A 72089-nucleotide genomic window follows, 5' to 3' on the forward strand; every position below is an offset into this window, starting at 1 on the left:
TCCATCAACAGATGAAAAGAAAAACAAATTTTCAAATATCTACGCAGCTAACTGATATTTAAAATAAAGTTGCATCAACTGGTGACACATACAAGAAAACATAGATGAATGTCAAAATCATTCTGCTAATCTAAAGAACGATTCTAGTTACAGAAGAGTATATGCTGTATACTTTTGTAGAAAGTTCAATAAATCTATGTTGAAAAAGTATCAAATCAGTGGTTGCCTTGGGGTATATTGGGAGAAAGGATTGACTGGAAGGAACAAAAAAGGATTTCTTGTAGTGATAGAAAAATTCTACAACTTGATAGGTGTGTAGGTTATTTAGATTATCCATTTATTTAAAATTTACAATTAAGATATGTGTACTTATTTGGATGTAAATTTTATTAAGAAATAAAATCAGAGCCTGGAGAAAATGGTAGAATATTTATAATAGTAGGAATTGAGTGGTGGGTGCATATGTGTAAATGTGTGTGTAGGTTTGATATCCTCCATTACAAAAGGGTATAAAAGCCAAAACTAGTCAAACTAAATTTCATATCTAATATATTTTAATCAAACATTTTAATTCTATTTAAAAAAAAATCCATTTGGGGGCTTATGGAAGACACAGAATATTTAATTTGAACTCAGTGCTAATTTATTTCACTCACTTATTACAAAAAGCCAAATTATAAAATCATACTACAGTATTTCAAAATCACATTGAAAGAACACAAGATAAATTAAACAGCCCTTATAAAGGTAAAAATACTGCAGTGACTTCTGTTTTAAATGAGATTTAGATTTTGTTCTGAATATTTTCCTTGTTATTGATATTCATTCAGTGAAATGATAACTTTGGTATATTAATTATAATCATTTGCAATAAGTGGATAACCAACATTCGCTAAACAATGCTGAATTGGATGGTAGTATACAGAAAGAATTCCAAGGTATTATCCTAAAATATGTCTTAACTTTTCTTGAAGTTTTCTTTATAGCTTATCATTTATTTTACAAGTATTAGCATTTTATTAGATCCCACTAAAGATTTTCAAATATGTTATTCAATATATCCAACCAAATTCCTTATTACTGTAATATTAGAATCCAAATCTAATCCAAAGATCTAATCAACTGGAGAACCCCAATTGGAATGGACTGCAGGGTCCATTTTTCTCTATACTTGAGATCTGAAGACTTTTGGTTTCCTGCTTGTTTGACTTTTATTTATCCAAGAGAGAGTCTATGGAAGAAAATAATTGTTGTCAAGGATATGAAAAAATGTCTCATATAAGTATTCTCATTCAAATATCATAACAACCTTATCATATGGATGCTATTATTAGAACATTTTTATAGGCAAGAAAGCCAAAGTTTAGTGAACTTGTCTAAAATATCTCTTCAATTTAGGATATAAGGCTGGAATTAGAACACGGGTTTGTCTAACTCCAAATCTCTTAATCTTTGGCAATAGTGCTTTTTGATAGGTGTATATCAAAACAGGTAGTAATTCTAAGGTTAAGAAAGAGTGTATATAATCATCATTGCATAGTTTTTTAAAGCATATAGACCCAAGAGAATTTTGGAAATAATTTTTTATAAGTTTAATGTGTTTTGTTTTCTTTCTACCTGTCCAACTTCTTGCAGTGCTCAGCAATCAGTATCTTAAAATGAAAAAGATTGATGGCTAACACTCCAAGTATAGGAAGAAAGAGGGTTGGCAGTGAGATCATACATGGCATGAGGATGAATTCATGGGGTTTAGAGTGATGAGGGCAAGAAGGGGGTGATCTGAAAAAGGGACTTGAGCAAGACTTGGCAACAAGAGAACGAAAAGTGGGGTAACTTTTGGGGAACACATCAAAGAAAGTGCAGTGGAATATTAGGAAGCTGTTTTGGATAAAAAATACTTTCTGGAGTTAAAATGTGGAAAATACATACTGATATCCTCCATATCAACTCCCATTCCCTATTGTGCTGATGTTACAACTAAGTGATCCCACTTAGAAATTCACAGACATCACATGCATGCAAGAGAGAACTCTCAGTGCTTGTAAACTTAAACTAAAAACATGCCAGAAATATGGGAACATTAAACTTTTGAGGCCCCCTGGTCAAACCTTGAACAAGTGACAAAGCTCTCTTCAACATCACCAGGGGATTCAGTCTCCTTATATGTTTCTGTGACTCCACCAACTAGGAGACTCTTACCCATTCTAATATTTCCAGGATTGTATCTCTAATTCAAGGTTTAAATCCCTTTGGAATTCCTGGGAATTAAACTTCCAGCATCTAGTATTTAAATAAACTTTCAACATCTAGTATTTAAAACAGATGCCAATAATATATTATTATACTAGTTTTATGAAGATCCTTGCCAGAATCAGGTTCAGAACATTCTCAAAACAGTACTCAAGACAAACACAATCCACTGATAGCTTAGCCTTTGTGATGAACCAGCCTTTTTTTGCCCTTTCTCATAAGTTGTAAGGCTTTGGATTTAATTGAAGGACCCATGATTTGTATAGTTTCAGAATATGATTAGAAGTTAGATTCCCTAATAGAGATTGGCCTTACCAACTGATGTCTATCCAGTGTCATAATCAGCCATGGAATCTTGTCTTTCCATATCATAACCCATCAGTCTACATGTGACTGATTATGAATCAGTTAGTGTGATGTTCAGGACCATCACTTTGGACTCAATAACCATGGGTTTATGTCCCACCTCTCTCACTTACTGATGACCTTAGAAAATTCATACCCTATGAATTATTTTGCTAATACTTAAATTTTTAGATAAGTGTATTTTGAAACTCATGTGGCTATTTCAGTAATTAAATAAGGTATTCCCTATGATGTGCCTAAAAATGTCTTGATTATCATTGGTTTGTAAATATTAGCTGAAATAATTTGTCATTCTTATGATCCATGGATGTGACTCTTGGTTCTCTAAATTAAACATACAACCTTATGAATAATGTATGCATGAAATTATTTTCCAAGTAGGTACAAAGGGAACTAAGTCACCAATATTCAGTTCTAACATGAATATGGATGTTCATGTTTGTATCAGAATAGTTGCCTTTGTTTTAATGCACCTTCACAGTATTCCAAGCATACATTGAACATATAGTTAAAAAAAAGTGGCAAAGTTTTCAGGAGCTCAGAGAATTCATAAATCCTTGGAGATATCACTATATTAAAAGCATTAAGCTTGGAATAAATATACAAATATACAAAATTATAAAAATATACAAATCTAAAATTAGTGAAACTTCAACATATTCCGATGGTATATGTTGGTTAGAATTAACTGAGAACAAAGTGGGGCTAGTAATACCATGTAATTTACATGTATCTTTCATTCTATCTGTGAAAAAGATGATCACATTTACTGAATCTGAGCCTCAAATGCACCTTTTGACACAGGTGGAACAGGTGCTGCCATTGTGGTTTGCTGCTCACAGTGTGATGGACAACCCCAATGCTTTACAGTTAATAAAATGTAGAAACTATCTTCCCATAGAGGTCACTCTACTGGCCAACCACATTGCTTTCAATGACACATTTGATGATTCTGGATTTGGGAACTGCTCCGGGCTCTAATCTGCACAGAAGGTGCACACATAGACTGTGTGGGGCTCCCAGTATGTGGTGGTAGCTGCAGTAAAGAGCACTTGGCACTTTCTTCCAAGAGATATCTCTAAGTGATACTACCTGATGTTCCTTCCAGAAACTGTCCTCTGTCCACTGTGCTGGGCTGCCCCAACTCCCTGAGCCTTCCTGTGTGGGACATCCATCCACAGGAAGCATAAATTATGACCTGGGTTCCCTTCTCAGGTAGAACATTCTGCCTGCTTGGTTGAGTCAGGCTGGCTTCTTGCCCAGACCCTCTAGAGGAACACTTTATGCAGAGGTAGCTCCCCTGGGAAGGACATGCTGGGGCATTAGCTCTAGCAACAGGGAATGAATGACTTGAGTTAAATGTTCTGAGGCCTCTCAGGTTAAACCTGCATTTGGAGACAGGAATCCTTTATGGCCCCCACATGTTGACTCCTTCCTCAGGGTGAATGGAAGTCAAATCTCTCCCCACCCTCTGATCACTTCCATCTCCCACACTGGTCAGAGTAACAGCATCACCTCAGCTGTGTGAGGAGGAGTAAGAAAAGGAATCAACCTCAGGATAAATTATTAAATGATACTGCTTTTTTTTGTAATTCAGCAACTCTGCTAAAATATGTATGAAAAAAATTTCCTGAGAGGAAGTATTAAAACCTGTCCTTTCATTTGTTGATTCTTGTCATCCTCTCAGGAAATTTTTTCATGATTTATCTTTACATGTATTATCTGCCCACCCCTATATATTTTCCTTTAGACACACTGGTTTCTTATATGGCATATCTCAATTTTCCCTCTTTTGTATCTATTATTTTTCTCTATTTGTTTTAATCATGATCTCTGACTTATTAGGGAAAATTTTCTCAAATATGTCATCTTCCACTGATGTTACTGTATTAACAGCCATGCATTTTGCTTTATAGAATTCCAGTTTAAATCCTATACTAATATGTTAGCAATTAAATGTTTTCTTCACCTTCAGCTGTATATTTTATAGTCTGTTCCTGTATTAACTCATAGCAGAGTGGGTCTGGATATTGCCCTTGGAGTGAAACATCCCATTTCACATTTTAATTTTCTCAGTTAATAAGTATTTAACTATTTATGAGTTACTTAATTTCTGAAGTTCAACTTAGTACCAAAACGTGTTATTACCTAAAGATCCAGGTTTGTGCCTAATATATTATAACTGAAAGAAATGATAGTTGATATTATTTGTAGTGATATTACCTCATCTAATAATGTTTATATGTTACTTAAATTTTATGAAGGTGTTAAATGCCTCTTCTCATCCTTACCCTGTTTAGTCAGTAAATTTTCTTAGTAGTAGTGTTTTGTACCTATTGTTTATACATGTTTATACATGTTTATAAATGTAAGTATTCATTTTGTTTCAGAGTTTTTAAATTAAATTAATGTTGTATATTTTCTTTTATTTGGTTGACCTAGAAGGCAATTTATACTCTTAGTTTAAATATGCTAAATGACTCCATATAATACACATGGTTATTTTTATCTCTTTACCTTTCTTGTTGTGCCTATTTGTTGAAGTACTTGTATGGAGGCAAATTCCACCAAGATAGCAACATATCATATTAGATGTTTGTTTTCTCATTTATGAGTCAGTTGGATACTCATGAACAGATTGGTAAAGAAAAAAATCTGAGTTTGTATAGATTTTGTTTGTTTGCTTTACGAGTCTGCACATATTTTACTGAACACAGTAAATTTTTGTTTTCTGCTCTTGGTCATCAGCTGTGACAATAAGTTATTTGAGATTGTTCTTCTCTGTCACAATTCTTTCTCACTTACAGACTTTGTTGCTCCACTGCCAGTGTCAGAAATAAAAGACAGCACATGCCTTTACATTTTTCCCTCAAATTCTACCATTGTTGCCTGGGACAAATATCGTTGTCTGGTGAAAAAATCGAGTTTCTGTCTTGTTCCCACAGTCACCTCTCCATACTTTCATATTCTGTTTTTACAGATTGAAGGATTTGTGCATCTATTTCCCTCCTCATTGCCCTCTAGTGTCTCCACTGTATACACTCTATTCCCTGCATACCACTGCTTCAGTTTTCTTGGCTATACAGAGGATTAATAAATAGTAACTGCTTCTTAGGATATTACAATGATTCAGAGAGTTAATACTACAAAATATTGAAAGTTATGTCTGGCTCATACTGCCTTCAGTTCTTTCAAGTACATACCCAGTGTCAGGATTATGGAATCCTGTGACAACCCTGTACTTAGCTTCTGAGGTACTGCCACACTGCCCTCCAGAGGGGCTGCAAAATAGTACCTCCTTACCAACAGTGAATAGGTATACCTCTTTCTCCACATATCCTCCAACACTTGTAGTTTTCTGTGTATTTTTTAACAGATGTGTTCACACATCATACCATCCATCCCTAGTTTACAAGCAGTGGCTCCTGGTATAATCACTTACATTTTTGTGGTAGCCTCACACAGTATTGTGCTATCCATTTCTGAACCATACAATTATCTAATTGAATATTTTCTACCCCATAAGCATTGCTTGTGCTCTCTAGCTCTTAGAGTTTGTTCATTATATTTAGTTCATATGAGTGAGACCATACAGTATTTGTGCTTTTGTTTCTTCTGGCTTACTTCACTCAACATAATGTCCCAAGTTTCATCCATGTTGTTGCATGCATCATGACTTTATTTTTTCTTACAGCTGCCTAATATTCCACCATATTTATATACCACTATTTGCTTAACCATTCATCAATTGATGGATATTTTCACTGTTTCCATCTATTGGCAACCGCAAATAATGCTGCTTTAAACATCGACGTACAAATGTCTGTTTGTGTCCCTGCTTTCGGGTCTAGGAACCCACCTCCTATCACAAGCTTTTTAAGATACTCCCCTACATTTTCTTTGAAGACTTTTCTGGTCTAACTCTGATGTTTTGGTATTATATCCATTCTGAGTCTATTTTTGTATAAGGTGTGAGATGGGATCCTCTTTCATTCTTTTGGATATAGATATCCAGTTCTTCAAGCACCATTTGTTGAAGAGGCTGTTATGTGCCACGTGGATTTGGCTGCCATGTCCAAAATCAATTGTCCATAATTGAAAGGGTCTATGTCTGAACTCTCAATTCAATTCCTTTGGTTGGTGTATTTATCTTTATACAACTGCCATAGAGTTTTGAACACCATAGCTTTGTAGTATGCTTTAAAGTCAGGTACTGTGAGACCTCCCATTTCATTTTTCCTTCTCAAGATGTTTTTAGCTATTTGGGGCACCCAGCCTTCCCCCAAAATTTGATTATTGGCTTTTCTATGTCTGCAAATAAATTGTTGGAGTTTTGTTTGCTATTTCATTGAATCTGTAAGAAATTTTGGGTAGAACTGACATCTTCACTATATTTAGTCTTCCAAATACATGAACATGGTATGTCCTATTTATTTAGATCTATCTTCCTTGATTTCTTTTAGCAATATTCTGTAGTTTTCATTGTGGGTCCTTTATGTCCTTGGTTAAATTTCTTCCTAGATATTTGATTCTTTTGATTGCTACTATAAATGGAATTTTTCCTTGATTCCTCCTCAGATTGCTGTTTACTAGTGTATAGAAATACTATCAATTTTTGCATGTTTATTTTGTATCCTACCACTTTGCTGAACTTGTATATTAACTCTCATAGCTTTGTTGTATATTTTTGGGAACTTTCTGAATATAGGATCATATCATCTGCAAACAATGAAAGTTTTCATTACTATAAACATCATTATAAACTATTTTTCCATAAGGTTTGGGAACTAGAACAGAATCTGATACTTCCATTATTACCAAAAATAAGCAGTAACTGTTGCCTTTCTGCTGATAGCAATGCCATATTTTGTTTGGTTGTTTACCTTGACTGTTTAGTGAAAGATAATTAATCCTTGAATTCTTGATTAAGGATTAACAATAACTTTCTGCATAATGTCCTTCCATTGATAATATTGCTGCTTTGCTTCCTCACTCCGACTTCATGGTAACCCATGTAAGCACATATTATTTTGACATACACTGTCATACACTGAATGAATGAAAACCATAACCTAATGCAGGAAAACTCTATCTTTAAATTAAATAAAATCCATACAAAATCTACCCTATAAGAATCTTGAAAGCTATGAACTCATAAATAACTTTTTTGTCAGAATCATAAGGTGTCTTACATTTTTATCAAAAGAGGAAAAATGTAAAGCAAAGATTTATAACATAGCAGTAGCATGCTAAGTTAGGACAGATTACACAGACAAAAACTTCTGGTGGTTGAAGTTGTTTTCTCAACAGTGCCCACTGGTAGGTCAGTGGTTGGCATATCAGCACCCAAAGCCAATTTAAACTATCAAGTATGGCAAAAGTTCTACCACTTGTCAAACCATGTCACCCTAGATCTAGGTCAAAGATTTTGGCTTTGGTCTTCATTAGGTGCTTGGCCTGTGATTGTGGGCTTGAATCTGGTTGATCTCCATGGGTTGCCACCCCTGCATTCACAGGCAATATTGAGTTCTCAGATGATGGGACTACTGACATCCATCAGAATTGCTAAGTGATCTCTGTGGAACAAAAGTAGGTGAATGCTTGCTTGAAAGGATAGAAAGGCAAGTGGAAAGTGAGAACATCAGGAAACTTACCAGTTTAAGTTGGAAGGTTGTTAGACCCATATGTCAGAGTAAAGAATGAATGGAGGTGACATATATTCTCTAGAGCATCCCTGAAGTGTTAGCCAATTTATTCTCACCCACAGAGTCTCATCTTGCCTCCTTAGTGCTTTCCCAATGGCCCAGGAACCTCTGGGGATTCCAGCTAAAGTGCTGTACCCAGAGGAACAGGAAAGCCCTGCAGGTGACCCTGCAAAGGGGCCTGGAACAAAGGGGTGTCATCCAGCCTCCTGTGCATGTTAAGAATTAACCATTTGTGGCAAAATCCCTTGAGCCTCCTCTCTTCCTCTGGCAGAATTACAGGTTTCTCCTCCATGGTCCCAGAAGACCCTGTGAAAAATCATAAAGCAATTGCACAGTGTGTTATAACTATGCCTTCGTGTGTCTGCTTCCTCCACTAGATATAACTTCCTTAAACTTACAGTTTCCCTTATACAAAGAAATTTTTGAAAATTTAATGTATACCCTCTGCCTTCTAGGACAGTGATACTCAACTAGGTATGCATATCAGACATCAACTAAGAGTCTTATGAAAATTGAGATGTCCAGCTTCTACCTCTGACTCATGGAAATACTTTATTCGATATTCTTGTTATATTGTTGATATGGTGTACATATATACATCTGTGTATATATATTTACCATACATGGAAATTTTATATACATATATTTCCTCATGATTATTATGTGGTATAAAGATTTTTTACTCTGTGATTTTTTAATCCATTTCTGTTTTTCAGATGTCACATTCACTGTTGTTGAAAATAGGGTTTACTGTTATCCTTAGAGATACATTTCTGAAGCTTTTATTTTTAGAGAAATCATGGTTAACAGAACTTTCCTGCATAAAATTAAGGATTCTCATATACCACCCTCTATTAACTGTTTGCTTTGTTGTGGTACATTTGTTAAAAATAATGAAATCATATTTTTATAATTTTATTGCCAATGTAGTCCATGGTTTTAACCTAGGATTTGCCATTTTTATAGGGTAAGTGCCATGGATTTTTTTTAATTTTTATTATCTTATCATATATAAACACAAACTTTCCCTTTTTATACCATGCTCAGAAATGTATTTCAAGGCTATTAATTACGATCATAATGATGCACTATCAGCATCACCATACATTATCAAAACATTTCCATTGTTCCAAATAATAATTCTGTACATTTTAAGCCTTAACACTTTTTCCCTGTCCCCTCCCCATCCTCTTGTAAACTACATTTTAGATTCTGACTCTCTGAGTTTGCTTATTCTAATTTTTCATATCAGAGAGATAATACAATATTTATCCTTTTGTGTCTGGCTTAATTCATTCAACATGAAGTCTTCAAAGTTCTTCCATGTTGTCTCATGTATCAGAAATTCATTTCTTTAAATAGCTAAATAATATTCCATTGTTTGTATATACAACATTTTAGATATGATGAGAAAATCACCTTGAAGCAAGGAATTTGTAGGTTAGTGTTGACAAAGCAGAACAAAACAGGACTCCGAAACTCAAGGTTATTTTCATTTTCATTTCACTCTGTGTAAAACACTGTCACATTACTGAATATGAGCCTGAAATGTAGACTTGAGCACAGATGGGGCAGGCACAGCCATCAGTGTTTGCAGCTCACAGTGTGATGGACAACACTAATGCCTTACTCTGAAAAAAATAGAAAAGTTATTTCCCCTGGAAATGACATGCTTGGTCATTTTCTGTAGCAACTGTGATTATCTAAATGCTTGACTCAAGTGTTCTGAAACCCCTTTTTATAAACCTGTACCTTTGAGCCAGGAATCCTTTCTAACCATACTATTTTTTGGCTGCTTCTTCGGCATGAGTGGAAGTCAGATTCCACCCTGCCCCACTCACCATCACACCCTCTTACCCATAGGTCAAAGTAACAGCATTCACTCAGCAGTATGGGGACAACTCACATGAAGAATGGACCTCAGAGTAATTGATATGCCCCATCCTTGTATTTTGATAACCTTAATAAAATATATATGGGGGCTGTTCATATATATATGCATATGTATATATATATATATATATATATATATATATATATATACACACACACACACACACACACACAGATATATATGTTATTTTAATAGTCCATTGTATTATACACCACAATTTTTTTATGCATCCATCAGTTTATGGATGCTTGGGTTGCATACATATTTTGGCAATCATGAACAATGCTGCAATGAAAATCATTGTGCAAATATCTGTTTGAGGCTTTGCTTTCAATTATTTTTGCTACATTCCTAGTAAATGGATTGACAGGTCATATCATAACTCTATACATAGTTTTCTGAGGAATTGCTGAAATGTTTTCCATAGCAGTTGCAACATTTTACATTCACAGCAGCAATGAATGAGTGTTCCTATTTCTTCACATCATCTCCAACATTTTTTACTTTGTTTTTTCAATAGTAAGGCTAAGAATTTTGGTTACTAATTAACATGGAAAATGTGTTATGTTACGGTTGTGATCTTGGCAGTGTAACATGTATCTCCAAATTTACGGATGCACAACCCCATGATTTGATGTCATGAGAAAGTCAAGATTATTCTATTTCACCCTCTTCCTTCTCATGAAAAAAGAAATCAACTAGTGTAGCTAGACTAGCATAGAGTAGATGCCAAAAGAAAATAAGGGTACCAAAGATAGTTTGGCAAAAATTATTGTGGAAGACTATTGTAGGAGAATCCAGTTTCTCTACCAATGGCCACAATCATGTCAATTAAGGGAAACAATTTAGGAAAAGTTTTAATTATTCTTCATCATAGATTAGTATCTCTTTCATTGTGGGTAGAGTGTACATCTCTAAAATATTGTTTTTATGCTTGAGTATATGATTTTCTTTCATCAATGCACTATCATTTAGAAAGGTGTCAGAGAGATTAGAAAATCTGTAAGATTAAAAAGATATCTTACAACAGTGTAATTGCAATGCTTGGCTTTGCTTAAACCTTCCTGAAATTTGCCAAGTGATGAGTTTGCCCCAGGTATCTACTACTGCTTCAGGCAGAGCCCTGGAATGAGACATATGGAGATTTGAAACTGATGTAAACTCTACCTAACCCATTGATTGACGGGAAATTTCCCCCAGCAATTCATTGAGCAAAAAAAGTAATTATCTTTTGTTCTAAGCATGTTGTATGGTGCTTACTTAAGAAACATTTCTTTATAAAATCCTGGTGAGTACCTCATTTTAGTACTCAGCCTGTCATAGAGAGTGAAAGATTAATGAGATGAGTGCAAATAAAGTGCTAAGATAATGCAAGCAATTGAGAAGGTGTTTCTAAGTAGCAATTTATCAAAAAATCATTCTTATCAGAAATTACAAACCCCTATTCTATTTCATTTTAATTATTAATTTAATCTGGTTTATTGATAGCCTTGATTGATTATTGTGGAACTGTTGGACAAAGAAAGATGAGAAAATATATCTGTCTGGTGAGATGATGGGTCCTGAACACGGGTTATATAAGGGTCACAATTGAACAAACAGAGTTTTAGGTAAGAGTTGGCAGTGTGGAAGTAGTAAGACTGGCACAACTCAGCAGGTAACGCAGCATGGTTGGAATGGAACAAAGTATAAATTCCAGATGTCTGCAAGAACTGAGTATACTTCATCTGGCTAAGTGCACAGTTTACAGCTTCTGAAGTGAGTCCACTAAAGTGCCTCCCAATATATCATGCTTTTTTCATTTACCTAGTGCACTAACACAGACTGTGCCTACTGAAATTCTATCTTTCTGCACAGCTGAACTACCATATCCTCCCAAATATCTTCCCCTGTCAACCTAATACAAATTTCTCTCACTTCTGTGAAACCATAATACTGTTTGTGACTTCCATTGATTTCTCTTGGATTACTTTTAAAAGCTTTATGAGAGTTTCAAAATTTTACAATTATGTAATCTCATAATGACCATATTCATGGAAACAAAATATTATTTTTTGATTCTAGATAATCTGTTGGAGTCAGTTAACTTGGAAAATTTGATGAATATTCATTTCCTCTTCTTTCATATATCTCTACATTCTGCATAGGTAAATGCAGAGATTGCAGCCTCCACAGAAATCCATCACCAAATATAAAATATCATCTGCATGCTGCATGTTGGCAACTGGTATATGTGTGCAGATTGTTAGGACATGATGATAATTATTTCATCATCATACTAAAATGGTACTATAAATGTATACTCAGAAACCGAAAAATGCAAAATTAACTCCTGAAAACCTGAGACTGTAAATATAACCATTTATATTTCCTAACATTTGGGATGAATTTATAGAAACAAAAGAAAAATTATATGGCATATACATTTAACAACTACACATCAACAGCAACAATAATATGTTAGATGAGCTCTGCTATCTTTATCAACATACTGTCTCATTTAATATTCGCTGTAATATGTAAGTAAGGAATAGTATTTAGGAAATCTTGTCTAACTGGTGCATCTCTGGAACTGGTGTTCTGGGTCACTTTCTGTCTTTCATCTAGTATTTTTCACAGAGATTTTTTTGCCCTGTCTCTCCTAACCGCCATTTTCTCAAGAGCCTCTCATTATATTTTATTCATATCTTTAAGACTGGCTAAGATCAATATGTTTTTAACAAACACAATAGTTATTATGTTCCAGGTGTTTTGATGGGCATTGAAAAAGGTAAAGGTGAAGACCCGCTTCTTAAATTAGTTACAAATTGGTTAAGGTGATAGACTATAAAGAAGTGGCAAATATAAGGTGTAATACAGACTTGCATGAGGAACAATTAAGTAATTATGTACACCATAGGAAGGGATTTCTGAATGTTTTGCAAACAATTGAAAATAAAATTAACAAACATTTGCTTGTCCATGTTTTTGGCATTTAATTGTTTTAAGACTGAGAGTGTCATATCTCCAAAAATGTTTCCGATGACATGAGGACAGAGGCATTTTTAATTATTTATTTGAATGGCTGATCACACACAGATATACACATGCACATACACACACTATTGGTGGTTAGGAGATGCTGACCTTGTGTTTGTGTTTGCATGAGTGTTTATTCTTTCAGTACACTTCAGTCACTGCTGAGCATGCCAAAGTAAATAGCACCTTTGATTGCTTTTTCCTAACTGGACATCTTTATCTTTTAGAGTAATATATTAAAGATTTCAGTACTCATAATTTGCATAGTGTTGCTGTGGTTGGTGTTGATAAAGTTACATAGTTGGTTGTGAAGACATGTCAAAATGGGAAAAGAGGTGGCCAAATTACTTATAAGCATATTGTGATCCAATACCTAATTCTCAAGATATCTAATCTGGAATGATATGTCAATATCTTGAAATTGTATTGGCCTACTGGAAATAATCAAATTATGTTGTGTTCAATTTCTATTCTTCCATTCTCATTTATGGGACCCTATATTTGTGCAGAAATTACCAACTGAGCTGGTTTTTCTTTGCAGCTGAAATTGCCCATCAACCTTGTTTCTCACATAACGTCCCCCGGATCAGACTTCTAATCTGCTGATTCTTCACAGAGTACACAATGGGATTCATTAGAGGAGGAACCAAAAGGAAGATATCAGCAATAATGATTCTAATAACAGGAGAAGCATTTTTGGCAAAGCGATGCAGGGTAGCCAAGGTGAAAATAGGTATATAAAAAATGAGTACAGCACAGAAGTGGGAGGTGCAAGTGTTGAGGACCTTGAGGCGGCCCTCGTGTGAGGCAATGCCCAGAACAATTTTCAGTATCAGCATGTAAGACACGGAAATGCATACCAAATTTAGCATAGCTATAAAAACCACAAAAAATCCATAGATAATATTGACTCTGTTGTCAGAACAGGCCAGCTTCATGACATCCTGGTGGAGGCAGTAGGAGTGGGATAAAAGGCTTTTCTTACAAAATTTCAGCCTCTGTAGAATAAAGGGGAAAGGAAGGACAAATAAAATAATTAATCCAGGAAGTACAAGGCCAATTTTAATGACTCTGGCACTGGTAAGAATTGAGGTGTATCTCAAAGGATTATAGATGGGTATAAAGCGATCAATGGACATAATGAGAAGTACTAATGATTCCATAGCTGAGAATCCATGAATGAAAAATGTTTGAGCAAAGCAGGCATTAGGGGAAATTCCTGTGGCATTGAATAAGAAGATTCTTCCCATGGTTGGAAGGGAAGAGATGGACAATCCCAGGTCAGGAACTGCCAGCATGGAGAGGAAATAATGCATAGGCTCATGCAGAGAGCTCTCTGTCTTTATGAAAAACAGGATGGTGCAGTTCCCCAGGATGGCAAGGAGGTACATGAGGCAAATGGGGAGAGACAACCAACTGTGAGCTGTCTCCATCCCTGGAATCCCAATCAGGAAGAAGGTAGAGATTTCCACTTCTGAGGTGTTGAAGGCTGACATTGCAAGCATGTGAGGGAATCAGGATGTGGGAGTCAGCAGATCGTTCCTGCAGTGGCATAAACAAATTGGTTCAAATGAGTGTGCTTTTCTCATTTGGTAGTTGGAAAGCTGGAGATTCCAGCTATTCTTCTATAATAATGGTTAGGACTGAAATGAAATATCCAGAAGTAATCTCATGTTGTATATTAATCAGGTAAAAAGTAAATATGGAATATTTTACTCTCCATATGGAATTACCAGCTGCCAAATTCAAACATTCCAAATGTTTTCCTTGGCCTCAGCATATAGAAAGGAAGCAGCAAATTTCCCAGCTTCTATTTTGTATAGGATATTTTGTTAGGTTAGTGATGTTCTATAAGTATGCAAATTATATGGATTGATAAGTATAGGATCAAATTAGGTTCATTTCTAAATACATTAAAATTGCAATTGAAGAAATTTAGTCTTTAAGAAAATGCATCCTTTGAAGAAATAGTTCCAGGACATATGGATATCCATATACAGAAGAATAAACTTATAGCCATATCTCACATCAAAAATAAACTTCATGTGAAAATTTATCAGACACCTAAATGTAAGAGTTAAAACAATAAAACACTTAAAACAGGTTTAAATCTTTGGGATTTAGGATTACAGAATGGATTGTTAGATATAATCCCAAACATTAAGCAGCAAAAGGATCAAAAATAGAAAAGGACTTTGTCAAAAATTAAAAATAAAAATAAATTAAAAATTAAAAAGAAAAGTTTTGTACTACAAATGATGCCATCAGGAAAGAGTGAAAACTGAAGCAACAAAATGAGAGAAAATATTTGCAAATTATATATATAGACATATCTAGAAAATTTAAAAATCACTTACAACTTCAAAATAAATATGAAAAATATCCTCCAGTCATTATTAAGGAAAATGTAAGTCAAACCACAGAGCAGTACAGCCATATAATTGCAGCAGTTAAAACAGTAAACAGAAAATCACAAATATTAGCAAGGTAGTGATTAAATTTGAATCTGCATTGCTGATGCATTTGTATAATGGTGCAGCCAGTTTGGAAAACAGTTTAGTAGTTGGTCAAAATGTTAAACGTAGAGTTACCATATGACCAAGAGATACAAACACATTTGTTCACAAACAACTCATACCCAATTGTACTTATAAACATTGTTCACAATGGTTAAAAATAGAAACTGCACAAATGCCTATCAACTGATGAATTGATGAGCAAAATCTGATATACTTCTAAAATGAAATATGTTTGGCAATTAAAACAAATGATATGTGGGCACATTCTACAACATGGATGAAACTTGATAGCATTCTGCTAGTAAAAGAAGCCTCTTACAAAAGACCATGTATTGAATTATTCTACTACAGATGGATATTTCATTCTGTCAGAGTTTCCTTATACCAGAACCTAGGTTTCTGTTAAATCTGTGTTTGTGAGGGAATCATGAATCCCAGAGAGTCAGTGACAGTTTATAAGTGAAATAAACATAAGTAGAAAAAGGGATAGATGGAACATTTAAATTAAGATAGCTATATTTTACATAACCTTGGACTGGCTGGTGTTTAGTGCTGGCATAAAAGCAATTTTATTGAAGATAGCTTGTTCACTTTATTTTAAAACCATTAATATTCCTAAGCATTGAATGCAACATTACAAATAAATATATATTTTGTGTTCACATTTTGCTCTCTTATCAATCCCTGATTACAAGAAAACTATCATTCTTGCATAAGGTCGCAACCAGGTCACTTTTCACTATGCTTCCTTGTTTTTGTCTCTTGGCCTCTCTTGTTCTAGCATATCTTGCAAGAGTCTAATAGATTCCTTTTGGATATAATCAGTGCACAGCTTTTCTATCCTTGACTCTCTTTTCTAAACATTCTTATTCTCTCCTAATACCTTTCTACTTTCCTCTCTTTTTCCTGCACATTTATTTTGGTCTGCATCTTTCTCTCCCCTATAACTTTTCTCTCATCTATTGACTCACATTTAATAACTGCATTATGTGAACAAGGTGTTTCTGAACTGCTACTTCCTGAGGTTCCTTTCCTTGAGATTTTGCATTGCTATTTCTGGATTGAACAGTTGAACTCCATCTCCCTAGACTGAATTCTCTGTTTCACTAGGTTTCCCTTTCTAGGCTGCCTACAGTATGCAGTTTAGTGATCAACGTATCTACAGTAGAATGAAGTTCTGAACTAGGTGGACAGGAAATAATAGAAAAATTCTCAGATGCAAACTAGATTACAAACTAGATGCAATGTAAATAAAGAACAAAAGAAAACAGAAACTTCACAATTGAATGAATGGCTATTACATTAAAGTTTAGAAGGCACTCACCACTAATATCTAAGGAAGGCATATATATACAGGGTTGTCACAAAATGCCTCCATATGAGTTGCCACGTTGCATTCTTATCATGCTAGTTTGATCATTCCGTCTTTTTTCAGTAAAGATTAGAAGAGGACACCTCTATCAAACAATGTGATGAACAAAGCTCTCTCCTCTCCCTTGTCAGGCCGTACACAATTGCAAGCTCTCAAAAATGCTTACTCTCTCATTTATTCCTCCATTTCCCCCAGGCAGGTCTGTTAGATCTAAACACACTCCATGAGCTGCTGGCTTCCATGCCATAGCTTCAGAAGATGATCAGAAATGAAGGGTGTGGTACTTCACAGGAAGAAGTGTTTTTGGTGCTGCTGTTTGTTTCTCTGTTTTCAAGGATACATCACTATAAATACCATTAAAAACTATTTTCCTTTAAGATTTGAGAACATAGGACAGAATTTGACACTTCAAATATTACCAAACTTGAGCAACAACTGTTGTTTTCTTGCTGATTGGAATGGCATATTTTGTTTATTTATTTTTTCACCCTGACCAGTTGGCGAAAACAAATTAATCCTCAAAGTCTTGGTCAAGGTCTAACAGTAACTCAGTGCATATTGTCCTCCCATTGAGAATATCATTGGTTTGCTTCCTCACTCCAACTTCATAGTAATAAGTATGCACATATTATTTTGGAATACACTGTCATACACTTAAGGAATGAAAAGTCAAAACCTAATTCAGGAGACTTCTATCATTCTATTAAATAAAATTCATACAAAATTCACCCTATAAGATATCTTAAAAAGTTTAAATTCATAAATAACTTTTTGTTAGAATCATAAGATTACTTTCTTTTTTTAATCAAACTAGAGATAGTCTAAGCAAAGATTTAAACCTAAAATTTAAACCTAAGCAGTTGCATGCTGAATTTGACAGATTATACAAACAAAAACTCCCCAGTGCTTGCCATTATTTTCTCTACTATGTCCACAGTGGGCTTGCATATCAGCACTGAGAAACAATTTAAGCTATCATATATGGAAAAAATTCTACCACTTGGCAATCCATGTCACCCAAGATCCAAGTACAGGTTTCTGGTTTTGGATTTCATTTGGTGCTTGGCCTATGATTGTGGGGTTGCATCTGCTTGACTTCCATGGTTGGCACCCCTGCATCTACAGGCTGTATTGAGCTTTTTTGGAGGGTGAGGCCATTAACATCCATCCAAAGTGCTAGACTTTCACAGTCAAACAAAATTATGTGAATGCTTTCTTGAGAGGATAGAAAGGGAAGTGGAAACTGAGAACATCATGAAAATTACCAGCCAGTGGGTAGGATCTTAGATCCATATATCAAAGTAAAGAGGAAATTGAGGTCACATGCACTAAGCAAAGCTTCACTGATGTGTGAGCCCACCAATTTATCCTGAAACACAGAGTCAATCTTGCCTTCTCAATGCTTTCCCAATGGCCCAGGAACTTCTGGGGATTCCAGTTCAGCAGAGTATACTCAGAGGAAAAAGTAAAGCCCAGCAGATGAAACTGTAAAGGGGACTGGAGCCACAGGGAGTCCTCCAGCCTCTGTGAATGTTAAGAATTATCCATTTGTGGGAACTGCACTTAAGCTTCCTCTCCTGCCTCTGGCAGAGTTATGATTGTTTCCTGCATGATCCCAGACTACCCTTTGTACAATCTTAGAGCAAGTTTATTATAACTTTGCCTTCTTTTTTTCAGCCTCCACTAGATATAATTTCCTTAAAATTATGGGTTTTCCTTATTCAAGGAAATTTTTGAAAATTTAATGTCAATACATCATCTTCTAGAACACTGATTTTCAACTGGGGATGCATATTAGATATCAACAAGTAGTATTATAAAAATTCAGATGCCAGGCTCTACTGCTGCCTCATGGAAATTTTTTACTTGATATAGTCTTGGTATTTTCTTTGTCTACTGTATGTATCTTCTGTAATTAATACATTACATATCAAGATTTTTTACTTGATTATTGATTTTATCCATTTCTATGCATCTGATGTAACATTCTCTGTTGTTGAAAATAGGGTTTATCTTCATCTTTAGAGATATTTTTTCTAAAACATTTTTTTAGAGATGTTCTGGGTTTATAGAACAATCATTCTATTGTCTTAAAACTTATTACAGAGTTACCATCACCATCCACTACCAAAACTTTTCAATCATCCCAAATAGAAACTGTTCAATTTCAGCAACTCCCTAATCCCTATTCATGCCATGTCCAATAGGAACCTATATTCTAGATTCTGACTCAATGAGTTTGCTTATTCTAATTAGTTCGTATCAGTGAAATCATACAATATTTGTTTTGTTTCTGGCCTATTCCACTCAATATGATGTCTTCAAGGTTCTTACATGTTGTCGCATGTATCAGAACATCATTCCTTTTTATGGTTGAATAACATTCCATTTGATGTGTATACTACACTTTATCTATTTGTCAGTTTATGGACACTTGGATTGCTTCCATCTTTTGGCAATTGTGAATAATGCTGCTGTGAACCTTGGTGTGCAAATATCTGTTCAAATCCCGACTTTCAATTATTTTGTGTACATAACTAAAAATTGGGTTTACGACACTGTATGGTAATTGTATACCTAATTTTCTGATTAACAACAAAATTCTCTTTCACAGTGGTACATCATTTTTCATTCCTGCCAACAATAAATGAGTGTTGCTATCTTCTCCACATCCTCTCCAACACTTATAATTTTCTGTTTTTTTTTTTTTTTTTTTTTAATAGTAGGTATCTCAGTGTGTGTGAACTGATATCTCTATGTGGTTTTGATTTGCATTTTCATAATAGCTAATGATATTAGAAATCTTTTCATGTCCTTATTGGCCTTTTGAATATCCTCTTTGGAAAATGACTATTAAAGTCTATTGCCCATTTTTAAAATTGGTTGTTTGTCTTTTAATTATTGAGTTGTATATTCTGGATAAGAAATTCTTATAGAATATGTGTTTTCCAAATATTTTCTCCCATTGTGTTGTTTGTCTTTTCACTTTTATAGTAAAATCTTTTAACATACAAGCAAAAGATTTCAATTTTAATGAGGTCCCATTTTTCTACTTTTTTTTTTTTTTTTTTTTTTGTATTATGCTTTGGGTTTAAAGTCTGACAAACAATTGCCTAACAAAAGATCTTCCAGAAGCTTCCCTACATTTTCTTCTAAGAGCTTTATAGTCTTGGTCCTTTTATTTAGGTATTTGATTCATTTTGTGTTAATTTTGTATATGGTGTGAGATAGGGTCCCCCCTTCATTCTTTTGCATATGACTATCCAGTTCTCCTAGCACCATTTATTGAAGAGACTATTCTTTCCAAATTGAGTGGTCTTGGCAACCTTGAAAATTATCAGTTGTCCACAGATGTGAGGGTTTATTTCTGAACTCTCAGTTCGATTCCATATCTGTCCGTTTGCCAGTACCATGCTGTTTTGACCACCGCAACTTTGTAATAAGTTTTAACACAGTAATGTGATGTGAGTACTACAACTTTGTTCTTTGTTTTTGAAGATGGCTTTGGCTATTTGGAGCCCATTAACACTTCAAAAAAATGCTAGGATTGACTTTTTCATTTCTGCAAAGAAGGCTATTGGAATTTTGATTGGGATTGCCTTGAATTTGTACATCACTTTGGGTAGCATTGACATCTAAGCAATATTTAGTCTCTCAGTCCATAAGCATAGAATTATCTTTCCATTTATTTAGGTTTCCTTTGATTTACCAAAAATTTGTAATTTACTGTGTACCAGCTGTTTACCTCCTTGGTTTTAATTATTCCTAGGTGTTTCATTCTGTTAGTTGCTATTTTAAATGGAATTTTTTCTTGTTTTCCACCTCAGATTGCTCATTACTATTATGAAGAATCAGTACTGTTTTTTGCACATTTATCTCTACCCTGCCATTTGGCTGAACTTATTCTTTAGCTCTAGTAGCTTTGTTGTGTATTTTTTCAGGACTTTCTAGTTATAGGATAATATCATGTGCAAATAGTGAAAGTTTTACTTCTTCCCTTCTGATATGGATGCTTTTTCATTTCTTTTTCTTTCCTAATTGCTCTATCTAGAAATCCAGTACAATGTTGAATAACAGTAGTGAGGGAATTCTTGTCTTCTTCATCTTAGACATTAAATGGAGTTTCTCCATTTCGTATGATGATAGCAGTGGGTATTTCATAGCTACCCTTTTTAATATTGTTGAAATTTCATTCTATTTCTGTTTTTCTAAGTGTTTTTATTAAGAAAGGATGCTAGATTTTGTCAAATGTCTTTTCTCTAGCAGTAAAGATAATCATGTGTATATGCTTTTTCCCTTTTGTTTTAATGTGGTGTATTACATTAAATGATCTTCTATGTTGATCCAAACTTGCTTACCTGGGGTAAATTCCACTTGATCAAGGTGTGCATGTTGGTTTTGCTAGCATTTTGTTGAGGAGAATTGCATCTATATTCATTAGATAAATTGGGCTGTAATTTATTTCCTGGCAGTACTTTATCTAACTTTGCTTTTAGGGTGATGTTAGCTTCCTAGAATGAGTTAGGTAGTGTTCCCTCCTGTTCAGTTTTTTTTGTTTGTTTGTTTGTTTTGTTTTGTTTTAAGAGTTTGGTCAAGGTTAGTATTACTGTTTCTTGGAATGATAGGTAGCATTTGCCTGTGAGGCCATCTGGTTCTGGGTTTTCTTTTGTTGGGAGGGTTTTGTTAACTGAGTCAATCTCTTTACTTGTAATTAGTCTGTTGAGATCTTCTGTTTTTTCTAGAGTCATTGTAGTTTGTATATGTGTTTAGGAATCTGTCCATTTCATAAATATTGTCTAATTTGTTTGCATAGAGTTTTTCACAGTATCCTCTTAAGTTCTTCTTGGCATCATTTTCATTTCTGTGGGGTAAGTAGTAACACCCTTTCTCCCATTTTTTATCTTATTTATTTGTATTCTCTCTTTTTTTTAATTATCAGTCTGGTTAACGTTTGCTAGTTTTATTGATCTTCTCAAATAACCAATTTTATATTTTAATGCCCTTTATTGAGTTTTTTAAAAGCAATTTTATTGAGATAAATTCATATAACATACAATCCATTGAATGTGTACAATTAATGTCTTGTATATACACGGAATTGTGCATTCACCGACACAATCAGTTCTAGAATATTTTCACCTTCAAAAAAATTCATTGTTATGCAGTCCTATGTTTCATCCTCTGGCTTTCCTTCTAGTGGCATACATAGCCCTAAACTTTTCCTTTCTGCTATAAACACACCCACATGTCATTGCTGTTAATTACACTCACTATCATGTACTTCTATCACCTCTATATATTTTGAAACATTTACAGTCAACCTTATTATATATTCTACATAAATTAAGCATCATTTCCTTATTCTCTGCTCTCATTCTATTTTCTGGTGACATATTTTCTAGATGTTTGCTAGTTATATTTAATTCATATTAGTGAGGTCATACAATATTGTCATATTGTACCTGACTTTTCTCACTCAATATAATGTCCTCAAGGTTCATCCATGTAATCACATGTGTCAAGACTTCATTTCTTCTTACAGCTGTATAAGGTACCATTGAATTTATATACCACATCTTATTTATCTATTCATCAGCTGATAGACACATGGGTTGTTTCCATTTTTGGCAATTGTGAATAATGCCACTATGAACAGCTGTGTGCAAATGTCTATTCACTGTTCACATCCCTGCTTTCAGTTCTTATGAGTGTATACCTAGTTCAGGTCACATGGCAGTTCATACTTAGCATCCCCAGGAACCACCAAGCTGTCTTACACCAAAGCTATACCATTCTGCATTTCCACCAGAAGTGAATAAGTGGTCCTATTTCTCCACATTCTCCCGAACACTTACAGTTTTCTGTTTTATTAGTAGTGGCCATTCTACTAGATATGGAATGAAATCTCATCATTTCTCGAATAGCTGGTGATGTTGAACATCTTTTCATGTGCTTTTTAGCAATTTGTATATCCTCTGAGGTAAAAAAGGCTATACATGTCTTTCACCCATTTTTAATTGGGTTGTTTATCATTGAGTTGTAGGATCTCTTTGTATTTACTGGGTATTAAACTCTTTTCAGATATGTGGTTTTCAAGTGTTTTCTCCCATTGAGTAGGCATCACTTTCACCCTATTGATAAAGTCCTCTGAAGCCCTAAAGTATTCAGTTTGGGGGAGGCTCTATTTATCTATTTTTTCCTTTAATTACTTATGCTTTTTGGGTAAGATCTAAGAAACCCCCATTTACCCCAAAATCTTGAAGATGATTCCCTACATTTTCTTCTAGAAGTTTTGTGGTTCTGGCTTTAATATTAAGGTCTTTGATCCATTGTGAGTTAATTTTTGTGTAAGGTGTGAGATAGGGGTCCTCTTTCATTCTTTTGGATATGGATATACAGTTCTCCCACAACTGTTTTTTTGAGAGACTGCTCTGTCTCAATTGGGTGGACTAGGCAGCCTTGTCAAATATCAATTGACCATAGATGTAGCGACCCACTTCTGAATTCTCAGTTGATTCCATTTGTCAATATATCTATCTTTGTGGTATTACCATGCTGCTTTGACCACTGTAGCTTTCTAATATGTTTAAAATAAGAAAGTATGTGTCCTCAAACTTCTTTCTTCTTTTGCAAGATATATTTGACTACTCAGGGCCCCATACCCTTTCAAATGTGTTTGATAATTGGCTTTTCCATTTCTGCAAAGTAGGATATTGGAATTTTTTTAAATGTAATTTTATTGAGATATAATCACATTACATACAAAGTGTACAATCAGTTGTTCACAGTATCGTCATGTAGTTGTGCTTTTATCACCACAATCAAACTTTGAACATTTTCATTACTCCAAAAATTAAAATGAAAATTACAATACAAAAGAATATCCAAAACATTCCATTCCCCACCTCCCCCATTGTTCATTTACTTTTAAAATACAGTTTAATTGAGATATATTCATACACGCTACAGTCATCCACAGTGTACAATCAGTTATTCATAGCACCATCATACAGTTGTGCGTTCATCACCAGAATCAGTTTTTGAACCTTTTCCATATTCCAAAATAAAAAACAAAGCAAAAAAGAACACCTAAAACTTTCCATCCCCTCTGTCCCACCCTATTGTTTATTCAATTTTTGTCCCCGTTTTTCCACTCATCTGTCCATATACTGGATTAAGGGAGTATGAACCACAGTGTTTTCACAGTCACACAGTCACACTATGCATTCTAAGTAGTTATACAATCGTCCTCAAGAACCAAGATCATTGGGTTGCAGTTTGACAGCTTCAGGTATTTCCCTCTAGCCATTCCAACAGAAGAATATAAGCACATAAAAACACAAGCACATAAAAATACTCTCCAGAGTGACCTCTCAACTCCATTTGAAATTTCTCAGTCACTGGAATCTTATTTTGTTTCATCTCTCTTCCCCCTTTTGGTCAAGAAGACCCTCTCAATCCCAAAGTGCTGGGTCTAGGCTCATTGCCAGGAGTCATTTCCCATGTTGCGAGGGGAATTCTTACCTCTGGGAGTCACATCCAATGTAGGCAGGATGGCTGTGAGTTCACCTGCCGAGTGGGCTTAGAGAGAGAAGGGGCCACACCTAAGCAACCAAGTGGCTCTCTCGGGGAACTTCTAGGCACAATTATAAGTGAGCTCACACTCTCCCTTGCAGCAGCTAGTTTCATAGGGGAAGGCCCCCAGATTGAGGGCTTGGCTTGCTAAATTGGCAGTTGTCAATGTTTGCAGAAAAGTCAGCAATAGTTAGGCCTCACTTTTTTTTAAATACAATTTTATTGAGACTGTTCACATACCATACAATCATCAAAGGGCACTATCAGTTGCCCACAGTACCATCATACAGCTGTGCATCCATCAACACCATTAATTTGTTTTCATTATAGAATATTTTCATTACTCCAGAAAAGAAATAAAAACCAGAGAAAATTCAAATCCTCCCATAACCCTAACCCCCACCCTCCATTATTGACTCATAGCATTGGTATAATATATTTCTTAGTGTTGAAGAAAGAATGTTAAAATACTGCAAACTGTAGTACATAGTTTGCAATAGGTATATTTTTCCCTATCACCCCTCTCCTATTAACTTCTACTTTTAGTGTAATACATTTGTACTAGTTCATGAAAGAGATTTCTAATATTTGTTCAGTTAATCACAGACATTGTCCACCACAAAATTCACTGTTTTGTACAGTCCCATATTTTAACCTCCAACTTTCCTTCTGGTGACATACGTGACTCTAAGCTTCCACCTACCACCCCATTCACATACCACTCAGCACTGTTAGTTATTCTCACAATAACATGCTACCATCACCTCTGTCCATTTCCAAACACTTAAGTTCAACCTAATTAAACATTCTGCTCATAATAAGCAACCACTCTCCATTCTTTAGCATTGTTCTATGTCCTGGTAACTTATATTTCATGTTTAGGAGTTTACATATTATAAGTAGTTCAAATTAGTGAGACCATACAATATTTGTCCTTTTATGTCTAACTTACTTTACTCAATATAGGGTTCTCAAGGTTTCTTCAACAACACATTTTTTTTTAGACAATGTTGTTCACCCACCACATATTCCATCCTAATTGAACAATCGATGGTGACCTGTATAGTCATGTATTTATGCATTCACCACCATCACCAGTATCTATACAAGGACATCTCCATTTGTTCCACAAAGAAGGAGGAAGAGTCAAAGTAGGTAGAGAGACAAAAGAAAAAGGAAAGAAAGAAAAAAATGACAGATAAAAAGCAGCAAAAGGAAAGACAGAATTCAACTAAAGTACAGTAAGAGTCAGACAGTATCATCTATGCCACAAGTCCCATACCCCTCCCTTATGTCCCCCTCTTATAGACATTTAGCTTTGTTATATTGTCTATGCTACATTAAAGGAAGCATAATACAATGTTTCTGTTAACTATAGTCTCTAGTTTGCATTGATTGTATTTTTTCCCCAATACCACCCCATTTTTACCACCTTGCAATGTTGACATTCATTTGTTCTCCCTCATGTAAAAGCATATTTGTACATTTTATCACAATTATGAGCACTCTAGGTTTCACTGAGTTATACAGTCCCAGTCTTTGTCTTTCTTCTTTCCTTCCAGTGTCCCACATGCTCCTAACCTTCCTCCTTCAACCATACTCACAGTCATCTTTGATCAGTGTACTTAAATTTTTGTGCTACCATCACCCATATTTGTGTTCCAAACATCTCACTCCTGTCTTTTCCTATGTTATCTGTAGTGCTCCTTTTGGTATTTCCTATAGAACAGGTATCTTGTTCATAAACTCTCTTATTGTCTGTCAGAGAATATTTTAGACTCCCTCACATATTTGAAGGGCATTTTTGCTGAATATAGTATTCTTGATTGGCAGATTTTCTCCTCAGTATCTTAAATATATCACACAACTTCCTTGCCTCAATTGTTTCTACTGAGAGATCCATGCATAGTCTTATCAAGCTTCCCTTGTATGTGATGGATTGCTTTTCTCTTGCTGCTTTCAGGATTTTCTCCTTGTCTTTGATGTTTGATAATCTGATCATTAAATGTCTTGGTGTAGGTCTATTCAGATCTATTCTGTTTGGATTATGCTGTACTTCTTCGATCTCTAATTTTATGTCTTTCATAAGAGTTGGGAAATTTTCATTAATTATTTCATCTTTTATTGCTTCTGCCCCTTTTCCCTTATCTTCTTTGGGGACCCCATGACATGTACATTCATGCACTTCATGTTTTCATTCAATTCCCAGAGACATTGCTCCTATTTTTCCATTCTATTCCCTATCTGTTCTTTTGTGTAGTAGTATTTCAGGTGTCTTGTTCTCCAGTTCCTGTGTGTTTTATTCTGCCTGTTTGACTGTTTTTCTCCAGGCCCTGGGGTCTTTGTTCTGAAGGGAGGGATGGCACTAGAGCTGGGCCCCACCTCCTTCCTCTTAGGGAAGATACACCCCCTAGGGAGCTATTGTCTGCATTTCAATTACTCCTTTGTCTCTCTGACTCTGTTAACTCCACCCCTGTCTGGGTCAGAGCACTGCAAACTGAAAATGGCTGAGGCTCTCTACACTGAGCCACTAGGTTGAGAAAGATAAAGGAAAAAAAATCCCCCTTTCAGTGCCAGTCCCTGGCCCACCAGTTTTGCCCTTTGGTCAAAAAAAGCACTCAGACTTCTGGGCTCCCTTTCCTGGTACACAGATGTTTTCTGGCTCTCTAAGGTCAGTTGTCTTTAAAAACCTCTGTATTTTTCCTTCTTTTTTAAAATTACTTTTTCCCCACCAGCCCCACCTCCTCTCCACTGGGATCAACCTCAGGGTACTTTCCTGCTTGTTAGCGGTTTGTCTATGTTAGTAGCTTGTATTCAGAATTCCACATTTGTTTATTAAAACACCAGTTGGAACAATGTTTAACTGAGAACTGAATCTTAGAACACAGCCTAAGAGGGGAACGATTATTGTAATGGTCCCTAGATTGTAAGCTCTTATAGCAGTCAAATCTATTCCTGAATTGTAATGGGTATCTTCAAACTTTGAGGTGCTGATCCCTTAGTGTATGACTTGATTGGTCTCTGGAACATTGGGTATCTCTGTGACACCTGAAACTCAGAGCTAGAGCTCGGCAGATATGAATGTCAGTATTAATGCATACAGCAACTGTTAAAAAAAAAAAGCTGAGAAAGAGCCCAGACTTCAATTAGTGATATGAATGAAGCAGATCTGGTTAAGACTAGGGCAAACCAGGCCAAAGGGTAAAGGTCAAAACTGACTATGTTTTAAAACTTCAACTTCTATGTGAGACCAAGAGAAGAGATGTCTATTTGGTGCAGGCTCTATATTTTCTAAACAGTATAACTCTACAGTCAGTTTATTCAAGCACCACAATTACATGGAACTTTGAATAGGAAGTGAGATATAGTAGGTTTGTGTAGTTAGAGTGAAACAGTGACACATCCCAAAGTAATTTGGGCAGAGAATAAAAATATATTTGCAGGGCCCCTCTGAGGAACCAGGGGAAAATGTGAAAGAGTTGGACTTCCTTACCTGGACTAATTCTGATGTTGTCACAGACATTGAGGACTGGTGGTTTGATGTGCTGAGCCCTCTATCATGGAACTTGCCCTTATGAAGCTTGTTACTGCAAGGGAGAGGCTAGGCTTGCATATAATTGAGCCTAAGCATCTCCCCCTGAGTACCTCTCTGTTGCTCAGATGTGGCCCTCTCTCTCTCTCTAACTAAGCAACCTCAGCAGGTAAACTCACTGCTCTCCCCCCTACATGGGACCTGACTCCCAGGGGTGTAAATCTCCCTGGTAACACAGGACATGACTCCCAGGGATGAATCTGGACCCAGCTTCATGAGATTGAGAATACCTTCTTGACCAAAAGGGGGATGCAAAATGAAATGAAATAAAGCTTCAGTGACTGAGAGATTTCAAATGGAGTTGAAAGATCACCCTGGTGGACATTCTTATGCACTATATAGATAACACCTCTTAGGTTTTAATGTATTGGAATAGCTAGAAGTAAATACCTGATAACTGTCAAATTCCAACCCAGTAGTCTGGACTCTTGAAAACAATTGTATAACAACGTAGCTTACAAGGGGTGACAGTGAGATTGTGAAAACTTTGTGGATCGCTCTTCCTTTATCTAGTGTATGGATGGATGAGTAGAAAAACGGGGACAAAAACTGAATGAAAAATAGGGTGGGATGGGGGGTTGATTTGGGTGTTCTTTTTTACTTTTTTTTTTTTTTTATTCTTATTCTGATTCTTTCTGATGTAGGGAAAATGTTCCAAAATAGACTGGAGTGATGAATGCATGACTATGTGATGATACTATGAACAGTTGACTGTATATCACAGATGATTGTATGGTATGTGAATATATTTCAATAATACTGAATTTAATTAAAAAACAAACAAGAAAAAGAAAAAAACACCAGTTGGAGCTAGGCTGAGCTATATCACTTGTTCTGAGAATGCTGCTTTCTCCCACAGCAAGTTCTTGCAGCTCAGCCTGCCTTAGGAGCTCCCGGCATTGTTCCACAGTTTTTACATACAGAATTTATGCTGCAGTCTCACCCAATCCACCCAATCCAGGTTGGTGTACAATTTGTGGACTGTAACAGTTGTCCCCAACAGTTGTTCCAGATTATTTACTAGTTGTTCCAGGGGGCTAACTAAATTCCACACCTCTCTAGGCCACCATCTTGCCACTTGTCTCCAGGCCATTGGAACTTTGATGGGGATTGCCTTGAATCTGTAATCAGTTTGGGTAGAATTGTCATCTTAATGATATCTAGGCTTCTAATCCATGAACACAGAATGTACTTCTATTTCTTTAGGTCTCATATGATTTCTTTTGTGAAGGTTTTGTTTTCTGTGTCCTTTACATCCTTGCTTAAATTTATTCCTAGATATTTGACTTTTTTAGTTGCTGTTTGAAACTGAATTTTTTCTTGATTCCTTCCTCAAATTGCTCATTACAAGTGTATAAAAACACTACTAGGTTTTGGGTATTGATCTTCTATCCTGCCTGTGGAGGTTTGAAGCTCTTGTGTACCCCAGAAAAGGCCATGTTCTTTAAATCCATTCTTGTGGGTGCAGACCTCTTGAAGATGGGATCTTTGATTAGGTAATTTCATTGAGATGTCACCCACCTCATTCAAGGTGGATCTTAATCCCCTCAGTGGACTCTTTTAGAAGAGAAAGGGAAGCTCATATCCAAAGCTCCAGAGATGCTGAGAGGAAGTCACTGAAGCCAGAAGCTGGAAGCAATGAAACCCAGGAGAGAAGGACTAGCAGATATCTCCATGTTCCTTGCCATGTGACAGAGGTCTCCCGGAGGCTGGCAGCCTTTCTTCAGAATCCAGGAATCATCCTATTGATGTCTTGAGTTGAACATTTATACAGCCAAAGAACAGTAAATTGTGAGTTAATAAATTCCCATTGTAATAGCCAGTCCTTTTCTGGTATATTGCATTTCTTCAGGATAAGCAAACCTAAACACCTTTCCCATTTTCTCATCTATTAGGTCTAGTAACTTTGTTGTAGATTTTTTGGGACTTTCTAGTTGTAGGATAATATCCTGAGCAAATAGTGAAAATTTTACTTCTTCCTTTCAGATTTGAATACCTTTCATTTCTTTCTCTTTGCTAATTGTTCTTGCTAGAATTTCTAGCACAATGTTGAATAACAGTGGTGACAGGAGGCATCCTTGTCTTATTCCCTGTCTCTATGGCAAAGCTTTAAGTCTCTCACCATTGAGGACAAAGTTAGCTGTTGGTTTTTCTATATGTTTTTCATCATGTTGAGTAACTTTCCTTATATTACTATCATTGAAAATGTTTACTTTAAGAAAGGATGCTGGATTTTGTCAAATATCTTTACTGCATCAATTTAGATGATCATGTGTTTCTTCTCCTTCAGTTTGTTGATGTGGTGTATTACATTAATTGATTTTCTTCTGTTGAACCACCCTTGCATACCTGGGATAAAACCCACTTGATCATGGTGTAACTTCTGATAATGTATATTTGGGTTTGATTTCCAAGTTTTTTGAGGATTTCTACATCAATAATGATAAAAATTGATCTTTTCATCTATAGTATGTTTACATGGCTTTACTATTAGGGTGATACTGGCTTCCTAGAATGTGTTAGGTAGTATTACCTCCTTTTCAATATTTTAGAAGAGTTTGAGAAGGTTTGTTATTAATTATTCTTTGAATGATTGGTAGAATTCATCTGCCAATCCAGTGGCTTTATTTGCTTGGGAGGTTTTTGATGACTGTTTCAAACTCTTTTCTTGTTCTTGATTTACTGTGATTTTCTATTTCTTCTGGAGTCAGTACAGGTTGTTCATGGGTATAGAAAATTGTCCCATTTTGTGTAATTTGTTGAGTTTGTTGGCATACAGTTTTCCCAGTATCTCCTTATGATTTTTATTTTTGTGGGGTGAGTTGTAATGCCCCCTCTCATTTTCATTTATTTGCATATTTTCTGGTTTTTTCTTTGTTAGTCTACCTAATGGTTTGTCAATTTATTTATCCTCTCAAGGAACCAAATTCGCATTTGTTGATACTCTTTATTACTTTTTTGTTCTCAATTACATTTATTTTTGCTCTAATCTTCATCTCTTTATCACTTGAAATTGAAGATATATATTGCTAACACAAGTATTCAGATTTCCAGGTTTGAGAGTTAGGTTGAAGATATCAATGTTTATTACTAATATATGTAAACTCACTTGGGGACCTTTAGTGAGCATCTAATCAAGTTCTATATCTGGATAGGGTTAATCTATTTTTTTAAATTTCAGAGTACTAGATTTTCTTGCTTTGTTTCATTTTGGTCCCAAGTATGGAATTTGTAGAGCAAGTGAGCTCAATATTAATGGAGTTTTCCAATACATCTAATTTATTATTTAGCTTTCCAGTCATTACATTTTATTCATATCTTCAAAACTGGCTAAGATAACTGTCTTCTCACAAACACAAATAACAATTATGATGGTCCAGGAGTTTTGATGGGCATTAAAAGTGATAAAAATTGAATCCTCCTTCTGAAACCAGTTACATATTTATGAAGGAGATAGACAATAATGAAATCATACTCTTTTTCAAGTTTATAATAGAAGCAACTAGAAAGTGTTATACAGACTCAGTGAATAACTACTAATTCAATATGTACACCAAAGGAGAGAGTTTCTGAATATATTGCAAACAATTGGAAATACAATTAACAAAATATTTGCTTGTCTATGATTTTGATGTTTAATTTTCATTGTTTTATGCCTGGGAGGCTCATATCTCCAGAAATGTTTCAGAAAACTTCAAGACAGCCATGTTTTTTAAGTGTTTATTTGAATTGCTGATCACACACACACACGTACACATGCACATTAACACACACTTGTTGTTTTGGAGATGCCAATTTTGTATGTATGTTTACATGTGTGTCTATTCTTTCAGCACACATCAGTCACTGCTGATCATCCTTCAATTGCTTTTTTACTTAACAAAACATCTTTTCTATCTTTTAGAGTAATACATTAAAATTTCTCTAGTCTTAATTTGCATAGTGTTGCTGTGGCTGATGTTGATAGAGTTACATAGTCAGTTGTACAGACAAGTAAAGATGAGAAAGAGGTGGCCAAAATAGATAGAAGCATATTATGACCCCATGCCTCCCTCCCAAGTCACATAATCTGGAATATTATTACTGATTAATTATGTCAATATCTTGAAACAGTATTGGCCTACTGGTAGTAAGCAGACTATGTTGTGTTCAGTCTCTATTCTTCCATGCTCATTATTGAACCCTATATTTGTGAAGAAATTGCCGAGTGAGCTCATCTTTTTGCAGCTGAAATTTCCTAAAAACTCTGTTACTCACATAATTTTCCCTGGATCAAACTTCTAATCTGCTGATTCTTCACAGAGTACACAATAGGATTCATTACAGGGGGAACCAGAAGGAAGATGTCAGCAATAGTGATTGTAATAACAGAAGAAATATTTTTGGCAAACCTATCAAGGACAGACAAGGTGACAATAGGTACATAGTAGATGAGTACAGCACAGAAGTGGGAGATGCAAGTGTTGAGGACTTTCAGGTGGCCCACATGAGAGGTAATGCCCAGAACAATTTTCAGTATGAGCATGTAAGACACAGAAATGCACACCAATTCTATCAAAGCTATAAGAGCCATGAAAAATCCATAGATAATATTGACCCTATTGTCAGAGCTGGCCAGCATCATGACATCTTGGTGGAGGCAGTAGGAGTGGGATAAAAGGCTTTTCTTGCAAAATTTCAGCCTTTTTAGAATAAAGGGAAAGGGAAGGATAAACAAAATACTTAGTCCAGCAAATAGAAGGCCGATTTTAATGACTCTAGCACTAGTAAGGATGGATGTATACTGCAAAGGGTTATAAACGGCTATAAAGCAATCAGCAGACACTATGAGAAGTACTGATGACTCCATAGCTAAGAATTCATGAATGAAAAATATTTGAGCAAAGCAAGCACTGGGGGAAATTCCTGTCACATTCAATAAGAAGACTCTCAGCTTGGTTGGTAGGGAGGAGATGGAAAGTCCTAGGTCAGAAAATGCCAACATCGCGAGGAAATAATACATAGGTTCATGCAGAGAGATCTCTGTTTTTATGAAAAAGAGGATGGTGTAGTTCCCCAGGATGGCAAGGAGGTACATGAGGCAAATGGGGATAGAAAACCAAATGTGAGCTGTCTCTATCCCTGGAATCCCAATCAGGAAGAAGGTAGAGATTTCTACTTCAGAGGTGTTGAAGACTGACATAGCAAGTATGAGGAATCAGGAGGTGGGAATCAGCAGAGGCTTCTTGCACTGGCATGAACAAATTGGCTCGAAGGAGTGTATTTTTGTCATTTGGTAGATGGAATTCTTGAGATTCCAGCTATTCTCCTATAATAATTGTTGGACTAAAATCATATCCAGAATTACTCTAAAGAACCATATTAATAGGAGAACAAGTAAAATAATGAAATATATAATCTCCATATTTAATCATCAGCAAACAAATACATATTTTCCAATACAGTTCCCTGGCACAGCATACACAAAGTAAGCAGCAAACTTCCCAGTCTATTATGTATAGGATATTTTGTTAGGATAGTGTGATGGTTAGGTTCATGTGTCAACTTGGCCAGGTGACCCAGCTGTCTGGTCAAGCAAACACTGGCCTAACAATTGCTGTGAGGATGTTTGAGGCTGGTTGATAAACCACCAGGCTGGTTTATTGGATCATCAGTCAATTGACTGCAGCTGTGACTGATGACTCACCGAAGGGCGTGCCTTCCACAATGAGAGAATGCAATTGGCTGGATTTGATCCAATTAATGAGTTGAAGACTTATAAACAAGACAGATAGAGGACCTTCACTTCTTCTTCGGCTGCCCAGTGAAGCATTTCCTGAGGAGTTAGTCGAAGTTGCTGGTTTGTTTCCTGAGGAGATCATTGAACACGTTCGTCGAAGATCCCAGTTCATTTCCTGAGGAGTTCGTCGAAGTTGCCGGTTCGTTTCCTGAGGAGTTCATCGGACATCTTCCTTGGAGTTGAGTTTGTTGATGGCTCTACAGAATTTGGACTCGTGCATACCCACAGTTGCGTGAGTCACTTTTACAGTTTGATAATCAGAGACACCTCTCATTGATTCTGTTTCCCTAGAGAACCCTAACTAATAAAACTAGTGATGTTCTATAAGTTTAGAAATTGTATGGATCCACACAGACTAGTATCCAATTACGATCATTGTTTACTACAACTAAAATTGCAGTTACTGAAGAACATTAAGCTTTAAAAAACTGCATCCTTTTAAAAACTTTTGCTGTGATATCTGTATATCTGTATGTAAAAATTAATTTGGACCCATATCTCACATCACATATAAATATCATCTCAAACTATTTCAAAGAACTAAATGTAAGTACTAAAACAATTAAAAGAAAAAACAGATGTAAATTTTCGTTACCTAGGGTTAAAGAGTGAATGCTGATATATAATCCTAATACATTAAGCTGCAAAAGGAAACAAAAATAGAATAGCTGGACTTCATCAAACATAAACATATAGAAGAGTAAACAAAATAACTTTTGTGCTGCAAATTATACCACAATGAAAATAGTGAAATGAATACCAACAAAATGAGAGAAAATATTCTCAAATTATATCCCTAGACATGATCCAGAACATTTAATGTTCACTTACAACTTAAAAATGAGTATGATATACATCCTCAAATCATTAATTATTAGGAAAATACATGTCAAACCAGAGGACAATAACATTTCCACTCATTCAGTTGCAACAAAAAAATAAAGAGAAAATAAAACATTAGCAACGATATGAAAAAATTTGAATCCGTGTTGCTAATGGGTTTGTAGAATGGTTCAGCCATTTTGGAAAACAGTTTGGTAGTTGGTCAAAATGTTAAACATAGTTTGCCATATGCCTAAGCAAAATGGTTACATTTGTTCACAAACAACTTGTAACCAATTATTCATATAAGCTTATTCATAGTAATTAAAGGTAGAAATGACACAAATGCCCATCACCTGATGAATTGATAAACAAACTTTGGTATAGTCATAAGAAGAAATATTGTTTGGTAATAAAAACAAATGATATAATGGCACATGCTACAATATGGATGAAACAATAACATGCTAAGTAAAAGAAGCCTGGTACCAAAGACCACATATTGAATTATTTGACTACATTTGAGCTACTACTTTACTTTGTCACAGATTCTGTATCCCAAATCCTAGGTTACAATTATATTTGTTTGTGAGGGAATCCTAAATCCCAGAGAGTTTATAAGTGGAATAAACCAAAGGGGGAAATGGGATAAACAGAGAATTTATATGAAAATTGGAACATTTTACATAACCATGGTCTGGCTGAGGTTTTGTGCTGGCATGAAAGCACTTTTAGTGAAAATCACTTCTTCATGTTATTTAAACAAATCATTAGTATTTCTGAGTGTTACAGGCAACATTACAAATAAGTATATATTCCATGTTCATGTTTTGCTTTCCTCACAATCCCTGATACTAGAGAACTGACATTCTCCATAAAGTGACAGCGTGGTAACTTTTTCACTAGGCTGCCTTGCACTCTTCTCTTGACCTCCCTTGTTCTCACATCTGATGCAAAAGTCCTACAGATTCCTTATGGATATGATCTGCACAACCTTTCTATTGTTGACTCTCTTTGAAAACATTCTTATTCTCTCACAATACCCTTTACTTTCCTCTCATTTTCTTGCACATATAGATTTTGTCCTTTCTCCTCATCTCCTCTCTATCATTTCTCTTATCTCTACAGTCACATTCCATAAGCTGCAGTACATGCATGAGATGTTTCTGAACTGCTACTGCTAAGGCCACTACTCCTAAGTTTTTGCACTGCTATCCCAGAGTTGAACATTTGGACACCATCTCCCTGAATTGAATTCTTTCTCTCATTTGGTTTCCATTTCTAGGTTGCCTGTATATGCAGTTTAGGAATAAACATATGTACAGCAAATAAAAGTTTGTACTAAGTGGATAAGAAATACTAGAAAAACTAGCAGAGAAGAAAGAGTACCTAGATACAATGTAGAAAACAGGAAGAAAATAAAACTTCACAAGTAATAGAATGAATGGTTATTACATTCAAGTTTAGAAGGGACTCACCACTAATATCAAAGGAAGCCACACGTGTAGAGAGTTGTTACAAAATGTCTCCATATCAGGTGCCAGGTTTTTGTTCCTATCATGCTCATTTGATCATTCTGTCTTTTCTCAATAAAGCTCTGAAGAAGACAGAGCTGTCAAGCACTGTGATGGGCATGCAAAACCCTCTCCCCTCCCCTGTCAGGCTATATACATGGCCAGGCTATCAAAAACCCTTACTCCCGCATTTATTCCTCCATTTCCCCAGGCAGATATATTAGGCCCTACACAAACTCTGTAAGATTCTTGCTTCCATGCTATTATTTCTGAAGATAGTCTAAAATGAAGCATGTGGTACTCCACAGAAAGAAGTAGTTTTTTGTTGTTATTTATTTGTTTTTCAGGGATTCATTACTATAAACATCATTATAAACTGTTTTTGTTTATGATTTGGGAAATGGAATAGAATCTGATACTTCCAGTATTACCAAACTTAAACAATAACTGTTGCATTTCTGCTGATAGCTATGTCATATTTTGTTTGATTGTTTACCTTGACTATTTATTGAAAGCTGATTAATTCCTGAATTCATGGTTAAGGATCAACAGTAACTTTGTGCATAATATCCTTCCATTGATATTATTGCTGTTTTGCTTCCTCACACCAACTTCATGGTAACCTATGTAAGCACATATTATTTTGACATACACTGTCATACAGTTAATGAATGAAAACTATAACCTAATACAGGGGAACTCTATCTTTATATTTTAAAAAATCCATGCAAAATCCACCCTATATGATACCTTAAAAGGTATGAACTCATAAATAACATTTTTTTTTGTCAGAATCATAAGGTTTCTTACCTTTTTATCAAAACAGGAATAATGTAAAGCAAAGATTTAAACCAAAGCAGTAGTATGCTGTTAGGACAGATTACACAGACAAAAACTCCTGGTGGTTGAAGTTGTTTTCTCAAGAGCGCCCATTGGCAGGTCAGCGGTTTGCGTATCAGCACCCAAAAACAATTTAAACTATCATGCATGGCAAAACATCTACCACTTGTCAAACCATGTCACCCTAGATCTAGGTCAAGGATATTGGCTTTGGGCTTCATCAAGAGCTTGGGCTGTGATTGTGGGCTTGAATCTGGTTGATCTCCATGGGTTACCACCCCTGCATTCACAGGCAATACGGAGTTTTTAGATGGTGGAGCTACTGACATCCATCAAAATTGCTAGGTGATCTCTGTGGAACAAAAGTAGGTGAATGCTTGCTTGAAAGGATAGAAAGGCAAGTGGAAAGTGAGAACATCAGGAAACTTACCAGTAACTTGGAAGTTTGTTAGACCCATATATCAAAGTAAAGAAGAAATGGAGGTGACATGTAGTCTCTAGAGCTTCTCTGAAGTGTTAGCCAATTTATCCTCACCCACAGACTCTCATCTTGCTTCCTCAATGCTTTCCTTATGGCTCAGGAACCTCTGGAGATTCCAGCTAAGTGCTGTACCCAGAGGAACAGGAAAGCCCTGCAGGTGACCCTGCAAAGGGGCCTGGAGCAAAGGGGAGTCATCCAGCTTCCTATGCATGTTAAGAATTAACCATCTGTGGCAAAATCCCTTGAGCCACCTCTCCTCCTCTGGCAGAATTACAGGTTTCTCCTCCATGGTCCCAGAAGACCCTGTGAAAAATCTTAAAGCAATTGCACAGTGTGTTATAACTATGCCTTCATGTGTCTACCTCCTCAACTAGATAAAACTTCCTTAAACTTACAGGTTCCCTTATACAAAGAAATTTTTTGAAAATTTAGTGTCTACCCTCTGCCTTCTAGGACAGTGATACTCAACTAGGTATGCATATCAGACATCAAGTAAGAGTCTTATGAAAATTGAGATGTCCAGCTTCTACATCTGACTCATGGAAATACTTTATTCGATATTCTTGATATATTCTTGATATGGTATACATATATACATGTATGTATATATTTACTATACATAGATATTTTATATACATATATTTTCCCATGAATATTATGTTATATAAAGATTTTTTCTCTGTGAGTTTTTAATCTATTTCTGTTTTTCAGATGTCACATTCACTGTTGTTGAAAATAGGGTTTACCATTATCCTTAGAGATATATTTCTGATGCTTTCATTTTTAGAAAAATCATGGTTAACAGAACCTTCATGCATAAAGTTAAGGATTCCCATATACCGCCCTCTATTAACTCCTTGCTTTGTTGTACATTTGTTAAAAATAATGAAACCATATATTTATAATTTTATTACCAATATGTTCCATGGTTTTACCTAGGATTCACCATTTGTATAGTTTAGTCCCATGGATTTTTAAAAATTTTTTTATCTTACCATATATAAATATAAACTTTCCCTTTTTATACCATACTCAGAAATGTATTTCAGGGGTATTAATTATGTTCACAATGATGTGTTATCAGCATTGCCAGGCATTATCAAAACATTTCCATTGTTCCAAATAGGAATTCTGTACATTTTAAGCCTTAACTCCTATTCTTTGTTCCCTCCCCATCCTCTGGTAAACTACATTCTAGATTCTGACTCTCTGAGTTTGCTTATTCTGATTTTTTTATATAAGAGAAATAATACAATATTTATCCTTTTGTGTCTGGCTTAATTCATTCAACATGATGTCTTCAAAGTTATTCCATGTTGTTGCATGGATCAGAAATTCATTTCTTTAAAAGGCTGAATAATATTCCATTGTTTGTATATACCACATTTTAGGTATTGTGAGAAAATCACCATTAATCATGGAATTTGTAGGTTAGTGTTGACAAAGCAGAACAAAACAGGACTCTGTAACTCCAGGTTATTGTCATTTTCATTTCACTTTGTGTAAAACACTGTCACATTACTGAATATGAGCCTGAAATGCAGAGTACAACTTGACTACACACATTGTGCCCTTTCTGGATCAGCATCTAGTCTTTCCGCTCCTTGAGTTTCTCTCTGAAAAGGAGATATATAATGAAAAAGAATTACTACGGAGAAATTGTATCTTCCTAGTGATAGCGACGTGGTAGACTTTGAATGGTTGTATACAAAAACCATTATTCTGATGATATTCCTCATGCTTTGAGAGAAAAAAGAACCACCGTTGTTCCACAGCTGAAACTGCTTTGAGCAGAAACAGAACCAACTATGAAGATGTTTGAAGATCCAGAAACTATAAGGTAAGTGCAGTCAGCCATGTATTGGTTTGACACACTCTACAGATATGCAGAATTCCTTTTTGAATGTGGGAATTAGAGCAGCAGAGAACCTTTACTTTTTTAGAGTGTTGGTTTCAGCAACATTTAGAAATGCTTTGAGTTTATTCTGGGGAAATCTGGCCTCTGAAATCTTAATGCAGAATTGGGAGGCAGCCATGGAAGAGACCATAGCTTAAAAGAGACCAAAGCTAATCATTCTGAATGCTAAGAAAATATCCGCTTATGAATTTGACTTACCTGGGAGGCATTACTGCTCCTTTTATTGTTCTTTATAAAAGTGCATTGATCACTGTCTGCCGTGTACCTGTGCTTAATGCTTCGACTAATGAATTACCGTTAGTATTTTATTATCATATCACTCAAAAAACAATTTAATTCACTATTTAAATATGGCAAAATATATGGGTTATCTTATTAGTGACAGGAAAACTATTTAATTAAGTTCAGCATCCAGGTATGGTATTTTAAAAATCTCTCAGAAAATTTAGCAAAGAAAATTGTGCAGTTTGATGAAAGGTGATTATGAAAAACCTACAGCTAACATCAACCTGAATGATAAAATGCTAAAAATCTCCCCCCTATTATTAACAATAAGGAAAGGCAAGTATGCCAGTAAAGTGAATATACTTACAGAAAACTTAACCTTGATTTCAGCCTCTCAACAAAAAAAATTTAATTACATTTCTATAGACATAGATTAAAATGCTTAAACTCTAATGTTTTCAGTGTAAAATGAAAAGGAATATCTTGCAAACTAGTAGTAAACAAAAATTTTATTTCTAAATGGAAATAAACATAAAATTAATCCATTCAACATATTTAAATATGTTACTGTAAAAATGAGCTTGGAAGGCACAAACTGGAAGAAATATCCATAGTACTTTTTTCTGACAAAGGACCAACTGAAGAATACTTACTATTAAAAAGAAGAGAAACAAGATTTGACCAAAAAAAACCAAAAGAAATAGTCCTAAGTGGACACCTTGCAAATGAAAATAGACAAATGTAAACATTCACATAAAATTTCAGATATTAGCCATCAGGAAATGTAAATTAAAACTGTAATGAAATATCTCAACACATTCACAAGAATGACTCAAATAAAAAATGACAAAACCAAATTCTGACAAGGATGCGGAGCAATAGGATCTCTCACATTGGCAGTGTGAACTGAAAATAGTATAACTTTGGGAAAATTGGTAGTTTATTATAGATTTAATCCTGTATTACAACAGAAATTGTGAACAAAATCCAACCCCTTAGTGTTTAACCAGCAAAAAGTAAAACATATGTCTCCCCCCACATTGTACAATTATGTTTATAGTGACATTAATCAGAAGAGCCTCAAAGTGGAAACAACTCTAATCTCCATCAAGAGATGAAAAGAAAAATTTTGGAATATTTACACAACTGACATATTCAGCAATAAAAATTCACCAACTACTGACACATGTAACAACCTAGATGAAGCTCAACATCATTATGCTGAGCTAATGATTCAGTCTTGTTACAGAGGAGTGCATACTATGTATTTTCATTTATATGAAGCTCTATAATATGCCAAAAATCTATGTTGAAAAGTGTCAAGTCAGTGGTTGTCAGGGGTGTAATGGGAGCAGGGATTGAACAGAAGGGGCAAAAAAGGATTTCTTGTAGTGATAGAAAATTTTCATCTTGATAGCTGTGTACAATATTTAGGTTATCCATTTAGTGAAAGCAATCAGTTAAGATTTGTGCATTTATATTGATATGAATTTTACTTAAGAAAAGAAATCTGAGCCTGGAGAGAATAACAGAATATTTATAGTTGTAGAAATTGAGTGATGGATGCATTATGGTGCCACTTTGTTAGTTTTTAGCTATGAGTGAATATGTGTGGATGTTTGAATCCTCCATTTGAAAATGGGTATAGAAACTAAAACTGGGTCAAAATAAATATCATTTCTAATATGTTTTAATCAAATATTATAATTCCATTTGATTTAAAAAATATTCCATTTGGGGACTTATGGAAGAGATAGAATATTTAATTTGAATGCAATGATAATTTATCTCAGTCAATTACTACAAAAAGCCAAGAATTCTAAAATCACACTATACTATTTCACAATCACATTCAGAGAGCATAAGACAAAATAAACAGTCTTTGTAAGGGTAAACTATTTTGCAGTGACTTCTGTTTTAAATGATATTTAGATTTTATTCCTCATATTTTCTGTTATACTCATCAGCTTTTCAGTGACATGATAAATATGTTACATTCTTTATGATTATTTGAAATAAGCTCATTGATAACTGACATTCTCTAAATAATGCTGAATTGTACGGTAGTACACAGACACAATGCCAACATATTATCCTAAATTTTGTCACACCATGTCTTCAAGCTTTCTTTATAGCTTATCATTTATTTTACATGTATTAGAGTATTATTATGCCCAACTAAACATTTCCAAATATATTATTCAATATAGTAACCAAATTCCATATTACTATAATATTAGAATATGAAATTAATTTCAGAAATCCAAGGAACTAATCAACTGGGAATGCCCCACTTGGAATGGACACCAGGGTCCATTTTTTTCACTACTTGAGATCCGAACACTTTTGCTTTGTTGTTTCATTTGACAAATATTTACCCAAGAGAAAGAGTCTGTGAAAGAAAATAATTATTGCCAAAGATATGCAGTAAACATTTCATGTAACTATTCACATTCAAATATCATAACAATCTTAGGATATGGATGCTATTATTATAATATTTTTATAGGCAAGAAAGCCAAAGTTTAATGAACTTTGGTACAAGCTATCTCATAAATTTAAGTTGTAAGGCTAGAATTTGAACATGGGTCTGTATCCCTAGTTCCAAATCTCTTCACCTTTTGGCAGTAGTGCTTCTTCATAGGTATATGCCAAAATAGGTAGGTTAAAAAAAATGTCTGGTATTCATCATATCATCATTGCACAGTTATTTAAAGCCTGTTGACCCCAGACAATTTTGTAACTAATATTGTATAATACAGTAAATTCAATGTGTTTTGTTTTCTTCCTGTTTTCCTTCAGTGTTAAGCAATCAGTATCTTAAAATGGAAAAGACTGACGGATGATACTGCAAGTAGAGGAAGAAGAAGGGTTGGCAGTGAGATCTTATGCTGCATGAGGTAGAATTGGTGGGGTCTAGAGGGGATCTCAGGGCCAGAAGGAGGTGACTCTGAAAGAGGGACTTGAATAGAACTCAGCTCAAGAAAAAGAAAAGCAGGCTGACTTTTGGGGAACATATCAAAGAAAGGGAAGTGGAGTTTAGGAAGCTTTTTTGGATAAAGAAAGACTTTGTGGAATTAAATGTAGAAGATACATACTGATAGTCTCTAACACCACATATCATCTCCCATTTCCTGATGTGCTAATATTACACCTAAGTGATCCCCCTTGAAAACTCACAGGCATTGCATGTATGTTAGAAAGAACTTTCAGTTATTGAAAATTTAAACCAAAAGAGTGGCAGGAATATAAGAACATAAAACTTTTGAGGCTCACTGGTCAAACCTTGAACAATAGTGAAGTTCTCTCCAACAACATGAGGGAATTCAGTCCTCTCGTGCATTTCTATGACTCCGCCAACATGAGGAAACTATTCCCATTCACACATTTTTCAGCAGAATACTCTAATTCAGAGTTGAAAACACTTTGCATACCTGGAATAACTTCTGACGTCTAGTATTTAAAACAGATGCCAATAATATATTACTGTATTATTTCTATGAAAAGCCTAGCTAGAATCAAAATCATAACATTCTCAACATGTTACTCATGACAAACACTATCCACTGATATGCTAGCCTTTGAGATGAACCAGCATTTTTTCCCTTTCTCATAAGTTGTAAGTCTATGGATTTAATTGAAAACCCCATGATTAGCACGGTTTCTGATCATGATTAGAAGGTAGATTCTCCTAGTAGAGATTGGCCTTACCAACTGATGTCCATTCAGTGTCATAATCATCCATGGAAGCTTGTCTCTCCATAACACAGCCCATCAGTCTACATGTGGCTGATTATGTGTCAGTTAGTGTGGTGTTCAGAACCATCACTTTGAACTCAGCAACCATGGGTTTATGTCCCACCAGCCCCACCTGCTGATGACCCTAGTCAATTCACCCCCTGAGCATAATTTTGCTACTACTTATTATTAGATAATCATATTATTAAACTAATGTTACTCCTTTTGAAATTAAATAAGATATTCCTTATGATGTGCCTAACAAAGTATCTTGTACATTGTTGGTTTGTAAATATTAGCTATAATAATTAGCCATTAATATTATCCATGGATGTGACTCCTGTTTCTCTAAACATACCACCTTACTAGTAATGTATGCATGAAATTATTTTCCCAGAAGTCATAAAGGGAACTGAGTCACCACCATGCAGTTCTAAGATGAATGTGGATGTCCAGGTTTGTATCAGAATAGATGACTGTGTTTTAAAGATCCTTCATAATATTCCAAGCACACATTACACATGTAGCTAGAAGAAGGGTGGCAAAATGTTCAGGACTGAGAATTCATAAATCTTTCATAGATATCAGTGTATAAAGGCAGTAAGCCTGGAATGAATATACGAATATACAAATCTATAAAAATATAAAAATATAAAATTAGTGAAACTTCAACCTGAAATATGGAACAAGTTGGTTAGAATTAGCTGAGAACAAATTGGAACTTTGTAATTGAGTGTAATTTGCATGTATATTTCATTCTATCTTTGAAAAAGATGGTCACATTTACTGAATATGGTCCTCAAATGCACCTTTTGACACAGGTAGAACAAGTCCTGACATCCTGGTTTGCAGCTCACAGTGTGATGGACAACCCCAATGACTTCCACCTAATAAAATGTAGAAACTATCCCATAGAAGTCACTCTATGGACCACCACATTGCTCTCAGTGGCACATTTTTGGTTCTGGGCTTTGGGAACTCCTCCAGGCTCTAATCTGCATGGAAGGTGCACACATAGAGTATATGGGGTTCCCAGTCTATGGTGGTAGCTGCAGTAAAGGGTACCTGGCATTTTCTTCTCAGATACATCTGTAAGTGGTGCTACCTGATGTTCCTTCCAGAAACTGTCCTCTGTCCACTGTGCTGGGCTGCCCCAACTCCCTGAGCCTTCCTTTGGGAGACATCCATCCAAAGGAAGCATAAATTATGACCTGGGTTCCCTTCTCAGGTAGAACATTCTGCCTGCTTGGTTGACTGGGGCTGGCTTCTTGCCCAGACCCTCTAGAGGAACACTTTATGCAGAGGTAGCTCCCCTGGGAAGGACATGCTGGGGCATTAGCTCTAGCAACAGGGAATGAATGAGCTTGAGTTAAGCTTTCTGATGCCTCTTGGGTTAAACCTGCATTTGGAGACAGGCATCCTTCTTGGCCCCCACATGTTGGCTCCTACCTCAGGGTGAACAGAAGTCAAATCTCTCCCCACCCTCTGATCACATCCATCTCCCCTGCGGGTCAGAGGAAAAGCATCTCTTCAGCTGTGTGAGGAGGAGTAACAGAAGGAATCAACCTCAGGATAAATTATTAAATGATACTGCTTGTTTTTTGTAATTTGACAACTTGCTAAGATATATATGAAGAAAAGTTTCCTGAGAGGAAGAAGGAATCAACATATATGTCTTTTTTAATATTAAACCTGTCCTTTCATATGTTGATTCTTGCCATCCTCAAAGGAGATTTTCTGCATGATTTATCTTTATATGCATTTTCTCTCCACCCCTCTATATTTTTCTTTAGGCACACTGATTTTTTATATGGTATATCTCAGTTTTCCCTCTTTTATTTTTATTTATTTTTCTCTAGTTGTTTTAAACATGATCTTTGACTTATAAGTGAAAATTTTCTCTTGTGTCTTTATCTTCCACTGATGTATCTGCATTAAGTGCTATGCTCATAACTTTATAGAATTCCAGTTTAAATCTTAAAATAATACATTAGCAACTGAATATTTTCTTCACCTTTGATTTGGTATTTTATAGTCTGCTCCTGTACTACCTCATAGCAGAGTGGTTATGGAAATTGTCCTTGGAGTTAAACACCTTATTTCAAATTTTAATTTTTCTCATATAATAACTGTTTGACTATGTGTGAGTTACTTAAATTCTAAACTTCAATTTAGAACCAAAATATGAACTACTAAAAGATCCAAATTTGTGCCTAAAATATTATAACTGATAAAGAAATGATAGTTGATATTATTTGTAGTGGTATTGCCTCATTTCATAATGTTTATGTTATTTAAATTATATGAAGATTTTAAATGCCTCTTCTCATCCCTACCCTGTAAAAGCAGTTAAATTTTCTTACTAGCAGTGTTTTGTACATTTGTACACAAATGTATGTACTCTTTTTCTTTCAGAGTTTTTAAAATAAATTCATATTGTAGAGTTTAGTTTATTTGGTTGAGCTAGAAGGTCATTTATATTCTTACTTTAAATAAGCTACATGACTCAATATAATAGTCATAGTTATTTTTATCTCTTCACATATTCTATTTGTGCCTATTTGTTGAAGCATTTGTAGGGAGGCAAATTCCACCAATGTAGGGGTGTATCATATTTTATGTTTGTTTTCTCATTCATGAGTCAGTTGGATACTCATGAGAAGATTGGTAAAGAAAAATCTGAAGACATATAGATTTTGTTTGCTTTATGAGACTGCACATATTTTACTGAACACAATAATTCTTTGCTTTCTGCTTTTGGTCATCAGCTGTGACAATACGTTTTATGAGATTGTTCTTCTCTGCCACAGTCCCTTCTCACTTACAGGCTTTGTAGCTCCACTGTCAGTGTTAGAAATAAAAATGCAGTACGTGCCTTCACATTTTTCCCTCAAATTCTACCACTGCTGGCTTGGAAAAATATTGTTGTCTGGTGAAAAAATGTAGTTTATGCCTTGTTTCCACAGTCACTTCTCTATACTTATGTATCTATTTCTACAGATTGAAGGATCTGTGCCTCTATTTCCTCCTCATTGTCCTCTAGTGTCTCCACTGTATACAGTCTATTCCCCTCCATTCTACTGCTTCAGTTTCCTTGGCTATACAAAGGGATTAATGAGTAGTAACTGCTTCCATGTCAGGTGCCAGGTTTGTGCTCCTATAATGCTAGTTTGATCATTCTGTCTTTTCTCAATAATTCTCTGAAGAAAACACAACTGTCAAGTATTGTGATGGACATGCAAAGCCTTCTCCTCTCCTCTGTCAGTGTATGTTTACTTTCAGGTTCTTAAAAACCCTTAATGTCCAGTTTATCCCTCCATTTCCCCAGGCAGGTCTGTTAGGCCCTAAACACGCTCCATAAGCTTCTTGCTTCCATGCTCTTGCTTCAGAAGAGAGTCGAAAATGAAGGGTGTGGTACTCCACAGAAAGAAGTAGTTTTTTGTTGTTATTTGTTTGTTTTTCAAGTGGACATCATTATAAATATCATTATAAACTATTTTCCTTTAAGATTTGAGAACTAGGACAGAATCTGATTCTTCCAGTACTACCAAACGTAAGCAACAACTGTTGCTTTTCTGCTGATAGCAATGCCATATTTTGTTTGTTTGTTTACTTTGACTAGTTAGTGAAAACAAATTAATCCTCAAATTTTGGGTTAATTAATAGTAATTTTGTGCATACTGTCCTTCCATTGATAATATTGCTGCTTTGCATCCTTTACTCCAGGTTCACAGTAACCCATATAAGCAAATATTAGTTTGACATACACTGTCATACACTGAATGAATGAAAACCATAATCTAAAACAGGAAAAATCTATTTTTAAATTAAATAAAATCCATACAAAATCCAGCATATAACATATCTACAAAGCTATGAACTCATAAATAACTTTTTGTTAGACTCATATGGTTTCTTACTTCTTTTTATCAAGAGAGAAATAATATGAAGCAAAGATTTAAGCCTAAGTACTAGTGTGCTGAGTTAGGACAGATTACACAAACAAATACTCCCAGTGGTTGAAGTTGTTTTCTCAAAAATGCCCACTGGCAGGTAGTGCTTTGCATATCAGCACCCCAAACCAATTTAAACTATCATGTATGGCAAAAGTTCTACCACTTGTTAAACCATGTCACTCCAGATCCATGTTGAGGTTTCTGGCTTTGGCTTTTCATTAAGTGCTTGGCCTGTGATTGTGGGCTTGAATCTGGTTGATCTCCTTCGGTTGCCACCCCTGCATTCACAGGAAATATGGAGTTTTTAGACAGCAGAGCTACTGACATCCATCCAAAGTGCTAGGCGATCACTGTCAGAAAGTATGTGAATGCTTGCTTGAAAGTCTAGAAAGGCAAGTGAAAACTGAGAACATCAGGAAACTTACCAGCCAGTAGTTAAGTTTTAGACCCATATATCAGAGTAGAGAGGAAAGGAAATGGAGGTGACATGTAGTCACCAGAACTGCACTGAAGCGTTAGCCAATTTATCCTCACCCACAGATGCTCATCTTGCCTCCTCAGTGCTTTCCCAATGGCCCAGGAACCTCTGGAAATTCCAGTTCAGTGCTGTGCCCAGAGGAACAGGAAAGCCCTGCAGGTGACCCTGCAAAGGGGCCTGGAGCAAAGGGGAGTCACCTAGCCTCATAGGAGTATTAAGAATTAGTCATTTGTGGCAGAAACCCTTAAGCCTTCTCTCCTCCCTCTGGCAGAATTTCTAACCAAATTATTTTTGGCTGCTTCTTCTGTATGAATGGAAGTCAGATTCTACCCTGCCCCACCCCCTCATGCCCACTAACCCCTAGGTCAAAGTAACAGAATTAACTCAACAGTATGAGAAGAGGTGACGTGAAGAATGGACCTTGAAATAAATGATATGCCCCATCCTTGTATATTGATAACCTTAGTAAGATTATATATGAGGGCTGTTCATATATATATATATATATATATATATATATATATATATGCATATTGTTTTAATATTCCATTGTATGTATAGACCACATTTTGTTTATGCATTCATCGGTTTATGGACAGTTGGGTTGCATCTGTATTTTGGCAATTGTGAACAGTGCTGCTATGAAAATCATTGTACAAATATCTGTTTGAGTCTCTGCTTTCAATTATTTTTGCTATATACCTACCAGAGGGATTGCTAGGTCATAGGGTATCTCTATACATAGTTTCTGAGGAATTGTTGGACTGTCTTCCACAGCAGCTGTGCCATTTTATATTCCCAACAGCAATAAATGAGTGTTCCCACTTCTTCACATCAACTCCCAAATTTTTATTTAATTCTTTAATAGTAAGGCTGAGAATTTTGTGATAGTAATTAACACAGAAAATGTGTGATGTTATGGTTGTATTCTTGGTAGTGTCACATGTATCTCCAAATTTATAGATGCACAACCCCATGACTTGAAGCCAGTAGAAAGTCAAGATTATTCTGTCATCACCCTCCTCCTCATGAGAAAAAAATCAATTTGTTGGCAGACTATCATAGAGTAGATGCCAATGAAGGCACCAGAGATAGTTTGGCAAAAATGATAGGGGAAGGCTAAAGTAGAAGAAGCCAAATTCTCTACCAATGGTCACAATCATGTAGATTAAGTGTCAATTCAGCAATAATTTTAATTATTCTGCAGCATAGATCATATGTCTTTCATTGCGAGTAGAGTATACATTTCAAACATATTGTTTTGATGCTTGGCCATGTGATTTTCTTTCATCAATGCACTATCAATTAGAAAGGTCTAAGACAGACAAGAAAATCTGTAAAGTGAAAACAGATACCTTACAAAAGTGTGATTGCAAGAATTTACTTTTGCTTCAGACTTCACATGGCACTGAAATTTGCCATGTGACAGATATGAACCAAATAGCTACTGCTCCTTCAGCCAGGGACCTGGAATGAGACATATAGAGATCTGAAACTGACGTAAAGCCTACCTGACCCAATGATTGAAGGGAAGCATCCCCCAGCAATTCAGTAAGCAAGAAAACTAGTTAAATTTTGTTCTAAGCATGTTGTAGGTGGTTTACTTAAGTGAGATTACTTCCTAGAAGCCTGGTGAATTTAGTACCCAGGCTGTCATATAGGGTAAAAAGTTAATGTTGTGAGTGTAAATAAAGTCCTAAGACAATGCAAGCAATTGAGAAGGTGTTTCCTAGTAACAATTATCAAAACATCATTCTTATCAGAAATCACAAACCTCTTTATTTCAATTGAATTGTTTATTTAATTTGGTCAGTTGATTTCATTGATTGATTGATTGTGGAACCATCGGACCAAGAAAGACAAGAAAATCTGTATGTCTGGCACAAGAATACAGAACACAGGTCATATAATGGTCACAGTTGAACAAACTGAGTTTTAGGTTAAGAGTTGGCAACGAGAAAGTAATTAGCTTGGCAAGACTCAGCAGGTAACACCGCATGGTTGGAATGGAACAAAGTATACTTTCCAGATATTTTCAAGAACTGAATATCCTTCATCTGGCTAAGTGCACAGTTTATAGCTTCTGAAGTAAGCCAACCAAAGTGCCTCCCAAAATACCATGCTTGTTTCATTTCTTTAGTGCACTAACACAGACTGTGCCTAGTGAAATTCTTTCTGCACAGCTTAACTACATATCCTCCATTATATCTTCCCCAATCAACCTAATACAAAGTGATCTCTCTCACCTCTATGAAACCATAACACTGTTTATAATTTTCATTGATTTTCCTTGGATTATTTCTAGAAGTTTTGTGAGATTTTCAAAATTTTACAATTAAGTAATTGCACAATGGCAATATTCATGGAAATGAAATTTTATTTTTTTATTGTAGATAATCTGTTAGAGTCAGTTAACTTGGCAAATTTGATGAGTATTTCATTTCCACTCTTCTTTCATGTTGTCTGTACATTCTGCCTAGGTAAATGCAATGATTGCAGCCTCCATAGAAATCCAGCACCAAATATAAAATATCATCAGCATGCTGCATGTTGGCAACTGGTATATATATATACGTGCAAATTGTTAGGACATATTGATAATTATTTAATCATCATACAAAATGGTACTATACATGTATGCTCAGAAACCCAAAAATGCAACATTAACTCCTTAAAACCTGAGACTATAAATATAACCATTTATATTTCCGAACATTTGGGATGAATTTATAGGAAAAAAAGTAAATTATATGGAATTTATATTTAGCAACTACACATCAATAATAATAATAAGTTAGAGGCCTCTGCTACCTTTCTCAACATACTATCTCATTTGATACCTGCTATAGCAGCATTCTCTTGTCCAAAGAAAAAATGAATAATAAAAAGAATATCAAATTTCCTCAGGTAATACTGTTCATGATTTGCAAACCCGTAACCCTAAACATATTTTTCCATCTCCCTCTCCAAAGATATTTAGCTCTTACCTGCAATGAATGACAGTTGCATTGATTTGTCTCCAATGGGGTTAAAAAACTTGAAAGATATTGGGCTAAAAACACAAGCTATAGAAGGATGTTTTAACCTTTTATGAATGATTAGATTCATTAACCATTCTATACTTGCACAGACTGACAATGGGAAATTTTACATTGGGTTATATATTTTCTGGTTTTTTTAAATCTTACTCAAAGTCACTATTAGTTGCTATGATGCCTAACTAAATGTCTTCATTTAAATTGCATTTACGCTGGAAGATATTATGTAGGTACCTTTCCTCATACCTTATTAAAAAAACAAAACAGTTTTTTGAAGTGAACATTTTATTGAAGAAAATCATTTTGACCTTGTACATTTTGTTGTTCTATCCTATTTTTCTTGAAAAAGAAAACTTTACTTAAAAATATCTGCCCTTCAGAACCTGATCTCAGTAAGCAGAACACCATTTTTATTATGAAAACTGTAAATTTCCTGTTGCTAGCTTTAGAAATGCTAAGGAGCTGAGGGGAAATTGGACTGGATGCTATATTTTCAGAGTTTTTGCAGAAATCCTACTCATCTTCTTATTGTAGGGCATGGAAACACAAAGAGAAGTTGATGGTGGGAGACAATAAACATACTGACTATAAGATACATCATTAGAACATGAAAATTAAATTATCCTGAAATTTTTAATAGAAACTATCCATACCTGTAGGTTAATGCATATGAAATGTGTCAGACCAATGGAAATGTGTGTAAATGTTCCCTCTAAATACAGCACACTGTGAATTTAATTTCTTTGAGGTATGGTGCTGGTAATCCTGCATGGCACAGGGGAGGGGACTTGCATATTGGATGGATGTTTAAAATCAATGTAATAAAAGTGAATTAATAACTTATTAATGTAAAAAACATATTTAATATAATGTCTTCTTAAATATTAAATTTGAGGTGTACTTAAAATGAGACACAATATGCAAGTTCAAAAAGTCACTAAAAATTGCTGTGAGAGGTACCAGGATAAAAGAAGCCACTATGATTTCACTGTGTGCATCTTCCTGTGTGCTAGAGAAAAGAATATTTAATGTGCTTAAGGTGATCACAGGAAATAAATTTCACAGATAACCATACGGAGACATACCATTTTACCACCCTTCATTAATTCCTTCCTGAGAGTTTTTCTGAGGCCTGTAGTCCACTAGTTCATACTATTTGTTGACATATAATTACTCTTTGTTCCATATTCCTGAACCCTGAAGATTTGTGTTCAGTTCCATTTAGTCATACTGCATAATGGCAGAGTGTCATGACCATCAAAAATTAGTTGTTAGCCTCCTGAGCAGCCACCTCTGTGTTCTATTTTTTTGTGCACATCAGTTTCTACCAGCAGTAAATTCATTAAAAATAGTGAACAAACACCCTTGATTTCCAGGAATTTTAGAGGAGATCTGTCCAGATGAGATTACACAAAAATCTGAAAGAATGCCTCAGAAATCCCCATGAACATAGCTGATTTTGAAAATGCATTTTCTTGCTGTACTTGTTTAATATTAATCTACATTTGCAAGGCATCAAGTCTGAAATGGTGACTGTATATTGCATTCCACAAATAAAATCACCTTAGAAGAGGTAGAAGTTGACCATTTCTTTAGATATATTAGAGGGAAGCCTAAATACATTAAGCATACACATTTGCACACACCCAAACACACACACAACACATTACAGGAAAAATATTTACTTGAATATGATTCAAATTTCCACTATTTGAATTCCCTATATTCAAGCTCCTTATATAATCAAGATTTTCATTCTTTAACAAAAGTACATTTTTAGGTATTTTCACTTCATTTTTCTCCAGAGAAAAATTGAAGGCACATGGTGCCAGAAAGAGAGGCACATGGTGAAGGTATATTACAAGTAGTGCCTACAAGTTTTTTGACAAATAAGCATAAAGGTGCTGGAATAAGGAGGAGGACTAGAGACAATTTAAACCTCCCATATACCTCAGTGATGCCTTCTGTGAAATGATACACTTAGGTTTAAAACTAAAAATTACCAATAACTCTCTTATTTGCATTTGAATTAAGTTCTTTCTTGCAGAGAAAAACCAAGGCAGTTGCAATAAACTAATTGTGATCACTTGGAATAATCTCCTATCCTCAAGTGCACAGAATTAGAGATTTGGATGATCTCCACAGTTAAAAACTGAATGCAATCCCAGTGAAATATTTCCTCCTATTGTGATGGATCCTTACAAACAGAAGAATAAACAGTCAACATCAATAAGGAGAGCAAACACAGTGATTTAACACATAAAAGCATTTTCCAAAGCTTAGTCATCCAGGATCTGCAGGGTCTATTGATCTGAATGTCATTTAAGAAGAAAACTAATGGAAAGTAGAGTTAAAATCACCTTTAAGCTACATTCACATCTTCAAGGATTAAAGAAGACAAGGAGACCTTTATTTGAAGTGAATGCACAGATCACATGTTCATAAGTATGCCTAGTTCTCACACTGTAGAAAACAGGAGTGGATGACAACACAGAGGTGGGCCACAAAAGTGTGGATACAATGGGGGATTTTTTCACTATTGAGTATGAAGGAGAAGAGGAAGGGCATATAGAAAACACACCTGACTCCAACATGTGAGTCGCATGTGATCAGTGCTTTGTAATGAGCATCTTGAGATGAGAGGCAGAAAATAGCATGCAGGATGTAGGCGTAGGAGAGTCCAACCAGTGCCAAAATGAAAATAAGAAATGGAGCCACATAAAGTCCATTGATAGCATGGTAAGAATGCTGGCACAGGACAACTTGGCAATGGTAGGCGTGGGCAATAATTTGAGCCTCACAGAAGGACACATGATGGATTAGGTAGGGAAAGGACAACATGAGCAGGACTGGGCACACTATAATACCCTATTCCTCTGGCACTTGGGGTGTCAGAATGGTTTTATAGTGCATGGTTCACGGATGCCTACATGGGTCAGAGACCATAGCTAGCAGAACAGCAGAGTCCATTCCTGTGAAGGTGTGTGTCAGAAACTTCTGGGCCACACAGGCTCAAAAACCAACTTCATGTGCTTCAAACCAGAAGGTCCCCAAGGTCCTGTGCACTGAAGATGTGGAGAGGGCAAGATCTGTGGCTGATAAGATGGTCAGAAGTAGAAAAATGGATCGTGCGGAATTGAGTCACACCAGGTGTTCAGTAGAATGGCAGCATTGCCCAGCAGAGCCATTGAATAAACAAAGCAACAAAGAGGAGAGCTCCAGCCCTGAGAAGACTCAAGTCCCAGGATATCTGTAATGGAAAAAGGAGTCTGGGTGGAAAGTGGTAGTGTTGGTATTGAACATCTTGCCACTGAGGAGAGGTAAAGTAGTTGACCACCTCTAGAAGGAAAGCAAAAACAGACATAGGAAGATTGATCAATGCTTGTCACAGAACTTCTCCAATAAGCTAGATTTTTATCTGTATTTTCTTGTTAGAAAGGCTAAAGCTAAAATTTGACCCCAAAGCCAACCAAACTAGGCATACATATTAGGGGGAAGAGACATAAAAATTATGATGAGTCTCCCCCTGAAGATGTGAGAAGCAATATCTGGTACTCATTTGCTGTTACTCCATACAAACCCAGGAAAAATTTTTAAAAACATGAAGGACATTTATGTTTTTATTGAAATAGTCTTTGAAAACAAAATATACCTTATTTAGACACACCAACACAGAAAATCAGAGAAATACAGAAACACTGTATTTAACATGGAACATAATAACACATACAAACATGTAGCATACATAGTTTGTAGAATGATAGAAAATCCAGAAAAATTTCGTAAGCTGATACATAGAATATCAGAATCAAAATTAAGTTTCCATTCATTAATTCATTCTGTTCACGTTTACTCATAACCTCCCACAGACACACTGCACCAAACCTCAGATATGAAAATAATTGCACAAGCATGGTAAAAACTAAAACTGGAAATCTTCTCCAAGAGAAATGTCTATCTCTTTGCTAGCAGTATTATGATAGAAGTTAAGGCATCTCCAAGTTTCTTCTACTTGCCAGATTCCCAGGAATATTACAAGAAATCAAAGAATTGATTCCTTTCCTCTGAACATATGGAGGGCAGTGAGGAGCTTTGTTAAAAGGAAGATATTTGAGGAAGTAAAGAACTGTTTCCAAAGACAATTTAGGTAGACAAAATTAGCTGAGGAAAATCATGCTGCAGAATTACTGTATTCATCCATGAGATTTCTTTCTTTCCGTTTTTCTTTTTTATACAGAAAGAACAAGAAAAGCAGAGATGGAATTAAAGAATGAAGGAGCAGAGGGAAATTGGAAGAGAGGGAACAAAGGAATAATAAAAAAAGAAGAAGGAGGAAATGATGGAAGGAAAGAAGGAAGGAAGGAAGAAGGAGACAGGGAGGGAGGGAGGGAGGAAGGAAGGGAGGAAAGGTCTTAATTCTAAATGAGTCCAGAGAAAAGTGAGAAGGAGAACTTCCAGAATGAAACTCCCCTTACTTACATGCAACTGTTTGTACCTCTATTTTGCATGGGAAGTGGATGAGCCAGTTAATCCCTATGAGTGCACTGTTATCTCCATCTCAAGATAAACAGCAGAGGATATTGCAGCTTTGGAAGTGATGAACTTGGACTTCCATCTCATTTCCACCATTTATGGCTATGTAACTTTTAGCAAGTTAGTAAACTTTGGTAAACTAAATGTTTCTGCAGAGGGAGAAAAAAGAGGAAGGAGAGAGGGAAGGGGGAAATAAGGTAAGAAGAAAGAAACAGAGAGAGGCTTGGGGATGAAGAAGGAAAGAAGAAAATGAGAAATACCCACACAAATGAGATAGGTTGAAGAATGCATGAAAGAGTATAACAAACACTCTAAATCTTACTTTGAATTTATTGATTTCAGTGGTCAAACATCATATGTACAGTGTCCACTGACAGTCATTGACAATATGAACTGGATAATAAAGCTGCTGTTTTCACTCCCTGGACTCATTTAAATACTTACAGATGGGAGCCAATATGAATAAACCTTTCTGTCCAGCACATTCATATCTATTTAATGTAGCCAGAAAATTTGCTGCACATCCATAAAATATGTTTTAGGTATTAGTCCTTTTTCATTCATATTTCATTAATATTTTGTTCACACGATCATAGATCTGCTTGGTTCTGACTCCATATATGATAGGGTTAAGCATTGGTGGAACTATGACATAAAGATTGGCCAGAAGAATGTGGATATAGCGGGGGATATTATGGCCAAAGCGATGTGTCATAAAGGAAAAGAGGGCTGGTATATAGAAGGCAAGAATTACACAAACGTGTGAACCACATGTGCTGAGGGACTTGAGTCGGGCATCACGGGAAGGAAGATGGAAAACAGCACAGAGTATCTGAACATAAGAAAGAGCTATGGCTATAATGTCCAAAAATAGGATAGATATGGCACCTAAGCCATAAATAATATTGATGTTGATACTGGCACAGGACAGGCGAGCAAGTCCCATGTGCTCACAATAGGTATGGGGGATGACATGATTCCCACAGAAGGGCAATCGCAGTATGAGAAATACAAATGGAAGAGCAACAATAAATGGCCTCACTAACACAGCTAGACCAATCACAGAAACGACTTTGTTGGTGAGGATGGTGCTATATCTCAGTGGGTTGCAGATGGCCACATAGCGGTCATAAGCCATTGCTAACAGGACTGCTGACTCCATCCCAGTGAAATTGTGAATGAAAAACATCTGGGTGAGGCAGGCATCAAAGATGATCTCCCTGAGGCTAAACCAGAAGATGCTGAGCATCTTAGGGATGGTAGCTGTGGAGATGCCCAAGTCAATAGTGGCCAACATGGCCAGAAAGAAGAACATGGGCTGGTGTAGGCTGCTCTCAGCCTGGATCACAAAGAGAATAGCGAAGTTTCCTATGAGTGCAATCACGTACACAGCAAAAAAGGGAAAGCCGATCCAGATGTGGAATGCTTCCAGTCCTGGAATCCCCAGCAGTAGGAAGGATGAGGGATGGAACCCAGTGTCATTGGGCAGGAACATCCTGCTTGGTGAGGCAGAAGCAGAAGTCCACTGTCCTAACAAATGTGTGCTGGTCAGTCTGCAGCTTTGTAGACCTAGGGAGAAATAAAAAATGTTGGAAAATTGTATACCTTGTCTTCCTCAGTTAATTCACACAATTAAAAGCATATTACATTGAGAGCCCTGGAAAGGAGTGGCATCCCAATGCAAAGGCTCTGGAAGAATATATGAAGTGAATTAAAATGAGAGTTCTATATAATATGTTTATCTTTGTTAAAATACTTCTTTCTGTTAATTTGCAATGCCATTATCACTACATTATGCTAATATTTTTCCTTATTGCCTACTTCATGAGTTATATTCTTTCCTAATCATCAACTGAATACAAAGTAAGGAAAATATAAATTATGCCTTATTCATGCTTATATACACAGCTCCCACATCCACACAGACATTCGCACAAATACATAATCTCCTTTAGAAATTGCATGTATGTGAATTAGAGATTTCTTTATTTTAAAGCTGAGACAATCCTGATTTTATGAGTTTGGGACCCATGGTGAATATTTTGAAGAAAAGATTCTATAGAAAAGGAAACATTTTGTGCATTGAATTTTTAGAAGTAAACCAAATCTACCATTTTCCAAGTTATCCAAACTGTTCATAAATGTTTTCAAGTATATTGCTTACAGCATTTTCAGGAGAGTATTTCCAAACTATAGAGTCATTTTTTATTTGTAAATGTTTTGTAGTAAAAAGTCTCTCTTTTGATCATCTCTGATTATTTGTGGAATCCGTAAGACCAGTACTAACCATGCCCACAGCTTCAGTAAGGAACTTAGAACATTATCAAGACAATGAAATGAGGAAAACAAAGCCAAAGGGAAGAATGTCTATGAAAAACAGGCCACAGAAGGAGCAGACCACTGAGCATAAATAAAGAAGGAGCTCCTTGGAAGAAATGGTAAACATTTGCAAAGAAGCAAACTAAGGGCAGGAGACACTGTTGGCAGGACACATTCTCCGAAAGGTCTATAGAAATAGAGTTTTTTTCCTAATGTCCTGGCATTGTAGTAAAATAGTACATGTTATGGAAAGTTATGGAGATGGGGAACACGAGGAATGGAAGTAGGATTTCTCAGGAGGTAAATTTTTTTGTCAATTATCAATATAAGTGCCCATAGAAGACTGCCTTTTATTAAATGCAATTTCCTGTATTCCTAAAAAAAAAATGCTAGATGAGGAATTTAGGCATTATTCTCAGATATCCAAGGGCAACAAAGTTTTTCTTTTTTCAGCATACAATGAAGTAGATAATCAGTAAAGAGAAATTAACATGCAATAAAGAGTCCTTTCTTTTTGTCTGAAGCTAACCAGAGAAATAACTAGGGCAGTAAATCTGGAGACAATGAAGTCTGATTGCTTGCAGAGCATCACCTCCTTTAACTGACCTTTAGTTCAGGGTTATAGATCAGAAATGGGTGACACACATATGTTTTATTATTATTGTGTAACTTCCCATTGCATGTCCCCCACCCCCACCCATGGCAACTGGTAACCTCTAAGCATCTTTCTATGAATTGTCCTGTTCTAGATATTTCTTATGAGTGGAATCATGACATTTGTCAATTGTGTTTGGCTTACTTTGCACAGCATGCAGTTTTCAAGGTTCCATCCATGTTGTAGCATGTACCAGAACTTCATTTCTTTTGCAGCTATATGTATGAACCACATTTTGTTTATGCATTCATCTGTTGGTGGACACTTAAATTAATTCCACCTTTTGGGTATTGTAATTAATGCTATGAATATTGGTATGCAAGTGAGATATTTTTAGGATTACTTTTCTTGATGAATAAGGAAATATCTATGGTATGTAGAAAATACATACATTGACCATTATATTTTGGGCAATATTCTGTTCTTAGTATTGCACATTACACATATTCTCATTTAATCCTCAACATGTCTTTTCAAGTATAAAGGGAATTTGCTTGTGTAACTGAAGTATAAAAAGCATTTTAAGAAGTTCAAAGTGCATTCAAGTTGTTAAAAAATATGGAAATGATAATCAGTAAAGGGAAATTTACTTAAATGATGGCAAAGCAGAAAAATATGCTACACCTTTGGATTTCTGAAAGAGGGAGAGATGGTATTATATTCTCATTTGTATATAAATTAATGGGAAAATTATATCTCTCAACTAAGATACTTAAATCCTACAATGGGGCATTGTCTAAGAATTTAGTAAGTAAACTAAATGATGTAAAAAACCCAGTAGAAAAGCTTGGAAGAAATATAGGCACCATGGAAATATTGTAGATGTCCGCTTTTGTCATAACCATTAAGTAAGTGAACTGGCTAAATTTGAAATCTCAACATCAACCACCTTCCCTTACCACACACTTAAAAAATACTATTAATTCTAATTCTCCAGTATGTTTAAAATAAGAACATTTGTCTCCATCCCAATGGGACTAGTTCAAAGCATCATTTTTTCTTATGTTGATTATAGCATGGTTATTTCTAGAGCTTAAGAGTGAACTCTTTAGTCAAATTGTGTATAAACCGAGCTTTCTACTTTCCTGTTCTATCTTGAAGGCAAGCAAATAACAAGTATTATCTTTAAGGACTGTGACCTTGCACACATAATTTAACATGTCTATACCTCAATTTTGACACTCATAAAATAAGGACAATAAAGATAAAATAACCCTTAAATCTACTTAGCAGACTTATTTTTCTAAAATGCATGTGCTTTCAGACTGAAATCCAAATGCCTTTACTATATTGATGGCCCTTCTTAATTGTGATCCTATTCATTCCCTAAGTTTTAGACCTTATCTTCTTTCCCAAATAATTATCCCTTGTGTCCTCCCTTTCCTATCTATCCTTTTTCTTTCGTTCAGTTCATCATTGTGGCCTTGGGATGTACCTGTGAGCTGGGGGACAAGGAAGAATCACCAGTCTGAGGACCAGGATGGAGTCCTGTGTCTGTTTTTTTCTGTCTCCTCAGTCTTTATGAGGATTCAGCTCTTTGCCTGGGAGGAGCTTTCAAAAGAAAATTCCCTAGAGCCAGTTTTGCAAAGTGTGCAAAGTCTCTAAGGATCTAGTTTTAAATCTGTTCCTGAGTCAAAGAGAGGAAGCCATTAGGGACACCTGGCTGTTTAGGAAAGGAAGACAGACTAGTGAGGTTTCTCGAGTAACTTGTGAGTCACCAAGAACCTTTTTTTACCTTACTCTATGTAAGAGCACATCATGATTGATGGAGTTTATTCCCTCATCATCCCAGACCAACATTTAGGGAGGCAGTACAATTTTTTGTTTCAAGGATGAGGGCCCTTGAGGCAGACCATTTTTGCTCTACTGTTACTCTATCGATTTACTACCTAAACTGACATTGGGTTTATTATTATCTAATGTATAAACCATGTTGAAAATTATATGGTTTAGTCCTGAATGTATCATATATCCCCTTTTATTCTAAGCAATTCTGAAAATGAAACTCTCCAAACAATTAGAATTAATCCAAAGAAACTAATTGATGATGAATTTTGTATGATATAATGATGGACCTTAAAGAAAAGGCATAGCAAGACTAGATGGAAAAGTATCCACTCATTACTATGGCCAGAAAGGATGAATTTGAATTCATCTGATCACAAACAATGCATGAGGGAGAAGTGCCCTAGCCTAGGTTGCACAGAAGGAAAAGGCAATGATGGGGAAAACTTCTGAGCTCTTCCTTTATTACTGTATACAAACCTAGGGAGAAATGGAAAGGAAAAGGGGACTTAATCAGAGTGAGGGATTAGGGAGGTGGCAATAAAAGATTCAAATGATTGCTGGATGCATGATACTCTCTTCTGAGAGTTCTTTTCAGGATAATATTATAATATATAATATGTAATATAAATTGTCAAAAGATATGAAAAGACATTTTTTCCGAAGAGGATAATACAAATGGTTAAAAAACACATGAAAAGATTTTCATCTTTACTAGCTTTTAGGAAAATGCAAGTCAAAACCACAATGAGATATCATCTCATGTCAATAAGAATGGCTGGCATTAAACAAACAGGGAACTATAAATGCTGGAGAGGACGAGAATGTACAATGGTATAGCCACTATGGAAGACAGTTTGGCAGTTCCTCAGAAAACTAGATATTGAGTTATCCTACAATCTGGCAATTCCCCTTCTTGGGGTATACCCAGAAGATCTAAAGCAGTGACATGGACAGACGTTTGCACACTGATATTCATAGCAGCATTGTTAACAATTGCCAAGAGATGGAAACAATCCAAGTGTCCTTGACAGATGAGGGGATAAACAAAATGTGGTATATGCGTATGATGGAATACTATGCAGCAGTAAAAAGGAATGGGGTCCAGAAACATATGACAACATGGATGAATACTGAAGACATAATGCTGAGTGAAGTAAGGCAGACACAAAAGGAAAGATATTGTATGTCACCACTAATATGAACTCCCCCAAAATGCAAAATAAGTTTCTTTTAATGTAGAATATAGGGGACCTAGAGATAGAAACAAGGTAGTGAAGGGGGAATGATAGCCTAATATGTACAGGCATGTTAATGAGGGTGAACTTAAATGAATGGGAACTGACAGAGGTGATGATTATTCATTAATGGGATTATAAGTATCAGTGCCATATTGAAGGTGTACATGATCAAAAGTGGTTGTTTAAAGGCATGTATCCCACAGATTAGCACTAAAAATACAACTAAGTGCTTGCATGATATACTTCTAAGGTATTTGTATTCAGGAAAAAGTACCTATCGCATCCTAGGGACTATAATTAATAGAAATACCTTACTGGTACCACATAAACACTTGGGATAAATAATTAGGGGCTGATAGCTTTGGGGTGTTTTGGGTAATGATAATTCTTTAAACTTGAGAGTGACAATGATTGTACAAATTAGTGAAGATAATGTAAGACATTGATTGTTTGTCTTTGACAGAATATATGCTATGTGAAATTTGGAACCACCTACTTAATAGTCAAGCCCTCAGTCCTGAGGTTTTCTCTTGTAAAACTTATGGCTGTAAAGGGGAGCCCTCATATAGTTATGCCTAAGATTCACCTCCAGAGACTCTCTTTTGTTGCTCAGATGTGGCCTTTCTTTCTCTAAGCCCAACTCTGCAAATAAATTCAGTCACCCTTCCCCGTATGTGAGACATGACTCCCAGGGGAGTGAGTCTCCCTGTCAACATGGGACACAGATCCCAGAAATGAGCCTGACCCAGGCATCAAGGGATTGACAATGTGTTCTTGACCAAAAGGAGAAAAAAAGGTAACAAAATAAGGTTTCAGTGCAAAGAGTTTTCAAATAGAGTCAAGAGGCTTTCATGGAGGTTACTCCTATGCAAGCTGCAGCTAGATAGGACAAATGGCCACCGTAGCACAAGCCCAAATTAACAGCAGTCCCCCAAACCCTAAAGAATACCATGGTCCCTATCTGAGACACTGTAAAATTTTCACTAAGTTTATTTTTAAGAAACTTAAATCTTCCGGAGTGTTCCTATGCCAGAATAGCCCCCAAACCCAGAGGCAACAGCTTCTTCAAGAACATCAATCAAATGTGTCCCCCTTTCCCATAATGTTGACATCCCTTTTCAATATGAACAAGTTAGGGTGGTCACTGCCCAGATATCCCAGAAGTTTGAGAAAGTTATTAAACAAGAGGAAGGACTAGCAACAGACAAAATAGGATTTAACAAAGGATTGTGAACACTGAATTTTTATATAAATGTTAATTTTATTTATTTTTTATTTACTTATTTATTTATTTATTTTTAGTTGCTAGGGTATTAAAATAGCTAGAAGGAAATAACTGAAAAGGTGGAACTGTAACCCATAACATTTTTTGAAATTTGCTCTGTAGCTACTTGCTAAATTGTACTTTTAAAGTCATGACCTTTCTGTATATATATTATATTTCACAGTAAGGAAATAATTGAAACTGTGGAACTGTAACCCATAACATTCTTTGAAATTATCTATATAACTACTTTTTACATCCTACTTTGAAAGTTATTACCTTTCTGCGTATATGTATTTCACAGTAAGGAACTATCTGAAACTATGGAATTGTAACCCATAAAATTCTTTGAAATTTGCTCTCTAACTACTTGTTAAATCGTACTTTGATAATGATCACTTTTCTGTATTATATATTTCACAATGAAAAATGTAGAAAAATAAATAAATGAGAGAGATATGTAATTGCACACCATGAGGAAGACAAATTTCACAGTTTAATGCCTACAAAGCAAACAAAGGAATGACCCTAAGAAGATCAAAATAGAATCCAGAGTCGCTACAATGAATTATTTACAACTTTCATTTCAACCAAACATTTCTAGATGTAGAGGTTTCACTTCAACTTAGATGATAGAAAGTTGCAAGAGAAGATCATTCCCCACTTAGTGAGAGAAAAAAGCTTCATCATATTTAAAACCATAACTTTACTTGAACCCATCAGTGAGCTAAGGCTGCAAGAAAGGCACAGAAGCATATAGTAGTCAAACTGCTAAAAATACAAAAATATGGAAAGTATCTTGAAAGAATGCTTGTCAAACTAATATTCTATAACTAATGAAAATGTTCATCACCAGCCTCTGGTAGAGGAAGTACTTCAGGCAGAGTATAATACTAGAAACAAATGTAGATTATGCAAAAAATGCCTAAAACAAAAATAGTAGCAAGGTATTGTGGGATTTATGACACCTGTAGAAGTAGAATATGTAACAGCAACAGCACAGGAGATAGGAGGGAGAAATGGCAGCATTCCCTTTGCGCAGGTAAAATGTGATTGAAGATACATATTGTGAAACATAAGACACATAAAAGAATATATAACACAAGAAAATCATGGAGAAAATGTGAAATATTAGGAATAAATTCAACAAAACATATGAAGATATGTATGCTGAAAACCACACACACACAAAATTGTAATAGAAACTACTGAACACCTAACTAAAAGGGGAACTGTTCCATTTTCATGGATCAGAAAACTCAACATTGCTATGATGTCAGTTCTTACCAATTTGATTTGTAGATTTAAGGAAATCATAACTGAAATCCCTTGAGACTTCTGTAAATATTGACAAGCTGATTCTAAAATGTATGTGAGACTCATAAGGTCGCCACTCAAAGATGTAGAGGGGTGGAAGAGGGTCACCTCCAAGTTAAAAAAATAAACGAGACAAACTGCCCTTCCATTATTTTCTTGTATTCATCACTTGCCTAAAATTAACATCCAAGCAACTAGCCCAGAAATGTAAAGAGTGATGTGGATGCAGCAAAAGATGAGACCTTAAGAACTACAGAGATAAAACTAAGCAGGTTATTTATATTTCATGTGACTCAGTTTCAGTGTTTGTAACTTTTTGAATTTGTACATTTCAATCAAGTTTTGGAGTTTATGTTGCTAGAATTGTTCATAATACCCCCTTTGGTTTCATTCATTTACTTTACTCTTGTGTTTAATTTCACTTATGTCTGCTATTATCTATTATTACTTTTATTCTTTCTGCTTGCTTTTTGTTTAATTTATTCTTCCTTTTCTAGTTCTTAATGTTGAATATTACATTATTGATATGAGGTTTTTTATTGTCTGATTCAAATATTCAGTGATACAAATTTTCCCCAAGAATTGCTTTAGCTCCATGCCACAAATTTTGATTGTTATACTTTCATTTCCTTTTATGAAAACTATTTTGTAGTTTTTCAAGAGAATTCCTCTTTGACCTGCAGATTATTTATTAAATTTGTTACTTAAATTCCAAATATTTGTGGATTTTCCACTTCTTTTATTGATATCTTCTTTAATCCCTTATTGAATATAATGGGTTTTACATTGTTTTATATTGTTTTATGCTGTTAACGTGTTTTATGTTTTTTCTATGTTGGTTTTTTTTTTGTTGTTGTCCTTTTGTTTTCAAAGTACAATATAATTTACTGATTATACTGAGTAATTTTCCAAAGAGATATTAGTGTACCTTCAATTTTATAATGGAATCATAATATCATAAAATATTTTAGAGACATTATTAGGAGAGGGATTCATTTTGTGCACTATACAATTACAATGACAACCATTCCACTGGGAGAATAAACTAAAGCTATCTTTTAAAATAGTAAAACATTAAATATTGAACAAGAGATTTCACCTTCAACACACAAAACAAACAATAATGACAACTTTATTCATTTTCCAGTTTTGTACACTTCATAGTAGAGTTCATATGTCTTTGTGGAAGATATTTTATTTGCAAAAACATATACAAGTATGTTAATAGTAAGATGTAGATCCAGTTTGTATTTAAATGCTTCCCATAAAAAACTTTTCATAAAGGGAGGTGCTAGAAAATATTTAAGAAAAAAAATTTAAGCACTTTTATTCACAAACCATAGAATCCATCCTAAGTGTACAATCAATGGCTCCTGGTATAATCACATAGTTATATGTTCACAACCACAATCAATATGGGAATATTTCCATTTCTTCCAAGAAAAAAAAAATGCCATACCCCTTATATTCTCCCACTATTGACATTTAGCTTTGGTATAGTGCCATTGTTAAAATTACTGAAAGAAGATTACAATGTTACTGTTAACTATGGACCTTACTTTGCATTCATTGTATTTCACCCTGTTATTAACACTTTGTAATAGTGACATACATTTGTTCAAGTTCATTTAGGATCTTTCTTATATTTGTACAATTAACTACCATAATTGTCCACTCTAGGCTTTGCTAAGTTATACAGAGTCAGTTTTTATCCTCTAGCTATCCTTCTGGTAATATAAACAACCCTTTCAATCATATTCATACTCTGCTTTGTTAATTACAATAATAGTTATTATTGTTCTTGTTTTTAATTCTCCAATATAGGGTATGCCTTCTTAGATGTCTTAAAGCACTTAAAAAGAATGTATATTTTTTGTTTCTAGTCTGATATAGAAAGAACTTGGAATTCATCCCTCCTATTCTAATAACAAGACAAAAGGTGAAAAACTGTCTCAGAAGGAAAAAAAATTGGTCAATTGTAATTAATTAAAAAGGATGAACATTCATCTAAGGACAATTTTGGGATTCAGAAAGTTAACTGAGATGTAGTAAGTGATCCCACTGTTTATTACTCCTCTGTGTGATTGTTTCCTCATGCATGTGGTTTAGCTCATTCCACAATACTGATAGAAGCAGAGAAGAGAGGTTAAGAGGGTAAGAGCTGGTGATTCTACTACTTCTTAATAATATTTTGGGATGCTATAGCTCCACAGTTCTCTGCAACTTTTTTTTCATGTCTGTGATCCATTATAACATCCTACCTAAGGATGTTAAAATAAATAAAATAACGGTTTAGTTTTACGTCACTTACAATAGAAGGTAAAAAGTGTTCAGGTTTTAACAGTTCAGTGTAAGTTAAAGATTTAAGAGCTTCTTAAAAATATATGTAAATTCATTTGGGGACCATTTAATGAGGTTCTCATTAGGTCCTATATCTAGATATGATTACTTTATTTTTTTGAAATTTGAGAATAATATTTTTTTCTTGCTTTGTGTACTTTCTGTCCCAAGTAAGGAATTTGTAGAACATGTGAGCTCAACATTAATGTGGTTTTCCTCAAAATTAATGTGGTTTTCTAATCTCTAATGTATTCTTTAGCTTTCCTGCCATATCTTCAAAATTGTCTAATATCATTATGTTTTAACAAACAAAATTAGCAATTATTATGGTCCAGGTGTTTTAATGGATGTTGAAAAAGATAAAAGTGAAAACCTACTTCTTATATCACTTGCACATTGGTACAGGAGAGAGAAAATAAAGAAATAATACTGTCTGATGAGGTCATAACAGTGGCAACTAGAAGGTGTTATATTGACTTGAATGAAGAAAAATTAAGGTAGTATGCATACCAAAGTAGGAGATTTCTGGATGTTTTGCAAACAATTGAAAATACAATAACAAAATATTTTTGTCTATGTTTTAGGAAATTAATTTTAATTATGTTATGCCTGGGAGCCTCATATCTCTAGAAGTGTTTCAGAGGAATTGCAAACAGAGGCATTTTTACTTGTTTATTTGAATTGCTGATCACACACACACATACAGATGCACATGCACACACAATCAGTGTTTAGGAAATGCTGATTCTATGTTTGTGTTCATGTGTGCGTTTATTCTTTCCACACACTTCAGTCACAGCTCATGATGCCAGAATTAATTACCCCTCTGATTGCTTTTTCCAAACTGAGCACCTGCTTTATCTTTTAGAATAATACCTTGAAAATCTTTCCGGTCATAATTTGCATCATGTTGCTGTGGTTGGTGTTGATAAAGTTACATAGTTGACTGTGTAGACAATTTAAAGGGGAAAGGAGGTGGTCAAAATATTTATAAGCATGTTAAGACCACACACCTCACTCCCAAGTCATCTAATCTAGAATGATATTGCTGATTAATTATGTCAATATCTTGAAATGGTATTGACCTGTTGGTGATGAGTAGTGAATCATTTTGTTCAATCTCTATTCTTCTAGTTTCATTCTTGGAACCCTTTATTTCTTCAGAAATTGCCAACTGAGCTGATCTTCCCTTGCAGCTCAAATTTCCCATTAACCCTGTTTCTCACATAACTTCCCTCGGAGCAGATTTCTAATCTGCTGACTCTTCACAGAATACACAATGAAATTCATTACAGGGGGAACCAGAAGGAAGATATCAGCAACAATGATTCTGATGACTAGAGAAGCAGTTTTGGCAAACTGATGGAGGGCAGCTAAGGTAACAATAGGTACATAGAAGATGAGAACAGCACAGATGTGGGAGGTGCAAGTGTTGAGGACCTTGAGGCAGCCTTTTTGTGAGGCAATGCCCAGAACAATTTTCAATATCAGTATATAAGACACAGAAATGCATACCAATTCTAGCAAAGCTGAAAGAGCCACAATGAAACCATAGATTTCGACCCTGTTGTCAGAACAGGCCAGCTTCATGACATCCTGGTGGAGGCAGTAGGAGTGGGATAAAAGGCTTTTCTTACAAAATTTCAGCCTCCTTAGAATAAAAGGGAAAGGAAGGATGAACAAAATACTTAATCCAGGAAATATAAGGCCAATTTTTATGACTCTGGCACTGGTAAGAATAGAAGTGTATCGCAAAGGGTTATAGATGGCTGTGAAGCGATCAGTGGACATGATGAGAAGTACTGATGACTCCATAGCTGAGAATCCATGAATGAAAAATGTTTGAGCAAAGCAGGCATTGGGAGAAATTCCTGTGGCATTGAATAAGAAGACTCTCAGCATGGTTGGTAGGGAGGAGATGGTCAGTCCCAGATCAGAAAATGCCAGCATGGAGAGGAAATAATACATAGGCTCATGCAGAGAGCTCTCTGTTTTTATGAAAAAAAGGATGGTGCAGTTCCCCAGGATGGCAAGGAGGTACATGAGGCAAATCAGTATAGAAAACCAAATATGAGCTGACTCTATTCCTGGAATCCCAATAAGGAAGAAGGTAGAGATTTCCACTTCTGAGGTGTTGAAGACTGGCATAGCAATTTATATGAGGGAATCAGGATGTGGCAATCAGCAAAGACTTCCTGCAGTGGCATAAACAAATTGCCTCAAATGAGTGTGCTTTTGTCATTTGGTAGATGGAATGCTTGAGATTCCAGCCATTCTCATACAATCATTGTTATAACTAAAACAAAATATCCAGAAATAATCTCAAGAACCATATTAATAGGAGAACAAGTGAAATAAGGAAATATATTTATCTCCATATGTAATCATCAGCAGACAAATACAAATACTGCAAATGTTTTCCTTGACTTCAGCATACAGAAATCAAAGAGCAAATTTCACAGCCTTTATTTTGTATAGGATATTTGTTAAGACAGTGATGCTCTGTAAGTTTGGAAATTATATGGATCCACATAGAGTAGGAGTAAATTAGGATCATCATTTACTACACTTAAAATTGCAATTATTGAAAAATTGTAACCTTTAAGAAACTGCATCCTTTTAAAAAAAAAATGTGTTGCTTGGACAGCAGATATCCATATATAAAATAATGAATTTGGACCCATATCTCACATTTTAAATAATTATTATCTCAAAATATATCAAAGAATAAATATAAGAACTAAAACAATAAAATACTTAAAAGAAAACATAGATGTAAGTCTTTGTGATCTAGGGTTAGAGAATGTATTTTTATATATAATCCCAAAAGTAATAAGCAGTAAAAGGAACTAAAATAGAAAATGAGGACTTTGTCAAAATGTAGAAATAAAAATAAATTAAAATTTTTTAAATTAAAAAAAATCTTTTCTGCTACAAATGATACCATCAAGAATGAAGTGAAAAGACAACCCACAAAATGAGAAAAAATATTCTGAAATTTCATACCTAGACTTGCATCCAGAATATTTAAAGATCACTTACAACTTAAAAATAAATATGAAATATATCCTCAAATCATTAGTTATTAGGAAAATGCAAGTCAAACCACAGGGAAATAGTATTTTACACTCATACAATTACAGCTGTTAAAAAACTAAACAGACAATAACATTGTGAACATTTGTTCACAAACTACTTATACCCAATTGTTCATCTAAGCTTACCCATCGTAGTTAAAAAGTAGAAACTACGTAAGTGCCCATCAACTGATGAACTGATAAACTTTGGTATACTCACAGGATGAAATATTGTTTGTCAATAAAAACAAATGATACAGTGATACGTGCTACAACATGGATGAACCTTGAAAACATTATGCTAAGTAAAAGAAGCCTATTACAAAAGACCACATATTGAATTATTCCACTACACATGATTTACTACCTCATACTGTCACAGATTCTTTAACCCAAACATTAGGTTACAATTAGATCTCCATTTGTGAGGGAACCGTAAATGCCAGAGAGTCAATGATAGTTTAGAAGTGGAATAAACAAAAGGAGAAAATGGGATAAAGGAAACCTTTAAATTAAGATTAGTGCCTTTTACATAACCATGTGCTGGCTGATGTTTTGTACTAGCATAAAAGCAATTTTACTGAAGATAACTTGTTCACATTATTTAAACATACCATTAATATTCCTAAGCATTAAAGACAACATTATAAATAAATCTGTATTACAAATTTATGGTTTGCTTCCCTATCAATCCCTGATTCTTGGAGAACTGACATTCTGCCCATACTTGTTCACTGTGTTGCCTCAATCACTTCTCTTGGCCTCTCTCATTTTTATATACGTTGCAAAAGTCTTTTGGATTCCTTATGGATATAATCAGTGCACAGCTTTCTATTGTTGACATTCTTTTCTAAATATTGTTATTCTTTCACAATACTCTTTTACTGTCCTCTTTTATACTTGCACATTTAGTTTTGGTCAGCGTCCTTCTCTCCCATGTATCATTTCTCTTATCTCTAGACTCCCATTCCATAAACTGCAGCATATGCACGATGTGTTTTGGAAATGCTACTCCTGAGGCCACATCTCTCAAGCTTTGCATTGCTATTTCAGGGTTATACAGTTGAACTGCATTTCCCTGGGTTGAATTCTTTGTTCCATTTAGTTTCCCTTTCTAGGTTGTCTGTATGCAGTTTAGTGATAAACATATCTACAGCAAAATGCATTTTGAACTAGGTAGACAGGAAATAATAGAAAAACACACAGAGAATACAGGGAAGTTCCTGGATGCAATGAAAAAAAAACAGGAAGAAAATAAAACTTAACAAGTAATTGAATGAATGGCTATTACATTCTTGTTTAGAAGGCAATCGTCACTAATATCAAAGGAAACAAAGGAAGTGCTATGTGTACAGTTGTTACAAAATGCCTCCGTAATGGGTGCCAGGTTTTGTGTTCCTATGATGCTAGTTTAATCATTCTGTGTCTTCTCAAAAAGGCTCAGACGACACCAATGTCAACTACTGTGTGAACGTGCAAAGCCCTCTCCTCTTCCCTGTCAGGCTCTACACACTGCCAAGCTCTCAAAAATCCCTGCTCTCCCATTTATTCCTCCATGTCCCCCATGTAGGTCCATTAGTCCCTAAACACACTCAATAAGCATCCTTGCTTCCATGTTATTGCTTCAGAAGATAGTCTGTAATAAAAGATGTGGTAGTCAACAGAAAAGTATTTTTTTAAGGATGCATCTATTTAAATATCATTATATCCTATTGTACTTTAAGATTTGGGAACTTAGGACAGATTTTGACACTTTCAGTATTACCAAACTGGAGCAACATCTGTTGTTTTTCTGCTAATTGGATGTCATATTTTGTTTGTATGTTTGTTTGTTGTACTCAGACTATTTAGTGAAAACAAATTAATCCCAAAATTCTTGTTCACATTTAACATTAACTCTGCGCATACTGTCTTCCCATTGATAATATTTTTGCTTTGCATCCTCACTCTGGCTTAATAGTACATATTATTTTGACATACACTGTCATACACTTAAGCAATGAAAAGCCAAAACTTAATTCAGCATAACTATAGCTTTATATCAAATAAAATTCATGCAAAATCTACCTAATAAGATATCATAAAAGCTAAGAACTCATAAATGACTTTTTGTTAGAATCATAAAGTTACTTTCTTTTTTATAAAAACAGGAATAATATAAAGCAAAGATTGAAACCTAAGCACTAGCATCCTGAGTTAACAGATTGTACAGGCAAAACCTCCTAGTGATTACTGTTGTTTTCTCAACAATGCCCACTGGCAGGTCTAGTATTGCATATAAGCACCCAGAAACAATTTATCATGTGTGGCAAAAATTCTATACTCGGCAAGTCATGTCACCCAAGATCCAGGTCCAGGTTTCTGGTTTTGGGTTTCTTTTAGTGCTTGGCCTTTGATTGTGGACTTGCATTTGGTTGATCTCCATGGGTTGGCAACCCTGCATTTACAGGCAATATTGCAATTTTAGAGAGTGGGCTA

The 72089-nt window shown here is 35.3% G+C and overlaps 4 protein-coding genes across 4 annotated transcripts; all 4 read right to left on the reverse strand.

Moving 5' to 3' along the window:
- Positions 1-13787: 13787 nt before the first annotated feature.
- On the reverse strand, positions 13788-14729 carry LOC119537170 (olfactory receptor 51A7-like). Its single transcript, XM_037839736.1, has one exon. It carries the CDS (start codon positions 14727-14729, stop codon positions 13788-13790), a length of 942 nt encoding a protein of 313 aa, XP_037695664.1.
- Positions 14730-32540: 17811 nt separating this feature from the next.
- Positions 32541-33473, reverse strand: LOC119538054 (olfactory receptor 51A7-like). Its single transcript, XM_037840770.1, has one exon. It carries the CDS (start codon positions 33471-33473, stop codon positions 32541-32543), a length of 933 nt encoding a protein of 310 aa, XP_037696698.1.
- A 22696-nt stretch (positions 33474-56169) lies between these two features.
- LOC119536280 (olfactory receptor 52E2-like) lies at positions 56170-57108 on the reverse strand. Its single transcript, XM_037839017.1, has one exon. It carries the CDS (start codon positions 57106-57108, stop codon positions 56170-56172), a length of 939 nt encoding a protein of 312 aa, XP_037694945.1.
- A 10635-nt stretch (positions 57109-67743) lies between these two features.
- On the reverse strand, positions 67744-68682 carry LOC119537171 (olfactory receptor 51A7-like). The gene has a single exon (XM_037839737.1). The coding sequence runs from the start codon at positions 68680-68682 to the stop codon at positions 67744-67746; it is 939 nt and encodes a 312-aa protein (XP_037695665.1).
- Positions 68683-72089: the final 3407 nt, after the last annotated feature.

This window comes from Choloepus didactylus, chromosome 6, assembly GCF_015220235.1.
Source record: "Choloepus didactylus isolate mChoDid1 chromosome 6, mChoDid1.pri, whole genome shotgun sequence".
Lineage (NCBI taxonomy): Eukaryota > Metazoa > Chordata > Mammalia > Pilosa > Megalonychidae > Choloepus > Choloepus didactylus.

Coding starts and splice junctions, on each gene's coding strand:
- LOC119537170 (XM_037839736.1), bottom strand. CDS start 14,729: ATGTCAGCCTTCAACACCTCAGAAGTGGAAATCTCTACCTTCTTCCTG.
- LOC119538054 (XM_037840770.1), bottom strand. CDS start 33,473: ATGTCAGTCTTCAACACCTCTGAAGTAGAAATCTCTACCTTCTTCCTG.
- LOC119536280 (XM_037839017.1), bottom strand. CDS start 57,108: ATGTTCCTGCCCAATGACACTGGGTTCCATCCCTCATCCTTCCTACTG.
- LOC119537171 (XM_037839737.1), bottom strand. CDS start 68,682: ATGCCAGTCTTCAACACCTCAGAAGTGGAAATCTCTACCTTCTTCCTT.